This window comes from Paroedura picta, chromosome 1, assembly GCF_049243985.1.
Source record: "Paroedura picta isolate Pp20150507F chromosome 1, Ppicta_v3.0, whole genome shotgun sequence".
In the NCBI taxonomy this organism is placed as follows: Eukaryota; Metazoa; Chordata; class Lepidosauria; order Squamata; family Gekkonidae; genus Paroedura; species Paroedura picta.
Genome location: NC_135369.1, coordinates 184713350 through 184785438, shown reverse-complemented (window position 1 = coordinate 184785438; position 72089 = coordinate 184713350). Strand labels below are relative to the sequence as shown.

The 72089-nt window shown below is 41.5% G+C and overlaps 1 protein-coding gene across 2 annotated transcripts; it reads right to left on the bottom strand.

Annotated features, from left to right (window-relative positions):
* Nucleotides 1–44285: 44285 nt before the first annotated feature.
* LOC143826248 (cytochrome P450 2K4-like) lies at nucleotides 44286–71659 on the bottom strand. 2 transcript variants are annotated; one of them, XM_077314964.1, is made up of 10 exons: nucleotides 71556–71659; nucleotides 71318–71430; nucleotides 65668–65830; nucleotides 63894–64043; nucleotides 61256–61416; nucleotides 58019–58192; nucleotides 53025–53172; nucleotides 46267–46451; nucleotides 45434–45575; nucleotides 44286–45078 (listed from the first exon to the last, which is right to left on the bottom strand). In XM_077314964.1, exons 1-10 carry the CDS (start codon nucleotides 71620–71622, stop codon nucleotides 44891–44893), a joined length of 1491 nt encoding a protein of 496 aa, XP_077171079.1. In that variant the 5' UTR covers nucleotides 71623–71659; the 3' UTR covers nucleotides 44286–44890. The 2 variants fall into 2 exon arrangements, with proteins under 2 accessions (XP_077171079.1, XP_077171069.1); XM_077314954.1 differs by having other exon boundaries at nucleotides 71318–71606.
* Between the last annotated feature and the right edge of the window lie 430 nt (nucleotides 71660–72089).

Here is a 72089-nt window from a genome sequence, read left to right as displayed (position 1 = left end):
ACCAACAGAATGCCCATTCTGAACAATATATAAAGCTACCCGAACGTTACATACAGTACTTAACAGTACGAAAATACCTAATTATTTACCTAAATTTTACAGGTTAAAACTGTGAAAAAGATATTTCTACATTCCATGGTCTTTCCCAATCATGGCAGTGTTCCTCCCACAGTTTTAACACTTCTGAAAAACCAGCAAAATGCCCACCAGATAATATATATAGAGCGACCTGAACCGTACACACGATACTTAACCATACGAAAATCCCTATTAATTTACCAGCTTTTAAAAGGAAAAAATTTGAACAAAATTTCAATATTTCTCCAATAGGTCTAACACTTCTGAAAAACCAGCAGAATAACCACCCAGAACAAAATATGAAGCTAACCGTTCCATAGACAGCGTACTTAAACGTATGAGAATACCGATGAATTTACCTAATTTTTACAAGTAAAGAAATGTGAAAAATATATTTATATATTCTATGGGATTTCCCAACCATGTCAATTTCACTCTCACAAGGCTAACACTTCTGAAAAATCAACAAAATGCCCACCCGATACAATATATAAAGCTACCCAATCCGTATATAAGATACTTAACCGTACGAAAATCCCTATTAATTTACCAGCTTGTAAAAGGAAAAAATATGAAAAAATATTTCTACATCCCATTTGCTTTCCCAACCATTTCAATCCTTCACCAACAGGTCTAACACTTCAGAAAAACCAACAGAATACACACCTGGAACAATATATAAAGCTTACCTATCCGTAGACAGGGTAATAAACCGTACGAAAATACCTATGAATTTACCTAAATTTTACAAGTAAACAAATGTGAAAAAAATATTTCTTCATTCTATGGCCTTTCCTAACCATGTCAATTTTACTCCCACATGTCTAACGCTTCGAAGAAACCAACATAATGCGCAGTCTGAACAATATATAAAGCTATCCGAACCGTACTTACACTACTTAACTGTACGAAAATCTATATTAATTTACCAGCTTTTACCAGGATGTGAAAAATGTGAAATAAATATTTCAATGTTCCATTGCCTTTCCCAACCATGGCAGGTTTCCTCCCACAGTTTTAACATTTCTAAAAACCACCAAAATGCCCACCCGATACAATACATAAAGCTACCTGAACCGTACATACAGTACGTAACCGTACGAAAATAATTATTAATTTACCAGCTTTTACAAGGAAAAAAATGTGAAAAAAATATTTCTACATCCCATGGGATATCCAACCGTTTCAATATATCTCCAACAGGTCTAACACTTCTGAAAAACCAACAGAATAACCACCAGGAGCAAAATATAAAGCTAACCGATCCGTAGACAGCGTACTTAACCGTATGAAAATACCTATGGATTTATCTAATCTTTACAAGTAAGAAAATTTGAAAAAAATATTTCTTCATTCCATGGGCTTTCCCAAACATGTCAATTTTACTCCCACGTGGCTAACACTTCTCAAAAACCAACAGAATAACCACCTGGAACAAAATGTAAAGCGAACCAATCTGTAGACAGCGTAATTAACCAATGAATTTACCTAATTTTTACAATTAAAAAATGCGAAAAAAATATTTCTACATCCCATGGCCTATCCCAGCCTTGTCAATTTTTCTCCCACAGGTCTAATTGTTCCAAAAAAATAACAGAATGCCCCCCCGGAACAATATATAAAGCTAAACAAACCGTTCACTGGGTACGTAACTGTACGAAAATCCCAGTTGATTTACCAGATTTACAAGGAAAAAAATGTGGAAAAGATATTTCTACATCCCATGGACTTTCCCAGCCGTGACAGTTTTTCTCCCAAAGGTCTAACACTTCCGAAAAACTAACAGAACCCCCCCCCCCCGGAATAATATATAAAGCTACCTGAACCGTACATAGGGTAGTTAACCCTATGAAAGCTACATGCACCGTAAATAGGGTATTTACCCGTACTAAAATGACTATTAAGTTACCAGTTTTTTCTAGGGAAAAATGTGAAAAATATATTTCTACATGACATGGACCTTCCCAATCATGTCAATTCTTCTCCCACAGGTCTAACACTGCCAAAAACAACAATAGAATGCCCACCCTGAACAATATACAAAGCAACATGAACCGTACATAGGGTAGTTAACCCTACGAAATCCCTATTAATATACCAGTTTTTTAAAGGGAAAAAATGTGAAAAAATATTTTTACTTCCCATGACCTATCCCAACCATGTCAGTTATTCTCCCACATGTCTAACCCTTCTGAGAAATCAAAACAATGCCCACCCTGATCAATAGATAAAGGAACCAGAACCGTAAATAGGATCTCAACCATATGAATATCCCTATTAATTTACATATTAGGGTTAGAGTTAGGGTAAAGGTTAGGGTTAGGGTTAGGAAAATTAAAAAATAATTATACATTCTGTGGGTTTTCCCAGCCATGTCAATGTTTCTTCCAAAGATATAACACTTCCAAAAAACTAACAGAGTGCCTACCCTGAACAATATTTACAGCAACAGGATCCATACTTAGGGAACTTAACCGTACGAAAATACCTATTAATTTACCTAATTTATACAACTTAAAAAATGTGAATAAAATAATTATCAATCCCATGTCCTTTCCCAACTATGCCCATTTTTATCCCACAGTCCTAACACTTCCAAAAAAGCAACATAATGCCCACCGTTAATAATATATAAAGGTACCCGAACCGTATGTACGGTACATAACGTTATGAAAATCCTGAAAATTTATCTAATTTTTACATGAAAAAAATGTGAAAAAAATATTTCCACATCCTATGGCCTTTCCCAGCCATGTCAGTTTTTCTCCGAAAGGTCTAACGCCCACCCGGAACAATATATAAAGCTAACCGAAACACAATTAGGGTACATAGCCGTATGAAAATACCTATTAATTTACCAGTTTCTACAAGGAAAAAAATGTGAAAAAAATATTTCCACATCCCATGCCCATTCGCAGCCATGGCAATATTTCTCCCACATGTCTAACACTTCTGAAAAACCAACAGAATGCCCTCCCGGAACAATATATAAAGCTACCTGAACCTTACATTGGGTAATTAGACGTACGAAAATCCCTATTAATTCACATATTTCTTACAGGAAAAAAATGGGAAAAAATTATTTCTACATCTCATGGCCTTTCCCAGCCATTTAAAATTTTCTCCCACAGGTCTAAAACTTCCAAACAACCAACAGAATGCCCACCCGGAACAATATTTAAAGCTAACCGAACCGCACACAGGTTACTTAACCGTACCAAAATCCCTATTAATTCACATAATTTTTACAGGAAACAATTGTGAAAAAAAAATTTCCACATCCCATGGCCTTTCCCAGCCATGACATTTTTTCTCCCACAGGTCTAACACTTCCAAAAAAAACAACAGAATGCCCAGCCAGGACAATATATAAAGCTAACCAAACCGTACACAGCGTACTTCACCGAATGAAAAACCCTAGTCATTTACCAGTTCTTACAAGGAAAAAAATGTGGGAAAAAATTTTCACATCTCATGGCCTTTCCCAGCCATATAAATTTTTCTCCCACAGGTCTAACACTTCCGAAAACCCAACAGAGTGCCCACCTGGAACAATATATAAAGCTAACCGAATCGTGCATGGGGTATATAACCGTATGAAAATCCCTATTAGTTTACCAGTTTTTACAAGGAAAAAAATGTGAAAAAAATATTTCTACATCCCATGGCCTTTTCCCGCCATATCGGTTTTTCTCCAAAAGGTCTAACAATTCCGAAAAACCAACAAAATGCCCACCGGAACAATATATAAAGCTAAACGAATTGTACAGAGGGTACTTCATGGAATGAAAATCCCTATTGATTTACCTGTTTTTACAAGGAAAAAAATGTGAAATAAATATTTCCACATCCCATGGCCATTCCCACATGTCTAACACTTCTGAAAAAACAACAGAATGCCCTCCCGGAACAATATATAAAGCTACCTGAACCTTACATAGGGTAATTAGACGTACGAAAATCCCTATTAATTCACATAATTTTTACAAGAAAAAAATGTGAAAAAAATACTTCTACATCCCATGGCCTATCTCAACCATGTCAATTTTTCTCCCACAGTTCTAACACTTCCGAAAAACCAACAGAATGCCCACACTGAACAATAGATTAAGCTACCGAAACCACACATACGGTACTTAACCGTACGAAAATCCCTAATAATTTACCAGTTTTTACAAGAGAAAATATGTTAAAAAAATATTTCTACATACCACAGCCTTTCTCAACCATTTCAATTTTTTACCACAGTTCTAACACTTCTGAAAAACCATACAGAATGCCCACCCTGATCAATAGATTAAGCTACCCGAACCAAACATACGGTACATAACGGTATGAAAATCCGTATTAATTTACCTAATCTTTACGCGAAGAAAATGTGAAAAATAAATTTATACATCCCAAGGACTTTTCCAACCATTTCAGTTTTACTCTCACAGGTCTAACACTTCCAAAAAATCAATAGAATGTCCACCCTGATAAATAGATAAAGCTACGTAAACCGAACGTCAGGTATATAACCGTACAAAAATCCCTGTTAATTTACCAGTATTTTCAAGGAAAAAAATGTGAAAAAAAATTTCTACATCTCATGGCCTATCTCAACCATGTCAATTTTTCTCCCGCAGGTCTAACACTTCTGAGATACCGACAGAATGTCCAGCCTGATCAATAGCTAAAGCTACCCGAATTGTACATAGGTTATTTACCCTTACAAAAATCCTGATTAATTTACCAGTTTTTTCAAGGGAAAAATGTAAAAAAAATATTTCTACATCCCATGGCCTATCCCAACCATGTCAGTTTTTCTCTCACAGGTCTAACACTTCTGAGAAACCGACAGAATGCCTACCCTGATCAATAGGTAAAGATACCAAGATGTAAATAGGTAAAGATTCCAAGAGGTGTGGCCAAGATGTTGTTATGAGAGGATTGCAGTGCAATCACTGAAGCCTGACAGGGACCAATTATGGAAGCAATTGGCAGAAAAGAGGAGGGGTACGCAAACCCCACCTCACTTTTCTACCCAGGAAGTTCTTGGGGCTGTCTTCAATCCTTTAGGAAGTATATCTCCCTGGATTATAGGCTGTCAGCATTTTGGATCAAGAGGATGACTGCCATATTCTATCTTGGACTTTTCTTTTCTCTACAAAGCTCTTTATTTTTATCTTAATCTACAAAGCTAATTGGACATTGCCCTGCATGACTTTCGACTCATCACTACTCCGGAGTGAAAACAACTGGCAGACATCAGATCGAGTCTACAAACAGTGAGTGGGGGTTTCCCCCGGCACCTCCTCCCTTGGAACAAACTCTTGGCATGGAAAGCTGCTTTCTCTAATCTAAGCAAGCTAGAGTGACAGGAAGACGTGAGAGAAGGTAGAAAAAAGGTTAATACAATTAGAACATCCCCTCGCCACTGTTTACAAACCGGAGATTGGAATGTAGATACAAGGGCCACACGAGAGCTGCTTGCCAGAACGAGAACTCAGGCTTGGGAAAGCTTCATACGTCATCAAAGCGATGGACCGACAGCTGGGTCACCTGACATGTTAAGGTGCAGGTGCAGATAACCTGGATAAGTCCTCCATCTGTTGCTGTTGAAACACTGCAGACAAGAAGGGTTGAAGAAGTGAAGCGGAGTAAAGTTGGAACATCAAGGAGGCACTGCAGGATTGAAGGGTAGAATACTGATATAACTACTTTTCTCTAACTTGGCTATAAAGCATATTGGGTATACCGTAATATATGTTGATTTAATAGTGTTTTGTAATAACAGAATTTTAAAAGTGACACATACCAGGTGATGTAATCAATTGCCGACTAATACAACCTGTATTCAATGTATGTCTGGAAAAAAAGATAGACAACTCCCTAAAGCTGATAGATCACCAAAAAAGAAACTAAAGGTCGACATGGCAGCTTTCTGGAGACGAAAGAAGGATATGTCAACAGCTGCCAAAGCAAAAAAAATTAAGGAAAAATAAAAGAATCAGAAAGATTGAAACGGCAACAATTAGATCAAGAAGAGTTGGAAGAAACCTCAGAAGAAGAAAGCATAGATATAGAAAAAATAGCCCGCCTCCTGGAGAAACAAAGCAAGGAACTAAAAGCTTATACAGAAGAAGTGCTCAAACAACAACTTAAAGACCAATCCAAGGAACTTTCCAAAGAAATACAAGACACCAAGAAAGATCTCTCAGACAGAATAGACGGAATAAAAACACTTGTAGATGGAAACATAAAACAACTAAAAGAACACAATGATAAAATTGAAAAACTGGAAGGCTGGAGAGTAGGAGCAGATGACAAGTTTGAAATTCTGCAGTCAGAAGTGAGAAGTAGAAGATTAGAGGGGCCTCGGAATCTTTTGGTAAGGAAGATTTAAAGAAAGAACTTACTGAGGCGATTGAAGCTTACTTGGAGGAAGAAAAGGTGAAAATTGAGAAAGCATATAGAGTAAATTCTAGAGCAGCAAAGAGAAACAACCAACCAAGAGATATTCTCGTTGGCTTTGAATCTAAGTCAGTAAAGAACGCACTCCAAGGAAAGCATAGAGAAGATCCATTCACCCTTGAAGACCAAGAAGTTAAGATCTTTCAAGATCTACCACCAGAGATATTACAAAAAAGGGCACAGTTTCACTTCTTATGGCAAATTTTGATTGGACAAAACATTAGATACTTCTGGAAGATTCCATTCACATTGGAAGTTATCTTACCAACAGGAAGAAGGATCATAAAAACACTGCAACAAGCACAAGAATTAGCGGATACCCTAGCTGAAGGTTCCGCGTTGGCAGAAGAACAGAGAAAACAGTCAACAAGAACACAAGGGAGTAGCAAGAAAAGTTACCGGACCCAAAAAGTAAAAATGGAGTTTTTGAAGATAGTCTCAGTTAATGTCAATGGATTAAATTCACTGAATAAAAGATCGAAAGTTTTTAATCAATTAAGGAAATTAAAATGTGATATAATTTGCTTACAAGAAACCCATATTGCACAAAGACATCAAAATCTATTGAAAAACAAAAGGTTTGAAAAAGAATGTATTGTATCAGCAAAGGAAAAGAAAAGAGGGGTGGTGTCGTATATTGTAAACCCGAATATAAATGCGAAGACTATATCCGAGGACCCAGACGGATGTTTTTCTATTCTAAAGATTAAGCTCCCTGATGGCCAAAACTTTGTCTTGGTGAATCTATACGCACCAAATAACGCTAAAGAGACGTTTTATAGGGATATTTTTTAATCCAACTCGGACTCACTGGAAAATGAGGTAATGATAATCGGAGACTCTAACGCAGTCTCAAAAACTAGCTCAAAAACTGAGGAAGAGCTATCATAAGCACAGTATCACAAAGCTATCACATGAAGGCCTGGACTATAATAATGAAGCAGAAATTCATTCATGTCTCACCCAATTCTTTCAGAACATATATACAAAAAAGGAACAAAATATAGACCCTGGAACATATTGCCAAAAAATATCAATGACCAAATTTACAGATCATCACAGGAAAATTCTAAATCAAAGAATCACAATGCAAGAAATAAATGATGCAATAATGGCAACAAAAGCTCAAAAAGCCCCAGGGACAGATGGATTGAGTGCAATATACTATAAGAAGATGAGCCATGTTGTTTCTCCTCATTTACTTCAACTATTGAATGAGGTTATAGATAATCCTGAAAAATCCCTTCCAAAATCATGGCAACAGGCCTCAATATCACTCATTCATAAAGAAGGAGGAGACACGAACTCACCCAATTCGTATAGACCGATCTCTCTGCTAAACGTGGACTATAAAATTCTGGCAAAAATTTTAGCAGAAAGACTGAAAAAATGCATTGGAGACATTATACACCAAACTGGATTTATGCCAAGAAGACTAATGAGGAATAACATAAGATTCGTCCTGAATGTGGCAGACTATGTGTGTAAAGAAAAGTTGTAGGCTGCTTTCATATTCTTGGATGCAGAGAAAGCTTTTGATAATGTTAGTTGGGACTTCCTGTTTGAAACATTGAAAGCAACCGACTGTGGTGGCACCTTTCTGGAATTCATCAGACAAATATATTTGGAACAAGAAGCTAGAATATTAATAAATGGAATGCTCACAAAACAATCCATTAAAATAGGCAAAGGCACCAGACAAGGATGTCCTTTGTCTCCACTGTTATTCAATCTGGTATTAGAAATGCTGACAACCAAGATAAGAGCTACAGAGGAGATCACGGGAATTAAAATCGATGATCAGGAATTTAAATTAAAATGTTATGCAGATGATGTAGTTTGTACTGTCATGAATCCAAAAGTGTCAATCCCACCTCTCCTGGAACTATTGAAAGACTTTGGTCATTATTCAGGGTATAGAATAAATAAGGATAAAACAAAAATTGTTCTACAGGAAACCACAGATCTTGACGTGCAAAACATCAACCAAAAAACTGGATGTGAGATAAATCCCAAATGGGTGAAATATCTGGGAATTTACCTAGACAAAGATTTCCGAGAACTCTTCACTGGCAACTATGAAAGACTATGGAAGACTATGCAACTGGATATCAAAAGATGGAATGAGTTGAAACTGTCCTGATCGGCTCGAATGGCCACGGTCAAGATGAACCTGTTGCCTAAATTTAACTTTTTGTTTCAAATGCTACCAATAGAGATCCAGAAGAAAGCACTGAGAAAATGGCAATCAGTGATCAATAAATTTATCTGGAGTGAAAAAAGGCCAAGAGTTGCTTTTAAAATACATCAAGATGTGAAGGAGAGAGGAGGTCAAGGTGTTCCTAATCTAAAATTATACGAAGACGCAGCAGCACTTACATATATAGTGGACTGGGTACGGGAACCACATTCAAGAGAACTGGTATTTGAAAGAAAAACCATGGGTAACAGCTTTCATGAAAGACTATGGCCAGCAGGAAAACAAAAACAAAAAGCAGTAACAAACACCTGGACCAGCGGACCTTTGAATGTATGGTCAAGATACAATAAAATACTATCTCCAGAACCATCAATACTGAAATCGCCAATTGAAGCATATTTCGGTAAAGCTCAACAGAAAAGGCTGACTTGTCTGCAGTACAAAGATTTAATATCAAAGACTGGCAAATTAAAGGATATGCAAACAATAAAGAAAAAAGGAGTAGAAATTCAATGGTTAGAGTATAACCAATTATTATCTAGATTTAAAGCAGAGTTTCAGCAACTGGTAAATCTAGAGGCTCCAATACCAGAATTTGAAAATTTAGTAATCCAAGATAAGCCGCACTTGCAGGGCCAAATATATGAACTGCTATTAAGGTATGAGACAGAAATGGAACGGGTTAAGCCATATATGATTAAATGGATGCAAAATATTGAGAATAATGTGACAATTGAACAATGGGAATTAGTATGCTCTAGAATACCTAAGTATACTAATAGTCAAATACTTAAAGAAAATTGGTATAAAATGTTTTACAGGTGGTATGTGACACCAAAAGTGATTGCCAAAATTGTTAGAAACTGTAATAACAAATGCTGGAAATGTGATGACAAAATAGGTTCTTTCTTTCATATGTGGTGGAGATGTGATAAGTTCTGGGCAAAAACACACACTATTATGCAAAAAATGTGGGGTCTTAGATTTCCTATGAAAGCCGAATCTATGTTATTAAGTGTACCCTCGCAGTGCCTCCCAACTCATACACAAAGTTTATTCTTCTACGCGACGATGGCAGCAAGATTAGAATTGGCCAAGAAATGGAAACCGCAAGAATTACTTTCAATAGAAGACTGGCTGAATAAACTAGCTGACTTTGCCAAGATGGCCAAACTGACACTGATAGTCAATGGAAGAACAGAAGAGGCCTTCCAAGAACAATGGGGTCCTTATCTGAATTATCTAACAAAATAAATCAAAAGGGGATTGAAACGGGGAATTAAGTGTATCAAATGAAGAGCATAACCTACTTTTTTCTGTATCAATAATGTAGATTACTGTATTGCATTATCCTAATCTTGGAAAATAAAATAAAAATTTTGCAAAAAAAAATAGGTAAAGATACCCGAACCGTACATATGGTACTTAACAGTACGAAAATCCTGATGAATTTACCTAATCTTTACAGGAAAAAATGTGAAAAATATATTTATACATCCCAAGGACTTTTCCAACCATTTCAGTTTTACTCTCACAGGTCTAACACTTCCAAAAAACCAATAGAATGCCCACCGTGATCAATAGATAAAGCTATCCAAACCGTACATAGGGTATATAATCGTAAGAAAATCCGTAATAATTTAAGAGTTTTTTCAAGGATGAAAATGTGAAAAAAATATTTCTACATCCCATGTCCTATCCCAACCATGTCAATTTTTCTCCCACAGGTATAACACTTCTGAGAAACTGACAGAATGAGCACCCTGATCAATAGATAAAGCTACCCGAACAAACCTAGGGTATTTAAACGTACGAAAATCCCTATTAATTTACCAGTTTTTTCAAGGGAAATTTTTTTTAAAAAAAATTTCTACATCCCATGGCCTTTCTCATCCATTTCAATTTTTTCCCCCACAGTTCTAACACTTCTGAAAAACCAACAGAATGCCTACCCTGATTAATAGCTAAAGCTACCCGAACCGTAGGGTATTTACCCGTACGAAAATCCCTATTAACCAGTTTTTTCAAGAATAAAAATGCGAAATATTTCTACATGCCATAGATTTTCCCAATCATGCCATTTCGTGTCCCACAGGTCTAACACTTCCAAAAAAAAATAGAATGCCCACCCAGAACAATATACAAATCAACTCGAACCGAACATATGGTACTTAACGGTACGAAAATCCCTATTAATTTACCAAATCTTTACAGGGAAAAAACATCAAAAACGTATTTCTACATGCCATGGACTTTCCCAATCATGTCAGTTTTTTTCTCCTACAGGTTTAACACTTCCAAAAAAACAACAGAATGCCCACCCTGAACAATATACAAAGCAACCCGAACCGTACATAGGGTAGTTAACTGTACGGAAATCCCTATTAATTTACGAGCGTTTACAAGGAAAAAAATGTGAAAAAAAATTTCTACATCCCATGGCCTATCTAAACCATGTCAATATTTCTCCCGCGGGTCTAACACTTCTGAGAAACAAACAGAATTCCCACCCTGATCCATAAATAAAGCTAACACAAACCGTACATAGGGTATTTACCCGTATGAAAATCCCTACTTACCAGTTTTTTCAAGGGAAAAAATGTAAAAAAAATATTTCTACATCCCATGGCCTTTCTCAACCATGTCAATTTTTCTCCCACAGGCCTAACACTTCTGAAAAACCAAACAGAATGCCCACCCTGATCCATAGATAATGCCACCTGAACCGAACATTCGCTACTTACCCGTATGAAAATCCCAATTAATTTACCAAATCTTTATAGGGAAAAAATGTCTAAAATATATTTCTACATCCTAAGGACATTTCCAACCATTTCAGTTTTAGTCTCACAGTTCTAACACTTCCAAAAAACCAACAGAATGCCACCCTGATCAATAGATAACGCTACCCGAACCGTACATAGGGTATTTAAAGGTACAAAAATCCCTATCAATATACAAGTTTTTTCAAGGAAGAAAATGTAAAAAAATATTTCTACATGCGATGGACTTTCCCAATCATGTCAATTTTTCTACCACAGGTCTAACACTTCCAAAAAAACCAATAGAATGCCCACCCTGAACAATATACAAAGCAACCCAAACCGTACATACGGTACTTAAGCGTATGAAAATCCCTATGAATTTACCAGTTTTTTCAAGGGAAAAAATGTAAAAAAAATATTTCTACATCCCATGTCCTTTCTCAAATGCCCACTCTGAACAATACAAAAGCAACCAGAACCGTACATACGGATCTCAACCGTATCAATATCCCTATTAATCTACATATTAGGTTTAGGGTTACGGTTAGGGTTAGGGTAAGTTTTAGGGATAGGGTTAAGCTTCAGGTTAGGAAAATTTAAAAATGTGAAAAAAATACTTATACATTCTGTGGGCTTTGCCAACCATGTCAGTTTTCCTCCCACAGTTCCAACACTTCTGAAAAACCAACAGAATGCCCTCCAGGAACAATATATAAAGCTACCTGAACCGTACATAGGGTACTTATCTATATGAAAATCCCTATTAATTTACCAACTTTTACAAGGAAAAAATGCAAAAAAAATATTTCTACATCCCATGGCCTTTCTCAGCAATGTCAATTTTTCTCCCACTGATCTAACACTGTGGGAAAACAAACAGAATTCCCACCCTGAGAAATATATGAAGCTAAGCAAACCGTACACATGGTCCTTAATAGTACAAAAATTCCCATGAATGTACCTAATTTTTACATGTAAAATAATGTGAAAAAAATATTTCTACATCTCGTGGTTTTCCCCAGCCATGTTAATTTTCCTCCCACAGTTCTAACACTGCGGAAAAACCAACAATAAGCCCACCCTGATCAATAGGTAAAGCTACCCGAACCGTCCATAGGGTATTTAAACGTACGAAAATACCTATTAATTTACCAGTTTTTTCAGGGGGGAAAATGTGAAAAAAATATTTCTACATGCCATGGACTTTCCCAGTTATGTCAGTTTTTCTCCCACAGGTCTAACAGTTCCAAAAAAACAATAGAATTCCCACCCTGACCAATATACAAAGCAACCCGAACCGTATATAGGGAAGTTAACCCTATGAAAATCCTTATTAATTTATCAGCTATTACAAGGAAAAAAATGTGCAGAAAAAATTATCAATCACATGGCCTTTCCCAACTTGTAAATATTTCTTCAACAGTTCTAACACTTCTGAAAAACCAACAAAATGCCCACCCTGAACAATACAAAAAGCAACCGGAACCGTACATACCGATCTAAACCATATGAATATCATTATTAATTTACATACTAGGTTTAGGGTTACGGTTAGGGTTAGGGTAAGGTTTACTGTTAGGGTTAAGCTTAGCGTTAGGGTTAGGTAACGGTTAACGTTAGGGTTAGGGTTAGGAAAATTTAAAAATGTGAAAAAAATACTTATACATTCTGTGGGCTGTCCCAACCATGTCAGTTTGCCTCCCACAGTTCTAACACTTCCGAAAAACTAACAGAATGCCCACCCGGAACAATATATAAAGCTACCTGAAACGTACATCAGGTAGTTAACGGTACGAAAATCCCGATTAATTTACCTAATCTTTACGGGAAAAAATTGTGAAAAATATATTTATACATCCCAAGGACTTTTCCAACCAATTTTACTCTCACAGGTCTAACATTTCCAAAAAATCAATAGAATGCCCACCGTGATCAATAGATAAAGCTATCCAAACCGTACATACGGTACATAATCGTAAGAAAATCCATAATAATTTAACAGTTTTTTCAAGGATGAAAAAAATATTTCTACATCCCATGGCCTATCCCAATCATTTCAATTTTTCTCTCACAGGTATAACGCTTCTGAGAAACTGACAGAATGCGCACCTTGATCAATAGATAAAGCTACCCGAATGAACCTAGGGTATTTAAACGTACGAAAATCCCTATTAATTTACCAGTTTTTTCAAGGGAAAAAATATTTTTAAAAAATTTCTACATCCCATGTCCTTTCTCAACCATTTCAATTTTTCCCCACAGTTCAAACACTTCTGAAAAACCAACAGAATGCCCACCCTGATCAATAGATTAAGCTACCCAAACCGAACATACATATTAGGGTTAGGGTTAAGGTTAGGGTTATGGTTATGGTTAGGGTTAGGGTAAGGTTTAGGGTTAGGGTTAAGCTTAGGGTTAGGGTTAGGGTTAGGGTTAGGGTTAGAGTTAGGGGTAGGGTTAGGAAAATTTAAAAATGTGAAAAAAAATACTTATACAAATACTTATATATGGCTAAACGAACCGTTCACTGGGTACTTATCCGTACGAAAATCCCTATTGATTTACCAGTTTTTACAAGGAAATAAAATGTGAAAAAAATATTTCTACATCCCATTGCCTTTCCCAGCCACTTCAGTTTTTCTCCCACAGGTCTAACACTTCCGAAAAACCAACAGAATGCCTACCTGGAACAATATATAAAGTTTACTGAACTGTACACAGAGTCCTTAACCGTATGAAAAACCCTATTAATATACATAACTTTTACACGAAAAATATGTGAAAATATATTTATACATCCCATAGCCTTTCCAACCATGTCAATTTTTCTCCCACAGGTCTATCACAACATAATGCCCACCCTGAACAATACAAAAAGCAAGCAGAACCGGACATATGGATCTCAACCGTATGAAAATCCCTATTAATTAGGGTTAGGGTTAGGGTAAGGTTTAGGGTTAGGGTTAGGGTTAAGCTTAGGGTTAGGGTTAGGTAAGGGTTAGGGTTAGGAAAATTAAAAAATGTGAAAAAAATAGTTATACATGCTGTGGGCATTCCTAACCGGGTCAGTTTTCCTCCCACAGTTCTAACACGTCCAAAAAAACCCAATAGAATGCCCACCCTGAATAATATACAAAGCAACCCGAACCGTACATAGGGTAGTTAACACTACGAAAATACCCACTATCAGCTATTACAAGGAAAAAAATGTGGGGGGAAAATTATCAATCACATGGCTTTCCCAACCATGTCAATTTTCCTCCCAGAGTTCTAACACTTCTGAAAATCAACTGAATGCCCACTCGGAATGATATATAAAGCTACCTGAACTGAACATAGAGTACTTATCTATACAAAAATCCCTATTAATTTACCAACTTTTATCAGGAAAAAAAATGCAAAAAAAATATTTCTACATCCCATGGCCTTTTCCAGCAATGTCAGTTTTTTCCCCACAGATCTAACACTGCGGAAGAACTAACAGAATGCCCACCCTGAGCAATAAATTAAGCTAACCGAACCATACACAGGGTCCTTAACTATACAAAAATTCCTACGAATTTACCTAATTTTTACATGTAAAATAATGCAGAAAACCTATTTCTACTTCCCATGGCCTTTCCCAACCATGTCAATATTTCTCTCACAGGTTTAACACTTCCAAAAACCCAACTGAATGCCCACCCTGTTCAATATATTAATCTACCCGAACTGGACATACGGTATTTAACCGTACGAAAATCCTTTATAATTTACCAGTTTTTACAAGGAAAAAATGCAAAAAAAAATTTCTACATCCCATGGCCTTTACCAGCAGTATCAATTTTTCTCCTACAGATCTAACACTGCGGAAAAACCAATAGAATACCCAGCCTGAGCAATATATTAAGCTAACCGGACCGTACACAGAGTCCTTAACCGTATGAAAATCCCTATTAAATTATCAGTTTTTACAAGGAGAAAAAATTGAAAAAATATGGCCTTTCCCAACCATGTCAATTTTTTCCCCACAGATCTAACACTTCTGAAAAACCAACAGAATGCCCACCAGGAACAATATATAAAGCTAACCGAACTGTACACATAGTCCTTAACTGTACGAAAATCCCTGTTAATTTACCAGTTTTTACACGTAAAAACATGTGAAAAAATATTTATACATCCCGTGGCCTTTCCCTACCCTGACAATTTTTCTCTCACAGGTCTATCACTTCCGAAAATCCAACAGAATGACCACCCTGAACAATATATAAAGCAAACAGAACCGTAAATAGGGATCGCAACCGTATGAACATCCCTGTTAATTTACATATTAGGGTTAGGGTTAGGGGAAAGGATAGCATTAGGGTTAGGGTTAGGGTTAGGGTTAGGGTTAGGGTTAGGGTTAGGGTTAGAGTTAGGGTTAGGAATATTAAAAAATGTGAAAAAAAGCCTTATACATTCTTTGGGCTTTCCCAACCATGTCAATTTTTCTTCCACAATTATAACACTTCCAAAAAACTAATAGAGTGCGTACCTAGAACAAAATTTACAGCAACCAGATCCGTACATAGGAAACTTATCCGTAGGAAAATCCCTATTAACTTACCTAATTTATACAAGTAAAAAAATGTGAAAAAAATAATGATCAATCCCTTGGCATTTCCCAACAATTCCGATTTTTCTCCCATCATTAGGGTATTTAAACGTACGAAAATACTTATTAATTTACCATTTTTTTCAAGGGAAAAATGCAAAAAAATATTTCTACATCCCATGGCCTTTACCAGCAATATCATTTTTCTCCAACATATAAATTTAACTGAACTGTACGCAGAGCCCTTATCCTTATGAAAATCCCTATTAATTTATCAATTTTTACAGGTAAAAATTTGTGAAAAAATATTTATACATCCCATGGCCTTTCCCTACCATGTCTATTTTTCTCCCACAGGTCTATCACTGAACACAGGCCCACCCTGAACAATATATAAAGCAACCAGAATGGTAAATACGGATCTCAACCGTATGAATATCCAGATCAATTTACATATTAGGGTTAGGGTTAGGGTAAAGGTTAGGGTTAGGGTTAGGAAAATTAAAAAATGTGAAAAAATACTTATAAATTCTGTGGGCTTTCCCAACTATGTCATTTTTTCTTCCACAATTATAACACATCCAAAAAACTAATAGAGTGCCTACCCAGAACAATATTTACAGCAATTGGATCCGTACTTCAAGAACTTAACCGTACGAAAATCCCTATTGATTTACCTAATTTATACAAGTAAAAAAATATGAAAAAAATAATTATCAATCCCATGGCCTTTCCCAACTATGCCGATTTTTCTTCCATAGGTCTAAGACTTCTGAAAATCCAACAGAATGCCCACCCTGAACAATATATAAAAGTACCTGAACCGTATATACGGTTAATGTTATGAAAATCCCAAAAATTTATCTAACTTTTAAAGGAAAAAAATGTGAAAAAATATTCCTACATTCCATGGCTTTCCCAACCATGTCAATTTTCCTCCCACAGTTCTAACACTTCTGAAAAACCAACAGAATGCCCACCCAGAACAATATTTAATGCTACCCGAACTCTACACAGAATCTTTAACCATACGAAAATCTCTATTAATTTACCAGTTTTTACACATAAAAACATGTGAAAAAATATTTATACATCTCATGGCCTTTCCCTACCATGTCAATTTTTCTCCCACAGGTCTATCACTTCCGAAATGGCCACCCTGAACAATATATAAAGCAACCAGAACCGTAAATACGGATCTCAACAGTATGAATATCCCTATTAATTTACATATTAGGGTTAGGGTTAGGGTTAGGGTTATGGTTAGGAAAATTTAAAAATGAGAAAAAAATACTTATACATTCTGTGGGTTTTCCCAACCATGTCAATTATTCCACAATTATAACACTTCCAAAAAACTAATCGAATGCCTACCATGAACGATATTTATGGCAACCAGATCTGTAGATTGGGAACTTAACCAGATGAAAATCTCTATTAATTTATCTAATTTATACAAGTAAAAAAAGGTGAAAAAATAATTATCAATCCCATGGCCTTTCCCAACTATGCCGATTTTTCTCCCACAGATCTAACACTTCCAAAAAACCAACATAATGCCCACCCTAAATAATATATAAAGGTACCCAAACTGTCCATAAGGTATATAAATGTACGAAAATACTTATTAATTTACCATTTTTTTCAGAGAAAAAAATGTGAACATTTTTTTTCTAAATGCCATGGCCTATCTCAACCATGTGAATTTTTCTCCCGAAGGTCTTACCCTTCTGAGAAACAAACAGAATTCCCTCCCTGATCAATAAGATAAAGCTAGGGTATTTACCCATACAAAAATCCCTATTAATTTACCAGATTTTCACGGGGAAAAAATGTCAAAAATATATTTATACATCCCAAGGACTTTTCCAACCATATCAATTTTACTCTCACATGTCTAATACTTCCAAAAAAACAACAGAATGCCCATCCTGATCAATAGATAAAGCTACCCGAACCGTACATAGGGTATTTACCCATACGAAAATCCCTGTTAATTTACCAGTTTCTTCAAGGTAAAAAAGGTAAAAAAAATATTTCTACATCCCATGGCATTTCTCAACCAATTCAATTTCCCCCCCACAATTCTAACACTCCTGAGAAACCAACAGAATGCCCACCCGGAACAATATATAAAGCTACACGTACCGTAGACAGGGTAAACCATACGAAAATCCGTATTAATTTACCTAATTTGTACAAGTAAGAAAATGTGAAAAAAATAATTATCAATGCCATGGCCTTTCCCAACTATGCCGCTTCCCCCCCCCCCACATTTCTAACACTTTCGAAAAACCAACTGAATGCCCACCCGGAACAATATATAAAGCTACCCGGACCGTAGACAGGGTCCTCAGCCGTACGAAAATCTCTTTAAATTTACCAATTTTAACAAGGAAAAAAATTTGAAAAAAATATTTCTACATCCCATGGTCTTTCCCAGCCATGTCAATTTTTCTCCCCCAGGTCTAAAACATCTGAAAAAACAACAGAATGCTAACACTGAACAATATATGAAGCTACATGAACCGTACTTAGGGTACTTAGCCGTAGGAAAACCCCTAATAATTTATCGAATTTTTAAAATGAAAAAATGTGAAAAAAAAATATTTCTACACCCCAGATCTATTCCCAACCATGTCAATTTTCCTCCCACAGTTATAACACTTCTGAAAAACCAACAGAATGCCCATCCTGAGCAATATATAATGCTACCCAAACTGTAGAAAGGGTACTTAACCGTCTGAAACTACGTATGAATTTACCTAATTTACGTAATTTTTACGGGATAAAGATGTGAAAAAAATATTTGTACATCCCATGGCCTTTCCCAGCCATGTTAATTTTTCTCCCACAGTTCTAAAACTTCGGGAAACCCAACAGAATGCCACCCTGAGTAATATATAAAGCTAACTGATCCGCACACAGGGTTCTTAAACGTACGAAAATCCCTATTAATTACCAGCTTTTACAAGGAAAAAATATTTCTACATCCCAAGACCTATCCCAACCATATCAATTTTTCTCCCGCAGGTTGCTTTGTATATTGTTCAGGGTGTGTATTCTATTGTTTTTTTTTTGGAAGTGTTAGGCCTATTTCGTACGGTTATGAACTGTATGTACGGTCTGGATACCTTTATCTATTGATCAGGGAGGAGATTCTGTTGGTTTTTCAGAAGTGTTAGAACTATGGGGAAACAATCAAAATGGTTGAGAAAGGCCATGGGATGTAGAAATTTTTTTTTTACAATTGGTAAATTAATAGGAATTTTCGTATGGTTATATACCCTATGTACGGTTTGGGTAGCTTTATCTATTGATCAGGTTGAGCGTTCTATTGTATTTTTGGAAGTGTTAGACCTGTGGGAGAAAAACCGACATGGTTGGGAAAGCTCATGGGATGTAGAAATATTTTTTCCTGTTTTTTTCCTTGAAAAAACTGGTAAATTAATAGGGATTTTCGTACGGGTAAATAACCTATGAATGGTTTGGGTAGCTTTACCTGTTGATCAGGGTGGGAATTCTTTTTGGTTTCTCAGAAGTGTTAGACCTGTGAGAGAATAATTGACATGGTTGTGATAGGCCATGGGATGTATAAATATTTTTTTCACATTTTATTTCCTTGTATAAGCTGGTAAAAGCTATGTACGGTGCCAGTTGCTTTGTATATTGTTCAGGGTGGGCATCCTAAATTGGTAAATTAATAAGAAAACAATAGAATGCCCACGCTGAACAATAGAACAATAGAATGCCCACTATTTCTTCATCCCGTGGCCTATCCCAACCATGTAATTTTTTCTTCCACAGGTCTAACACTTCTGAAAAACCAGATTAAGTTACCCGAAGCGAACATACGGTACTTAACCGTATGAAAATCCCTATGAATTTACCTAATCGTTATGGGGGAAAAAATGTGAATACGAAAATCCCTTTTATTATACCAGTTCATTCATGGAAACCATTTCAATTTTAACCATATTAAAGGAAATTAACCGTATGAATATCCCTGTAAATATACCAGATTTTAGAAGGAATAAAATGTGAAAAAAATATTTCTACACCCCAAGGCCTTTCCCAACCATGTTAAATTCCTCCCACAGTTCTAACACTTCTGAATAACCAACAGAATGCCCACCCATAATAATATATAAATCTACCAGACCCGTACAAATTGTACTTAACCGTAGAAAATCCCTATTAATTTATCAGGTTTTACAAGGAAAAAAATGTGAAAAAAATATTTCTACATGCCACGGCCTTTCTCAACCATTTCACTTTTTTCCCGAGAGTTCTAACACTTCTGAAAAACCAACAGAAAGCCCACCCTGATGAATAGATAAAGCTACCCAAACCGTACATAAGGTAGTTAACCGTACAAAAATCCCTATTAATTTACCAGCTTTTACAAGCAAGAAAATGTGAAAAATATATTTATACATCCAAAGAATTTTTCCAACCATTTCAATTTTCCTCCCACAGGTCTAATTCTTCCAAAAAAACAACGGAATGCCAACCCTGATCAATAGATAAAGCTACCCAAACCGTATATAGGGTTTTTACCCGTACGAAAATCCCTATTAATTCACCAGTTTTATAAAGGGAAAAAAAGTAAAAAAAAATATTTCTACATCCTATGGCCTTTCTTAACCATTTCATCTTTTCCCCCACAGTTCTAATACCTCTGAAAAACCAACAGAATGCCCACCCTGATCAATAGATTAAGCTACCCGAACCGTACATTGGGTATTTACCCGTACGAACATCCCTATTAATTTACCAGTTTTTCCAAGGAAAAAAATGTAAAAAAAAAAATATTTCTACATCCCATGGCGTTTCTCAACCCTTTCAATTTATCTCCCACAGGTCTAACACTTCCAAAAAAACCCAATAGAATACCCCCCCTGAACAATATACAAAGCAACCCGAATCGTACATAGGGTAGTTAACCCTCTGAAAATCCCTATTAATTTACCAGTTTTTTCAAGGAAAAACATGTGAAAAAAACATTTCTAAATCCCATGGCCTATCCCAACCATGTCAATTTTTCTCCCACAGGTCTAACACTTCGGAAAACCAACAGAATGCCCACCCTGATCAATAGCTAAAGCTACCCGAACCATACATAGGGTATTTACCCATACGAAAATCCCTATTAATTTACCAGTTTTTTAAAGGGAAAAAATGTAAAAAAAAATATTTCTACATCCCATGGCTTTTCTCAACCATTTCAATTTTTCCCCACAGTTCTAACTCTTCTGAAAAAACAAACAGAATGCCCACCCTGATCACTTGATTCAGCTACCCGAACCGATCATACAGTACTTAACCGTATGAAAATCCTTATTAATTTACCTAATCTTTACGGGGGGGGGGAATGTGAAACATTTCTACATCCCATGGCCTTTTTCAACCATTTCAATTTTACTCTCACAAGTCTACCATGGCGTTCCCAGCAATGCCGATTTTTCTCCCACAGATCTACTACTGCGGATAAACCAACAGAATGCCCACCCTGATTAATAGATAAAGCTATCCAAACCGTACATTGTATATATAAACGTATGAAAATCCCTATTAATTTACCAGGTTTTTCAAGGAGAAAAATGTGAAAAAAATATTTCTACATCCAATGGCCTATCCCAATCATGTCAATTTTTCTCCCACAGGTCTAACAGTTCCAAAAAAACTATAGAATACCCACCCTGAACAATATACAAAGCAACTCGAACCATACCTAGGGTAGTAACCCTATGAAAATCCCTATTAATTTATCAGCTTTTACAAGGAAAAAAATAATTCTACATGCCATGGCCTATCTCAACCATGTTAGTTTTTCTCCCGCAGGTCTAACACTTCTGAGAAACCATCAGAATTCCTACCCTTATCAATAAATAAAGCTACCAGAACCGTACATAGGGTATTTACCCGTACGAAAATCCCTATTAATTTACCATTTTTTTCAAGGGAAAAAATGTTTAAAAAATGGCCTTTTTCAACCATTTCAATTTTCCCCCACATTTCCTACACTTCTGAAAAACCCAACAGAATGCCCACCTATTAATTTACCTAATTATTAAAAGGTAAAAAATGTGAAAAAAATATTTCTTCATTCCATGGCCTTTCCCAACTATGACAGTTTTTCTCCCACATGTCAAATGCATCTTAAAAACCAACAGAATTCCCACACTGAACAATATATAAAGCTACCAGACCCGTACATAGGATAAACGTAGGAAATACCTATTAATTTACCAGATTTTACAAGGGAAAAAATGTTAAAAAAATATTTCTACATCCCATGGCCTTTCCCAACTATGCCAATGGTCTATCCCAATCATGTCAATTTTTCTCCCACAGATCTAACAGTTCTGAAAAACCAACAGAATGCCCACCCTGATCAATAGATAAAGCTACCCAAACCGTAAATAGGGTAGTTAACCCTTCGAAAATCCCTATTAATTTACCAGCTTTTACAAGGAAAAAAATGTGAAAAACATATTTTTACATCCCATGGCCTATCCCAACCATGTCAATTTTTCTCCCAAAGGTCTAAAACCTCTGAGAAACCAACAGAATTTCCACCCTGATCAATAGATAAAGCTACCTGAACCGTACATAGGGTATTTACCCATACAAAAATCCCTTTTATTATACCAGTTCATTCATGGAAACCATTTCAATTTTAACCATATTAAAGGAAATTAACCGTATGAATATCCCTGTAAATATACTAGATTTTAGAAGGAATAAAATGTGAAAAAAATATTTCTACATCCCAAGGCCTTTCCCAACCATGTTAAATTCCTCCCACAGTTCTAACACTTCTGAATAACCAACAGAATGCCCACCCATAATAATATATAAATCTACCAGACCCGTACAAATTGTACTTAACCGTAGAAAATCCCTATTAATTTATCTAATTTTTACAAATAAAAAAATGTGAAAAAAATATTTCTATATCCAATTCCCTTTCCCAAACATGTCATTTTCCACCACAGTTCTAACATTTCCAAAAAACCAACAGAATGCCCATCAATCAATCAATTTTATTTACGGTCATAGACCAGCCAGTAAAAAACATAAAATTACAAATATAACATCAATTATAAATGGGTAAAAACTAAGAAATAAGAACAGTTGTATATGGATTCAATAAAAAAGCACTAGGGAACAGGGTTGGTCCAGCTCTGCCTTATTTTAATAGCTACCCAAGCAAATCTAGCAATAATTTTTGTTAGATCTTTATTTGTGTCTGAAAGTAGTAGCTTAAGACGCTGTTTCGTCAAACCTCTGGGGCATTCTGCGAGCAATGAGGCCAGTGTATTTATATGGAGGTGACGATAGAGCCTTCACTCAAATAGGACATGTTCATCTGTCTCTATTTGACCTTCGCCACAGACACACTTACGTGCTTCTATCGGTAGCCCCTTGAACTTTCCTTCCAGGAAAGCGGAAGGGAGGGCATTATAGCGGAGAAGAGTAAAAGATCTTCTTTGTTCAGAATTTAGAAGATCAGTTAAATATGGCATTGAGACAGCCTTGTTAAGAAGGTCTTTCCCAAAAAGTGGGTCCAATATCTTATTGATATCATGCTGTCTTTCTACATCTATTACTCTGTTCCTTATTCGTTCTTTCGCTTTGTCATGTCCCAGGCCCAGAATAAATTGATAGGACAGACCATAGGAGCACAGCTTCTCTAATAGTGCTTTTAACCAGGGTGCGACAAATGAATCTGTCAGTAGGAGGCTGATAAGACCCCTCTGCCGAAATACCAGTTTAAGCCAGAACATAAGGGTTGCCATCCAGAGCCTAGTCTGAACATTAACCATTCCAGTCTCTATCCTAATTGCGATATTGGAGATGTTATTTGGCAATTGGAGAATAGTTCTCAGAAATTTAGACTGGACCTTCTCTAGGTTAGATAGATTACCAGAGATGCTTATTGGGGGCCCATAGGTTAGTTGTGCAAGAGCTTTGGCCTTAAAGATGTTGATGGCCATTTGTATGCATCTTCCACCTTTTTGCCAAAAAAATTCCGGTTGAAATACTAACGAGGTAGGACGCAGGGCGGCTCTCTCTCTACTCAGGATTATAACATTAACAGCTGAGACTTTTATCTTAATTGAGTCAGCACAGTGATATGATTTTAGGAGCTCCGTCTTCTGCTTTGGAATTTTAACTATTTGTTTCAGCTAGCTGAGTACAAAGATAAGGACTCCCTACCAAGACCTTCCTACCTCTCGTTCTCGCTTTCCACCCCACCCACGTATGCCGTAAAACCTTGCAAAACCTTGCAAAACCTCTATAGAAAATATTTCTGGAAGCTTAGTCTGGAAGTCTGGAAGTTTGAATGCCGGAAGATATTAGTAGTTGCTGATTTGTAGTAGGATATTTCACTTTAATGAGCACTGCAATGGGTGGAAGTAAGAGGAGAAGAAACGCAGAGGGGGATAGCAAAGAGGAGGAGGTGGTTTTGCCAGCTAACAAACAAAAGAAAATTGATGATTTTTTTAAAAAGAAAGGATCCACAGCATTTAACGTGCCAGTCCCAAACCACTATTCGACTTTGTCAGTAAGGCAAGACAACTCCAGCGGACCACAGCCCCAAATTGAGAGGAAGATTGGGAATGAGAAGCCCGAAATCAGCTATGAGGAGATAAGCTCTGAGGAGACTGGAGCCAGCTTAATAGCAAGATATGCAACTCTGACCGCTAGTACCGTATCGAGTATTTTTGATATGGTAGGAGATATCAAAAAGGATTTGAGAGATCTCTCTCTAAAAATTGAACCATTAATAAATGTGGTACAGTCAAAACAAGGAAGTAATGCCCAGTACTTCACTAAGCCATTAGAGAGGAAGCCTGGAAGTATTGGTTGGTCAACAGCTCAGACTACCCAACCATTGTCTCATACCCAGAAGCTTATTCTCCAAAAAGAAAAAAATTTGCCTGACAGTCTGCCCACAAGGAGGATTCCTACCACCATGGGCCCCACTAAGAATAGCAATAAGACATCTGAGCAACATCCTAAGGAGACCATTATATTCCATCAACCTGATTGCAACGGAGTTGTTAAACAGCCCGAAACAAACAACAAAAGTAGTATTAACTTTTAGTTCTGCAGCTATTCCTAGGCTGTTGATGAGGCAGAAGGAAAGGCTAAATAGGATGGGGCTGTTCCCTTGTAGGGTATTTAAGAACAATGATATCATGCCTCTTTTAATCTATAAACATCAGCTGAAAGAAGAATCAGTTGTGAAACATATCCCAGCAGCTTTGAATAAAAATTTATCAGAACAGACACTGACTAATCAAAGTAAAAATAATGGACAGAATGCCCATCCAGAAAAATATATAAAGCTACCTGAATCGTACACATCGTACTTAACTGTACGAAAATACCTATTATTTTACCTAATTATTACAAGGGCAGGAATGTGAAAAAAATATTTCTACGTTGAATGGCCTTTCCAACCATGCAAAATTTTTCTCCAACAGTTCTAACACTTCTGAAAAGCCGACAGAATGCCCACCCTGAACAATATATAAAGCTACCCAAACCATATAAAAGGTACTTAACCGTATGAAAATCCCTATAAATATACCAGATTTTAGAAGGAATAAGATGTGAAAAAAATATTTCTACATCCTATGGCCTTTCTCAAACATCTCAATTTTTCTACCACAGTTCTAACACATCCTAAAAACCAACAGAATGCGCACCCGGAACAATATATAAAGCTACCCAAACCGTACATAGGGTATTAACGGTACAAAAATCCCTATTAATTTACCTAATTTCTACAGGAAAAAAGTGTGAAAAAATATGTCTACATTCCATGGCCTTTTCCAATCATGTCAATTTTTGTCCCGCAGTTCTAAGACTTCTGAAAAACCAACAGAATGCCCACCCGGAACAATATATAAAGCTACCCAAACCGTATAAAAGGTACTTAACCGTGTGAAAATCCCAATAAATACACCAGATTTTACAAGGCAAAAATTGTGAAAAAAATATTTCTACATCTCATGGGCTTTCCGAAACATGTCAATGTTTCTTCCACAGTTCAAACACTTCTGAAAAACCAACAAAATGCCCATCCGGAACAATAAATAAAGCTACCCAATCGATAGACAGCGTACTTAACCATACGAAAATACCTATGAATTTACGTTATTTTTACAAGTAAAAAAATGTGAAAAAAATATTTATACATTCCATGGACTTTCCCAAACATGTCAATGTTTCTCCCACAGTTCTAACACTTCTGAAAATCTGACAGAATGCCCACCCTGAACAATATATAAATCTACCCAAACCGTATTAACCGTATGAATATCACTGTAAATATACCAGATTGTAGAAGGAATAAAATGTGAATAAAATATTTCTACATCCCATGGCCTTTCCCAACCATGTTAAATTCCTCCCACAGTTCTAACACTTACGAAAAACCAAAAGGATGCTCACCCTGAACAATATATAAAGTTACCCAATATGTAGACAAGGTACTTAACAGTACAAAAATCCCTATAAATTTACCTAATTTATGCAGGAAACAAATGTGAAAAAAATATTTCTACATCCCATGGGCTTTCCCAACCATGTCAATTTTACTCCCACAAGGCTAACACTTCTCAAAAACCAACAAAATGCCCACCCGGAACAATATATAAAGCTACCTGAACCGTACATACAGTACTTAACCGTACGAAAATACCTATGAATTTACCTAATTTTTACAACTTTACACATTCTTCATCCCATGGGATTTCCCAAAAATGTCAATTTTACACCCACAAGTCTAACAGTTCTGAAAAACCAACAGAATGCCCACCCGGAACAATATATAAAGCTACATGAACCGTACGTATAGTACTTAACCGTATGAAAATACCTATTAATGTACCTAATTTTTACAAGAAAAAAATGTGAAAAAAAAAACATTTCTTCATTCCATGGCCTTTCCCAGCCATGTCAATTTTTCTCCCACAGTTCTAACACTTCTGAAAAAACAACAATATGCCCACCCAGAACAATATATAAAGCTAACCGCACCGTACATAGTATACTTATCTGTACGAAAATCCCTATTAATTTACCAAATTTTACAAGGGAAAAAATTAAAAAAAAATATTTCTACATCCCATGGGCTTTCCCAACCATTTCTCCAACAGGTCTAACACTTCTGAAAAAACATACAGAATGCCCACCTGGAACAAAATATAAAGCTAACCGTTCTGTAGACAGCGTACTTAACCGTACGAAAATGTACCTAATTTTTACAAGTAAACAAATGTGAAAAAAATATTTATATATTGCATGGGCTTTCCCAACCATGTCAGTTTTACTCCCACAAGGCTAACACTTCTCAAAAACTAACAAAATGCCCACCCGGAACAATATATAAAGCTACCTGAACCGTACATACAGTACTTAACAGTACGAAAATACCTAATTATTTACCTAAATATTACAGGGGAAAAATGTGAAAAAAATATTTCTACGTTCCATGGCCTTTCCCAACCATGGCAGTTTTCCTCCCACAGGTTTAACACTTCTGAAAAACCAACAAAATGTCCAGCCGATTCAATATATAAAGCTACCCAAACCGTATATATGATACTTAACTAATGCAACTGCCTCAGCACAGGCTGGATATGGGCCTTCCAAGATCTTCCTTTGAGGACCCTAGCAGCTGCATTTTGCACCAGGTGCAATTTACGGGTCAGAGAAAAGGGAAGGCCTGTGTAGAGCGAGTTACAGAAGCCAATTATTGTTGGAGTTTGTCTGTGGGTGCTTGCAAACCACGGCTCTGTTTAGCTAAAACCTACATCTAACCCAGTCTCCAGAGATGACCTTTTTTTTAATATATATTTTTTATTTTCATAAAGATAGAAATATAGAAAAGAGACAGTATAAGTTATTTATACAAAGAATAGTAAAATATAGTCTTCATTTGTTACACTTACACTCCCTCCATTAAGTGCATCCTTTTAGTTATGCTTTGAGTTTAGGCTGGGAGGCACTGCGGAGATATATTTAATAATACAGATTAAGCTTACTTAGGAAATATAAGACCCCACATTAACTACACAATGGTATGAACTTTTGCCCAAAGTTTATAAACTTTTTCACATTTCCACCACATTTAAGAAAAGAAGCCTACTTTTTTACCACATTTCCAACATTTGTTAACATAGTTTTTAACAATTTTAACAGTCATTTTTGGTGTCCCATAACACCTATAAAGCAATTTATACTTGACACAGTCTAAGAGCCACCCTGACAGATATTCAACACCATATTTCAGATTTGAATTAAGTGCTTAACATTGAACATTTCTTGTAGAACAGTATAAACGTTGGCCCTATAACAATACACTAATAAAAAAGAAAAAAAGGGTAAAAAAACCCACTTTATCGTGACATTTCCAACACTTCAGCATACATAGGAAATCTAAGACCCCACGTTAACTACGCAATAGTATGAACTTTTGCCCAGAATTTATGAGCTTTTTCACATTTCCACCACATTTAGGAAAAGAGGCCTACCTAGTTACCACATTTCCAGACAGTTACTTTTGGTGTCACATACCACCTATAAAACATTTTATACTTGACACACTCTAAGAGCCATCCTGACAGATATTCAACCCCATATTTTCAGATTTGAATTAAATGCTTAACATTAAACATTTCTTGTAGAACAGTAGAACATTTCTTGTAGAAAACCCACCACTTTATCATAACATTTCCAGCACTTACAATTATATTGCCTTAAAAGTGTACAGAAGACGAATAAAAAAGATTTCAAACATTGCTTCTCCTTTCCCTTCCCCAGTCTTCTTAAGGAGGTTTCATATCAAGGCTTGCTGCATCTTGTTGTTCCCATAGCCTTATGTTCTGTCCAGTTAGACTTTGGTGTAGAAAGTGAAGTTATACTCTTTGCTGCAGAATATTTACCAATGAATCTTGAGTTGGTTGCACCTCCTTTTTTCCTGAGAAGCTCCTTTAAATCGATTACTTTCAAAACAGATCCATGTATCTTTTGGTTGATTCTTGTATACTGCTACTTTGAAATGGCTGTATGCCTTTTTAAGAAGGGTGACCTTATCTGAGCTGCAAGGCTCCGACATCCCCTTTTCCATCTCCAAAATTTCAGGTTTCTCTTCTTCTGATAATTTCCCATCTTGTTTAGTGCTGTCATCAACCACTGTTATTGATCCATCATTCCTGTTAGAAACTTCTTCCTTGCCATCTTGGATCTCCTTGAAAATATTCTTAAGCAAACCTTCTGTAAATACTTTCAAATCTTGGGTTTGTTTCTCTATTAAATGGGCCATTCTTTTTAGCATAGACATGTTTTAGGCTTATAAGTCAGCAACCAATCTCAGACAATTTTGCAAATAGCCAGTAGAGGTCAGCAAGTTGAATTTAGTATAGCCAAATAGGGTGCCCTTTAAGAGCTGGTCGCACATCAAGATTTCCTGGCACTAGTAGCTGACATTTTGAAGTCAGTAAAGCCAATAGTCTCGTCCTGGAGCAGAGTTCTCGTGGGAGCTTCCCAGTCACAGCTCTTATCTCTTATCTCTGGAAACCAAAACAACTGCAATCAAAGCTATTGCTAATTAATCTGAGTCTACTTAAGAAAATTAGCCTGCCCTGAATCGAAGTAACAAGGGGGAAGGAAAGAGAGAGGCGAAAAAAGTCTCAGAAATAGATAGAAAATACTTGCTGTGCTGAGAGATGAAACAATCCTCCAAGTCTCCTTGTGCCTGCTGTGATTTATTGAGGCGCTGATTAATGGCTTTCTTTGAGACTGCCAGATGCTGTCCTCCACTTGCAGCAAATAAATCGTAGAGGAGGGCTAAAGCAGCTTCTTTTGAAATAGAAAGAAAGAAAAATAGTCCAAGATAGAATATGGCGGTCGTCCTCTTGCCCTGAAACGCTGACAGCCTGTAATCCGGGGAGATAAGCTCCCTAAAGGATTGGAGATGGCCCCAAGAGTTCACTAGGACTTCCTGGGTAGAAAAAGTGAGGTGGGGTTTGCGTACCCCTCCTCTTTTCTGCCAATCGCTTCCACAATTGCCCCCTGTCAGGCTCCAGTGATTGCACTGCAATCCCTCAGGATGACATCTTTAGCCACACCCCAGAGAGAGACAACCTTTTTTGACCCAGCTCCTTATATGGCTTGGAATGTAGCCTAAACCAATCCTGAAAGCACACGATGCCTTCCGGAAGCTCCTTTGTCTAACTTGGTGGGGGGAGGTAATAAATAAAGCAGCGCCTTCTGATCTGGAGGCCTTTTCGCCAGACCCTCGCCTCGTGTCATTTATTCTTATGGCTTCCCGATAAGTGGTGACTGCCAACGTGGTCAGACCCATCCTCACTGCGACCAGAGAAAGGTTTTGAGTGCACTCTCAGCTTAGGCTCCTGGTGAGATGGATTCATTGTCCTCAGAAGAGGTAAAGCATGCTCATGAATTACAACAGGCTGTAAGCCAATGCATGGGGGAAGGGGTATCTGCGAAAGACCTCTGTGAATTAATTAAAGAAATTGACTGTCAATTCCCGTGGTATCCCTCAAAAGGGACTCTTAAACTGGGTGAGTGGAGAAAGATAGAGGATGAGCTGAAAGCAGAGCCTCATGCTCCGATGCCTATCCTGCTGACATGACAGAAAGTCATTAAGGCTCTGAGTGTCATAGATGAGGGATTAGATAATCTTCTGTTAAAAGAAACCGACCCTCCTCTTTTCCCAGCCATTCTTCCAGCGGTGGCAGCCCCCACCGCTCCCCATGCTCCGCATCCTGCAAAGAGTGGGGGCAGATCGCAGATAGCTGCTGCGATCCAAGAAGCACACAAGACGGGCGCCCTGGACCTCTCAGAAGAGTGGGAGGGGGAGGCCCAAGTGCTTTCCCCAGTAACAAGGGGAGAGCCACAGGCAGATGGCCAAGTCCAGCTGACTTGGACCCCGTTGCCATATTCAGTTCTGCGGGAGCTGAATAAAGCAGCCAAGGAGAATGGGCTGCGGTCAACTTATTTTCAAGGCATGATAGAGGGGATAGCCAATGGCTACAGTATGTTACCTAGAGATTGGAAAGACATGATGAGAATGATATTAAGTTTAGCAGCATTGGCTCTTTGCATAAAAAGGGCTTTGAAAAAAGTGCCAGAAAAAAGTGCACGCCGCTGAAATCTTTTGCTGCCACAAAACAGGGAAACTCTGAATCTTATACTGAATTTATAGATTGTTTAAAAGGTGCGATCTTCCAACAATTGGACCATCCAGAAGCGCAGGCAGAACTGGTGTTAAAATTAGGCTTTGAAAATGCTAACATAGAATGCCAGCAAGGTTTTAGCAGACCTCCATTTTGGATGAAAGCAATCCATTCTGCTTTGTACTTGAATTTTTAAAATGACTCTCCAATATGAGTACATGTATTTGTATAATTTAATTTTTAAATTTGGCTGCAATTGATGGAGCTTCCAGCTGCAGCAACAGGAGTGCTGTTTAGCAATTTGAAATCAGGTTTTTTGTTCCTAGGAACTCCGTAATGTTTGTTCTCTTACCTACCACCCATTAATCTACATAACTAAAAGGATTTCCACAGCACAGGAATGATCTTTTGTTTCCAGCCCAGGAATAGTTTTTGTTTCCTAACACCCACCTCAAGGAAGTGAGGGGGGAGATTTTGTTTTAAAACTTTTCAGTCATGGGTGTTCCAGGCACCCTAAAAACAGACAATGCACCTTCATATTGTTCCCCTGCTTTTGCTCAGTTTTGTGCTCAATGGAAAATTCATCAGGTTTTTGGAATTCCTTATAATTCCACCGGTCAGGCAATTGTGGAATGTGCCAATAGGACCCTAAAGCGCATGCTTGAAAAACTAAAACAAGAAAGGGGAGCTAGTATTTTCCTTTTGGACAAGGAATCCCTGCTCTCAAATACTTTATTCACTCTAAACCATCTCAACCTTATTTCTTTTAACTCTCAATTTTTAACTAGGACTCAGCATCACTTTCAGGCCGACACACCCCTTCCTCGGCCGCAAGTCCATTACCGTCGTTTACCTGATCCACAGTGGTATGGACCAGTCCCTTTAATCACCTGGGGCCGAGGCTACACTGAGGTTGCCCTTCCCTCCGGTCCGTTGTGGGTTCCTGCGCGTTGTGTCCGCCCTGCACTTGATGGTGTGGCATCAGGGGCTAAGCAATCCGATACCACAGTTCAACCTGCAGCTGCAGGAGACGGAGCCCATGGCCAAGAGGAAACGGGGAAGGAAGACATCCAATCCCCCGGTGACTTGGGAGGCTCTGAAAGGCCTGTCTAATCAAGCCCAGCAGCAACTCAAGGACCAAGGGCTTCCAGAAACTCCTGAAAATTTCCTTGCTGCTGTTTTGACAGCCATACATTTTAATTCTGTTGTTTTTTGGTTGTGCTGTTTATGTTGTCTCTTACCCAGTGGGGTCGCAAACCCCCATGATATGTTGGCACCTAACCTTTGAGTACGTCATGCTGCATATATGTTTGCCTTTCATGGGGAGAACGTGTCATTGATTTATGAACCCCCGCCATCGGCAGCTTCCATGTCTTTTATTCCCAGATCTTTTAATTCTCCTGAAATGATTTTAGCTGAACTACAAGATGTTGACAAATCTTTGTTATTTGCTAGCAATATTTCTCAGGGATCACGCTTCATTCGTTTTCGCTATCACTGGATGTTACCGGGTTTATGTTTTTGTGGCCATGCAAGGAATGATGGATTTGATCACTGGAAACCAAAGAGTCAGGCAGACACACAATGGGGAAAGAAAGCCAAAAATGACACCGCATGTTCTGATTATTTTTATTTATGGGCAACTTACAATAGCACCTTTCAGCCCAACATTTCCCTGCTGAATAGCACCTTTGATCAATTATATTATACTTTCCCTATGTTTAGCCCAAGCAGTTCCATCTTGGAGGGGGGAAGCATTTGTGCTAAGTGGCTCATTAAAGACCCCAATCTTTGGTTTTTCTTTGGTAATGGATGGGCGACAAATTACCATCCTGGAAACTATCAATGTGGTGCCATCGGCTACCTCACTATTCCAGTGCAGGTTGCCTACGCGCACCCCAGACACAAGCGAGAGGCGCAACAGGGACCTCTAGGGTCTGCCTGTTCAGATGAAGTCATAGTAGATGAGCAATTTAGCAAAAAACTGAGTGGGGGCGGGTGGTGGCTGGGGCTGTCATTGGCCCTCTCACTCTGGGATCTTATCCAGGGATTATAGCCCGGGAAAACCGAAAATCAATTCTGGGTCTCACATGTCCTGGAAAAAGCAGTGAATGCCACTAGCAGGTCGGTTCAGGATTTACAACAGGAAATTTCTGAATTGCATCAAATTACTCTGCAACAGCACTTTGCTCTTGATTTTCTCCTGGCGCATCAGGGAGGGTTTTGTAAAATTGTGGGACAAGCGGGTTTCCAGGTAACTTTTCATGATCTGAACAAAACTATAAAAGATGAGTTAAAAAGACTTCAAGACATGTTGCAGGACAATGTCCTGGTTGCGGGGGGATGGAAACCATTTGATTGGCTCACATCCTGGCTACCAGACCTCTCCTGGGTAAGACCACCTTTATCTGTATTCTTTTTGGGATTATGCTATTAATTAGTATAGGTTGTTGTGTTCAATGTTTACCTAGCCTTTGGGCCATGTGTCGTCCCTTGCAATATCCTTGCAAGAGGATATTCAACGCCGCACAATACAAGCTTAAAACAAGGAAAGGGGAGATGTAGGAGTTTGGCTGGGGCGCTGGCAAACCATGCCTCTGTTTAGCTAAAACCTCTACATCTAACCCCAGTCTCCGGAGATAACCTTTTTTGACCCAGCTCCTTATATGGCTTGGAATGTAACCTAAACCAATCCTGAAAGCACACGATGCCTTCCGGAAGCTCCTTTGTCTAACTTGGTGGGGGGAGGTAATAAATAAAGCAGCGCCTTATGATCTGGAGGCCTTTTCGCCAGATCCTCGCCTCGTGTCATTTCTTCTTACGGCTTCCCAATAAATTATGGAGGTGACCACCATGGCCAGGTGCTTTGTAGACAAGTAGGGTGCTAGTAGCCTTTCCTGGCTTAGGTAAAACACCTGGTGGGATATCCTCGTGACCTGTATCTCCATAGGTAATGAGGCATCCAGGATCACCTTCTGGCCAGGCACGTGATGTTAAGTTGCATCCCAGCCAGAGTGGATAAATGCACTTCCTGCCCTTTCATCATCTTTCCTAGCTTAGGACCTCTGTCTTGGAGGGGTTGAGTCTCAGGTGACTCTGCTCGAGCCACCCAGCTACAGCTTCCAAACATCTGGCAAATGGTTCCAAGGGAGAGTCTGGGTGACCATCCATGAGAAGATAGAGCTGGGTTTCATCTGCATATTGATGACAACCCAGCCCAAAGCTCTGGACTAGCTGAGCCAGAGGGCACATGAAGATGTTAAAAAGTGTGGGGGAGAGCATTGTCCCCTGTGGGATTCCACAGTGGAGTTGAAGGGGGCATGACAACTCATCTCTCACTGCCACCCTCTGAGTCTGGTTTGTAGGAAAGAAAGGGCCCAGAGGCAGGGGCACAACACAAGGTTAAGGGAAGGACTGCATAGAACGAGTTAAAGGTAAAGGTATCCCCTGTGCAAGCACTGAGTCATATCTGACCCTTGGGGTGACGCCCTCTAGCATTTTCATGGCAGACTCAATACGGGGTAGTTTGCCAGTGCCTTCCCCAGTCATTACCGTTTACCCCCCCCCCCCAGCAGCAAGCTGGGTACTCATTTTACCGACCTCGGAAGGATGGAAGGCTGAGTCAACCTTGAGCCGGCTGCTGGGATTGAACTCCCAGCCTCGTGGGCAGAGGTTCAGACAGCATATCTGCAGCTTTACCAATCTGCGCCACAAGAGGCTGTTTAGAACAAGTTACAGAAGGCCAATCTGGAGATGACTGTCACATGGACGATTTTGGTCAAGTGTTTTGGGGCCAGGTAGGGCACTAGTACCTTGGCTTAGCAAAGATAATGCCAGCCGTGCTACTCTCAAGATTTGACCCTGCATAGAAAAGGAGGCATCAAAGATCATGCTCAAATATCTGACCGAGAGTGCAACTGACAGTTGAATCTCATCCAGTTAGGTTAGGCACAATTCCTCACTTGGACTTTTTCTATGCAGCCAGAGTGCCTCTGTCTTTGAAGGGATGAGTTTCAGGTGACTCTGCTTGACCCACCATGTCACTGCTTCCAGGAATTTGACAAAGTTGTCTGGGAGTGTATCCAGGTGGCCCTCCATTAGGAAGTAGAGCTGGCTGTCATCTGCATATTGATGGCACCTGAGCCCAACCCCCTGGACCAGCTGGGCAAGAGGGTGCATCAAGATGTTAAATGAGGCTGCGGAGATAATCATATCTGTAGCACCCCAGAATGGAGGTGATATTGGAGCGACTATCTACCCTCTGTCCATGACCCTGGAGAAAGACCGGCTATGGGAGGGCTGTCCCCATATTCCAGCCTTGGCAAGGCAGTGAGCAAAAAGCTAATGACTGACTATGTTGACCGCTGCCATGAGATCCACCTGCACAAACAGCACCAACTCACCTAGATCCAGCTGTCCCCAGAGGTCATCCATCAAGGTGACTAGCATTGTTTCCATCCCATGGCCAGGTTGGAAGCCAGACTGGAATAGATTCAAGACCAAAGCTTCATCTAAATATGTTATAAGTTGGTTCCCAGCAGCCCTTTCAGTGACCTTCATCAGAAGTGCTAAAACAAAATCTGGGTTAATCAGGGAGTTTGATGTATTGTTCTGTTACATTCTATGTGAGAACTGACCTGAGCCTTAGGGGAGGGCGGTATACAAATGTAATAAATAAATTAAGTATGTAAATAAGTAAGTTGTTGGAAGAAATGTTGTGTTGTAAATGTCCAATGCATCCTGATTATAAGTTATTGAGCAGAATACCAGAAGGAATCCCTGTGAAGGCAAAATAAATTTTCTCCCATGTCATTACTGCTTCAAGACTTTTAGTCGCTCAAGGCTGGAAGAACCAGAATGTACCGGTCATATCTGACTGGATGGACAAGATGGGAGAACTGTGCAGAATGGCAAAATTACCTGTTTAGTCAATCAAAGGTTGGTGGAAGAATTTCAAGAACATTGGCATTTTTACATGGACCACATTAGCAAATAGCCCTTTATGATATGTATTAGACAGGAGGACATATCTGATGACAAATGGTAAAATTGACAAGATTGTTATGTGATGTATATTCTTTTTCTGTTTGTATCTCTTTTCTTTTCCAATCTTCTCTAAAATGCCAATAAAAGCATTTATTGAAAAAGTTTATGAATATCTTTAGGGAAACAATTTAACCTTTGAAAGTTTTCTTTCTTTTCAGATAAATCCTACTGAAATTGTTACTAGCATTGGCTATTCATATTTCATGGTAAGTTTTCCTATTTGAATTACCTTTAAAGACTGTTATATAGACCTACAGAGATATAATAGCAAATGTAATGCATTAGATTGTTTTTTCCAGTTGACTTACACAGTTTACAATTGAGAAATCGCTGGTGAAATGGATTTTGCATTTAGCTGGCTTGCCTGTCGCTTTACTTATTAGCTTCCAGGATGCTAGCTGAGAATACCAGGAGTAGTCACACTGTGGCCCTCAAGATGTCCATGGACTATAATTCCCATGAGCCCCTGCCAGCAAATGCTGACAGGGGCTCATGGGAATTGTAGTCCATGGACATCTGCAGGGCCACAGGCTCTGCTGATGCCTCTGATCTTTTGCCTATTTACTTGGGGGATTAGCCCTTGTTCCTGTGGTCCTGGGTCACTATCCACAGGCAGATCCTTGAAATTATTTCTGAGTGTCAGAGGAGCAGAATATCTCATTTTTTGACACCTTTGGGTAACATTCTTCCGTCCGCTGTCCTCTTGGATTGGGCTCTCCTCTAATTGGTGAGACACCTTTCCCACCTCTCCCAAATGCCCTCCAAAAAGTCCTCAAAGAGTTCTTTCTAAGTTCTTTCTTCACCCTCCTATTTAGAAAAAAAGTGTGGACAGGCGTTCTTCTAGCTTCTGTACCTTCTCCTCCAGGAGCACTACTGACTTGCACTTGGTGCATGTATGTTTAAAGCTGTTGTTGTTGTTAGGTGCGAAGTCGTGTCCGACCCATTGCGACCCCATGGACAATGATCCTCCAGGCCTTCCTGTCCTCTACCATTCCCCGGAGTCCATTTAGCTTCAGTGACTCCATCCAGCCACCTCATTCTCTGTCGTCCCCTTCTTCTTTTGCCCTCAATCGCTCCCAGCATTAGGCTCTTCTCCAGGGAGTCCTTCCTTCTCATGAGGTGGCCAAAGTATTTGAGTTTCATCTTCAGGATCTGGCCTTCTAAGGAGCAGTCAGGGCTGATCTCCTCTAGGTTTGTTCGCCTTGCAGTCCAAGGGACTCGCAAGAGCCTTCTCCAGCACCAGAGTTCAAAAGCCTCAATTCTTTGACGCTCAGCCTTCCTTATGGTCCAACTTTCACAGCCATACGTTGCAACTGGGAAGACCATAGCCTTGATTAAACGCACTTTTGTTGGCAGGGTGATGTATCTGCTTTTTAGGATGCTGTCTAGATTTGCCATAGCTTTCCTCCCCAGGAACAAGAGTCTTTTAAAGTTACTCTGAGGTAAAAATACGAACATGCCACAAGCAGTGTGAGTTACAGCCTCAAATTCATTGCCAACTATGCCACTTTGATCCATTGTGGGAAGAGGTAGACTCCTTCTGCAAACCCTGAAACACTTACAGAGTCTTCCGGCTTGATCTACAAGCCAAGATCCCTTTAGCTTTTATACTTTGACATGCGCCTTTGGCGAGCAACAGCCTTTTATAGTATAAAGGCCACCCAGCAGAAGGTAGAGCTAGCAGTCAGCCAGAGGCAAAACTGGCAGCTGAATGGAGAGGTGGGTTTTGTGACTGCATGGTGCCTGTCAATTTTCTTGATGCAGAGAGAATGATCTACTTGAAACCGGAAGAACTAGCTATACTAGAACTATAATAATAATAATAATACATTTCTATGCCACCCTTTCCCATATGACCGGAGTAGCCAAACTGTGGCTCTCCAGCTGTCCATGGACTACAGCATGCTGGAATTATAGCCCATGGACATATGGAGAGCCACTGTTTGGTCACCCCTGCCATATGGGCTTGGGGACCGTTCATAAAAATAAGCATACAATAAAAATATTTTAAATAATAAAATTTAAAATAAAATACCATTTGACCCACCCCACCCAGTTTGTGCCCTCCACCAGCTACCCCAGATGGGAGATGATCTCAAATCCTTCAGGCCTAGGGATCGCCAGCAGATTGGTGCTTGCCAAGCGTAATGCTCTCCAGGGGACTTATTGGCAGAGGTGGTCCTTCAGAAAATAAGATAAGAGATTTCTACATCTTTCTAAAAGGGAAGGATACACAAGGGATTCATGCAGCTGATGCTAGGGATGGACACCGACATGTTTTTTCCTGGACAACCCCAACCTTTTTCTTGGCCGCAGGGAGCTGTGGTGGGAAGAAAGCTGGAAGGGAAGTTCGTTCCAGGGTGGTCCTTGCCCACTTTTTCCCAGCTCAGGAGGAGCTGAACTTGCTAGACTGGTTCAATTCAGCCCATTTGGGTTAGTTTGAAGGTCAGTTTGTGGGCCACCCCACACTGACCTATCCTTTTTAGGTTTACGCCCATCCCTAGCTGATACGGTGTACTATGTTGAACTACCTTATAGCTGATTTTTTTTTGACTACACAATCCTAATAAGGACATGAATACTATAAGAACTCCTCCTGGACATATATATATGCAGCTGCCTTATACTGAAACAGACTATCAATCCATCAAGGTCAGCTCTCCAGGGTCTCAGCCAGAGGCCATTCACCTCATTTACTGTCTGCTCCTTTTCACAGGAGATTCCAGGAATTGAACCTTGGATCATATGCATGCAAAACAGAGGCATTTCTACTGAGTCATTGCCCCAATGCTCTACAGGCTTAAACTGCCTTAATGTTTATTTGGTCAGCCCGGGGAATTCTGGGGACTCCAGTTTTTGAAGTCAATAGTTAACAAAGAATAATGCCATGACCCTTTAATACAGTTCCTCATGTTGTGGTGACCCCAACCATAAAATTATGCAAGTGTTCTTTCACAGAAATTAAAGCAAAACTGACCAATGGCATGAAGATCCATTGTTCATGATAGTATATAAATTGTTTTTTTCCCCCGGGGTTTCTCGGTTCAGTTCTGCCTCTTGCCCCACCATGCCGATCACGCTCTTTTCCGCTGCTCCAGACCGACAAATGCTCTTTGATCTACCCTGCAAGGCTGTTGTATGGATGGCACCCCCCCCCCCGGCCAAGCTGCTTGCCCTGCCACAACCCCTATGAAAGGTCCGTTCGACCCCCAAAGGGGTCCTGACCTCCAGGTTGAGAACCACTGCTCTGGAGCAGCAGCTACAAGCTGGAGAAAACCTCCTTGGACTGGAGGAAGGCTTTTTGGAGGAGGGGTAGATCTACTTCATTGTTTAGCCCATCCTTCGCTGTGTGCGTGCAATAGTGTACACAATGTGCATCTGTAAACAGATCATTTAGAGACACAATGCACGTCTCCATCCCGGGTTCCCTTCAGCTTGCAGGAGAACTAGAAGTTGAGGCAGCGGTTTGTATTAACCATGTTCTGAGACTATGGAATAGGCAAGGAGACCATAGAGGCCAAGATTGTTGAAGGATGCCATTTCCTACAACTGAAATTTGAATCCTACAGTGATGGGTGTAGGATTCTAACAGCATGTCTACAAGCCAGAGTAGAAGTTGATTTTTGGAACTGTCATGTCTTGTCTCAAAGAACTGTCATTTCAGGACATTGACAAGGAAGGTTGAGAACCACTGCTCCAGAGGGAGAGCCACTTTATTTGGAGGAAGCCTCTGTAGGAGGAAAGCTTCAAGGTTTTGTTCATTGGAGTGAGCGGACAATGCCAAAAGGATGGGCAGGGTTCCCCCACTACAACACTTAGCTTCATTTGTTCAATTTAATTTTTTCCTCCTTTGGCAACTCCCTGAATAAAATTAAGAGTCAGGGATCAAGAGTTCCACCATGACCGATAGTGTTAAAAGGTCCCTTTGCTGTGACCCAAATCCCACGGGGAGGGGGGAGAGAGAACCAAGGCCTTCACGTGATCAAGAGCTACATTGTCAGCTCCACCCAAAGCATTGTCCAAGGACACTCACTACCACCACCACTTCTACCTTGCCTTCTCCTCTCCTCTTCCTCCTTCCATGACCTCTGCCTCCAACCAGGAGGTGAAACAGCTTTGCCCTTTCCCCAGCCATATTTTCAAGCAGAACATGCACTACGGAGCTATCTGAACTCTCCTGACATTCATTTTCTTTGCAGGCAACCGGAAATATCATAGGATCATAGAGTTGGAAGGGACCTCCTGGGTCATATAGTCCAACCCGCTGCACCATGCAGGACACCCACAACCCTAGCGCTGACACCGTAACCTGCCACCCCCTTGAAACTTCATAGCCTCTCCATCAGATGGCTATCCAACCTCTGTTTAAAAATGTCCAAAAATGGAGAACCTACCACCTCCTGAGGAAGCCTGTTTCACTGAGAAACTGCTCTAACTGTCAGGAACTTCTTCCGGATATTTAGATGGAATTTCTTTTGAATCAGTTTCATCCCATTGGATCTGGTGCGTGCCTCTGGGGCAAGAGAGAACAACTCTGCTCTATCCTCTATATCAGTAGTCCCCAACCACCAGGCTGCGGCCTGGTGCCAGGCCACAAAGGCCTCGGCACCAGGCCGCGGCTCCCTCTCCCTGCCCCCCCTGCAGTGAGAAACCTCCCAGGCTGCAAGCAAATCGGCCGCCAAAACGGCTGATTAGCTTGAGGACTGGCAAGCTTCTTTCTGCAGGTGGGGGGGGAGAGGGAAGCGCGGCCGCCGGCACTCTGGTGGTGCAAATGTGCATGCGCAGCAGGTCCATGCATGCATGTTTGCTCCACCAGGAGCACAAACGCGCATGAATGGCAGGTCCATGCATACCCGCATGCATGAAACTGATGCGCATGCGCATTTGCAGCCCCACCGGGCGCAAACATGCATGCACGGACCTGCCACGCATGCGCGTCTGCACAGGGGCTGACACACATGTGCGGTGCCCAGATTGCCCTCCCCCCCCCCACTGGTCCGCAACCGGAAAAAGGTTGCGGATCACTGCTCTATATGATACCCTTTTAAATACTTGAAGATGGCTATCAGATCACCTCCAGTCATCTCCTCTCCAGGCTAAACAGACGAAGCTCCCTCAACCTTTCCTCATATGTCTTGGTTTCCAAACCCCTCACTATCTTTGTTGCCCTCCTCTGGACACGCTCCAGTTTGTCTACATCCCTCTTCAACTGTGGTTCCCATAACTGAACACAGTACTCCAAGTGAGGCCAAACCAGAGCAGAGTAAAGTGGTACCACCACCTCCTGTGATCTGGACATGATACTCTATTTGATACAGTCCAAAATTCCATTTGCCTTTGTAGCCACTAAGTCACACGGCTAACTCATGTTCAGTGTATGGTCTCCTAGATCCTTTCTGCACATACTACTGCCAAGACAAGTCTCCTATATTGGTGTACATCGTTTTTCCTACCTAAATACGGAATTTTACATTTTTCCCTATTGAATTTCATTGTATTCAGTTTAGACCAGTTCTCGAGCCTGTCAAGATTATCAGTTGAAGATTATGAGTTGAACTCGTACAAGAGGTTGGAAGCCCTCTGGGGCATGCAGAGTTTGCTGTAACCTTTTTTCAAGTGGCTTAACAGAGTGATGAGGATGAGCTATGACTCCTGGATGGAGGAGAAGCAGAACATTATGGAACAAGATCATGGCCGAAAGGGAAATGACATAAAAGATGGGCCAGTAGAATGGGAAGATATCCCTCCAGTTATTCCAGCTGAGGGATCAGCTTGTAGGCTTAATCATAGAACCATACCCTTTGCCTCTGTTTTCATACTCCTGAGTGACATTCCAAATACCTGTCTGACTAGCTTCAGGGATCTTCAGGGATATATATTCTGTCTCCCATGTGGTTCAATGTTTACATAAAGATTCTTCAAAAGGTTGTCTGATGATTTAGAGTGAAGTATCACTAACATGCCGATGACATACAACTCTCTCCTTTTTAGCTGAGGGTCACTGGAAGTCCCGGGTGGTTGTGTGCAGTTAGTAAAAGGCAAGCAAAATAGTAGCCACAAAAACCTATGCCATCTAGTTGTGTTTGTTTATATATTTTATTTATATCCCACCCCTCCTGGCATTGCCAGTTTACAGTGTTTTACAACATGATCATAAAAACATATACAATAAATTTTATTGACACATATGAAGTCATTCTGTTATCAAGTAATGCACTATGCTTTCTGTATCTTTGACTAGTATAAAAGAAAGCCAAAAGAAAGGGAATAAAGCCAAAGTCATATACTGGAAACTATTTTTGATGACTCCAATTGCTAACAGCTTCACTGTGCACCACACTTGATACTCCTAATTACAGGTATATGGCAAGGAAGAGTAACATAATTATGATGATGAAAGAAGAAAGGCAGGGATGAGCTCTCTAAGGTGGCTAAGAAAGAATGTGATTGAAAGCCAACCAATAAATTAACAGTCAAAATCATGAAAAAAAAATCAACAGAATGTATAGAAAAGATTTGCTTGTACCTTGCCATTCCAATCTAGGGATGTACATCAAGGAAAAATTCAGTACTGCTTCGATTCAGGCTGAATTGATTCAGATATAGTCAAATAATCTCTATCCCATTATTGGTAAACAGATTTGGATTCAAATTATTTGAGTACTGTCAAACCAATTTGACTACTATCAGACAGTTGATCTATGGAGATAAACCCCTCTCTACAGATCAGCTTTGTGGCATTTAAATATCACCTCTTTCAATGAAGAGCCTGACAAAAAACTGATGTTCAGTTGTTTGTTTGGTTCTGCACTGGGGGACAGAGGCAAACTGAAGAAAAGCATTAAGAGGAGTTTCCTCCCCTAGTGCAGGGAACAACAAATGGCTGAGGATCAGCTGTTTGTTGTGCTATGGTGGAAGGCAAGCTGGGGACTTAGGCATTAAAATGGACAGGTCCATTGAAATGCCTCCTCAGAACAGACCCCAACAAACTGCTGAGGATCAGTGGTTTTATTGGGCTCTGGCTGTGTGGGGAAACAGGCTAGGGAGAAGGCATTTAAATGGACTTAAATCCATTTAAATTCCTCCACCTCGGCGCAGAGCCCAACAAATAGATGTGTATCATGTGTTTGTTGGGCTCTGTGCTGGGGGAAGGCAGGCTAGGGGGAAGACATTAAAATGGTCTGTTTAAATGCCTCCCCTTACAGTATAGAGCCTGACAAACAACTGAGCTATTTGTCAGAGTTTTAAGGGTTTCATCAGCAGACCCCTCTGAGGCTGGAAGGAGCCCGCTGTCTGCAGGTTCAGAGGATTCTGCTGTGGATACATTTAAAGTCAGTGGAATCAGAATCAATCAAATCAAACCTGAATTTATTCAGCTCATTTAAATTAATAGGATGTACAGTTCAGCTAGAATAAGCAGCATTGTTCTGAGTATTTTCAGCCTTATCCAAATTGAATTGCACATCTGTATTCCACTCAGTCAATTCTGAAGCCTTCTTAATTGAAAGAGGCTTTTCATTGTATCTTTTACCAGGATAAAGGCCAGAAAAATGGCCTGCAGGGAATGGCCCAGTGGCTGCAATCCAGTGATTCCTGTCCACAGATTGTGACTGTCTTGCGTAGCTCAAGTCACACCTTGTGGGAAGAAATTCTTCTACCCACAGAAAGGCCCCTTTGGGTCCAAACCAATATCTGTAATCCTTGCCGCTCTCTCTCAACAAGGGATACTAGCCTCCAGGTAAGACCTGGAGATCCCTCAGAATTACAGTACATGTCCAGACAATAGAGCTCAGTTCCTTCGGAGAAAATGGATGCTGTGGAGTGTGGACTCTATAGTGCAGGGGTAGTCAAACTGCGGCCCTCCAGATGTCCATGGACTACAATTCCCATGAGCCCCTGCCAGCATTCACTGGCAGGGGCTCCTGGGAATTGTAGTCCATGGACATCTGGAGGGCCGCAGTTTGACTACCCCTGCTATAGCGTTTTGTCTCACTTAAATTCGTGTTCTACTCTCCACCACAAAAATAGTTTCACCAATAATTCAGTTGGGTTTGTTTCTCATCCCGTGAACTTGAGGTCTTTGTTTTATAAATCCTTCTCAGACTCAGGGCAGTATAACTGTCGAAACAAGTTCCAGAGTTAGTGGAATGGGAAGGCAAATCCAGACAAAGCTCGTCTGATGTCCAAATCCTAGCAGTAATGGAATATATCTGTTGGGTCTACATTGCTGATATTGTTGGATGGAAGTGAACTTGGAAGTTAATATTATACTCCCCAAACTTTGTTGTCTTGGTGATTCAAGGGGATTTGGAATGTATCAAGAGAAGAAATGACAGAAACAGTAATGCTTTTTCTCTATGCGGCAAATGACTGAAGAAACTAGGACCAAATTTTAATCTCGCTTATGAGGCTTTCACAAACAGGCATGTGAATTACTGAAGTTTGTGATAAAACACAGCCTGGTTCCAAAGAGTCTGAAATCTCCTTGGGCGGCTAGAAATTGCAGAAAAGGAAAATAGTGGGGAGAGCTAAGCATGGCGGGAAGTTAAGATCGTGGCAAAGCACAGAAAGTGTAAGGCATTGGAGGTGAAGTAATCCCAGATACTGGGGTCAGGTCCAGGTCTTCCTTAGATGTCCCAGGGGGTGGCTGAAAAGTGAATCTCTGCAGAAGACTTGCAAAGAAGAGGAAGAGCTCCATTTTGGCCAGGGTCTCACCTGCACACATTCGCCGACCTGTGACAGTGCAGAAGGGACAAGGAAGCAGTGCTTACTGAAGTTCTGTGCAATATTTTTATAGCATTTTCCCCAAGGAATTATGCCAAGCAAGAGACTTAGGTCAACAGCATTTGTAGAAATTATTACACCTCCAGCTCTTATTTGCATAGGCATTACTTTTGGTGTACATATATCTTTATGCAAACCCTTATAGCTGTGGAAGTGTAGTACAACACAGTGATTAATTATATTGAGAAATAATGCTAATCTAGAAAGAATAAATGCGAAATGGACAGCTGGGATGGTGTTCTGCCAGTTCAATGGCCCTGGATCTATTAATGAAATCCAAAATGGTCAATATAAAAGAATTTACCTGCAGAGAAAGGCAAGAAGGCATCTCTCTTGACAAACTTTCCATCGGAATCAAGGAAGTGCTCAGGATAGAATTGAAATGGTTTTTCCCACTGAGATTCATCGTACAACACAGAATACAGCAATGGAAGGATATGTGTTCCCTGGGGAATCAAAGCAATGGTGAAGAACTGAAGATATATTGAAAGGTACTGAGCCAGCATAAGCATTTTTAGTCCTCTTGGCCTATGACTAGGCTGCTGTGTAAACTCCTCCCCACCCTGCATTGCAAGGAAAGAGCCACCCTGCTGTTTCTCTCACCACCCAGAAAAAGGCCCTGCCCAGTCTCCCACCAATAACAGTGAGTATCAGGGAACAAGCAAGCTTTTCATGGGCTGCCCACTGGAGCTAGAGCCAACTCTTGAATCTACAGCTCACCACAGCAGTCCTTGATACTGTGAGCAAGCAGATAACAGGGATGATCTGATGCCCTTCCACCTCTGATGCCCTAGGCCAGGGGTAGTCAACCTGTGGTCCTCCAGATGTCCATGGACTACAATTCCCATGAGTCCCTGCCAACGTTTGCTGGCAGGGGCTCATGGGAATTGTAGTCCATGAATATCTGGAGGACCACAGGTTGACTACCCCTGGCCTAGGCAATTGCCTAGGTGTGCCTTTTCAATGGACCAGCCCTATATTTAGATCTCTCCCATGGAAATGAATGTGGACTGGCTCTGAAACTTCTCAACATCTGAAAAATAGCTACTTTGTTAAGTGTTGTAGGGAAAAAAATCTAAACAGGTATAAAGTGATGTAAGTCTGTAAAAGTTTATGCAGTTGAGGAACACTAATCACCTTCGGAATGAAATATCCTTTCAGAGTGACATCTGCGGTGGTGGCATGTGGTAAATTCATAGGGAGAATATTGGCAAATCTCTGAACTTCATGGATTACCGCATCTGTATATGGCAGTTTTGATCGATGTTCAGTCTGGGGCTGAGCAGACCCAATCACTTTTGCAATTTCTTCTTGGACCTTGTCTGAGGAAATATAACAAAATCTTCATTAATACTATGGACTTTCCTTTTGCTAGGTATGAATGTGGAAGTTGCACATGGAAGAAAGCTGACAGAAGAAAACTGACCCCCCAGTTGAATGGAGGAAGGGGGGAAGGAGGGGATTAGATATACTGAGCAAGAGGTTGCCATCTATATGTATAAGGGGTGTTTTTATGGGGTTTTATTGTTATTGTTTTAAATTATTGTTGTAAGTCATCTCAAACGTACTTTGTCACGGGGGTGGGATAGAAATCATATAATAAATAATAAATAGAATGAAATTTAATGCCAGTTGTTTTTATGAATTTTGTAATTTGACTACTGGTCTAATACCGTAATAAATTTATCTAAGAATGAAAGTGGGTTCCTTTGAAGTGAGCTAGAAAAGGAGAGTTTCAGAGATACTCTGGACTGCCAAAACCCCACGTACGTGGATTCTATATTAAATCCACTCTGAATTCTCTCTAGAAACTAACAGAAGGAAACTGAGATTGTCATATTTTGATTATATCCCGCAAAGACAAGACTTCTTAGAAAAGCCAATAATGATAGGAAAAGTTGAAGACAGCAGGAAAAGAAGATGGATAGACACAGTAAAGGATGCCACAGCCTTCCATTTTCCAAGAACTCAACAAGACTGTCAATTGAATGTTTTGGAGAACATTAATTCTTAGAGTCACCAGATTCCAGAAGCAACTAGATAGAAAATAATACTTCTTAAAATATACTTTTCTCCTGTTATGCCAATAAATGTGTCTTAATTCTTTAAAAAAATACTTTCCTCCTGAATATATTATTATTGTTGTTGTTATTATTGTTATTGTTGTTGTTATTATTATTATTATTATTATTATTATTATTCAATTTATTTCCTGCCACTCCCTTGCGGCGAGTCACAGTGTCTTAAAACCCCATTTAAAAGACATAAAACATCACCAACATGGCGGAAGATCAATAAAAAAACTGACTCCCCCCCCACTAATAGCGGGGTGGAGAAGGAGGTCCCGATGATGTTCACTTCAGATTCCAGGGGGGGGGCGTAGATCTATCTTGCCAGCCCTGGCCTCAACCATATACCTGGCAGAAGAGCTCCGTTTTACAGGCCCTGCAGAATGTTGAAATATCCCGCAGGGCCCACAGCTCTCCTGGGAGCTCATTCCACCAGGTTGGGCCCAGGACGTAAAAGGCCCTGGCCCAGGGCAGGCATACTTCCCCAGGGCCGGGAACAACCAGCAAATTTTCACCCGCAGAGCGTAGGGCCCTGCAGGGGGCATAGGGCAACAGGTGGTCCCTCAGGTATGTGGGTCCCAACCCATGTAAAGCCTTAAAGGTTAAAACCAAAACCTTGAACCGGATCCAGTCAGCAATTGGCAACCAATGCAGCTGCCTCAGCACCGGCTGGATGTGGGCCCTCCAAGATGTGCCAGTGAGGACCCTAGCAGCTGCATTTTGCACTAGCTGAAGTTTCCGGATCAAGGATAAGGGTAGGCCCGCATACAGCAAGTTACAGAAACCTATTCTGGAGGTGACCTTTGCATAGATCACTGTGGCTAAGTGTTCAGGGGACATGCAGGGCTCTAGTAGCCGGGCCTGGCGAAGGTGGAAAAACACCTACTACTCTCTTGACCTGCATCTCCATAGTCAGGGAGGCATCAATGGTCACACCCCGGATCCTGGCCTGGGATGCAATGGTAAGTTGCGTCCCTGCCAGGGTAGGTAGGCGCACTTCCTGATCCTGTCCCCTACCTCCCAGCCACAGTACCTCCATCTTGGTTGAGGTACCATTGCTCGAACCATTCCATCACTGCTTCCAAACATCTGGCAAATGATTCTGGGGGGGAGTCTAGGCAGCTGTTCATGAAAGATAGAGCTGGGTGTCATCAGCCTACTGGTGACAGCCCAGCCCAAAACTCCATACCAGCTGGACCAGAGGGTGCATGAAAATGTTGAACAATGTGGGGGAGAGGACGGCACCCTGAGGGACCCCACAAGAGAGTTTGTAAGCGAACTCATCCCCCACTGCGACCCTCTGGGTCTGGTTCTGGAGAAAGGAGCATATCCAGCACAAGGCTGTGCCCTGTATCCCCATGCCGGTGAGGCGGTGGACCAACAGTTCATAATCCTCAATGTCAAAAGCAGCCGACAGGTCCAGAAGAACTAGCACTGCTGACCCGCCTCTATCCAGCTGGCGACAGAGGTCATCCAACAGGGCGACCAACACCATCTCTGGGCGAGAGCTTGCGAACACAATTTCAGTGGCAAAAAATTCATGCCACTTTCACTGCCATCTTATATGCCCTCATAAGCGTGCGATAAGATGTTCTTGTAGCTTAGTCGTGATCTTCCACCACACTTGCTCTAGTCGTCTCACTTCTCTTTTCTTCTCCCGGAGCGCCCCGGTATACCAGGGAGCCTGTTTGAGTAAAGGGCAGAGAGGACGTTTAGGGGCGATCTTATCTATAGCAGCCATCAGGCAGGACTGCCAGTCCTCCACCAAGGCTGCTAGCGAGGAGGCCTCGGGTCCCGCAGAGCATTCTGGAATCCCACTGGATCCATAAGTCTCCGCGGGTGGGCCAAAATGTGCCCGCTGCCCAAATGGGTAGTATCTTCAGCCGGGCCCACAGGGCGTAGTGATCTGACCACAGCAGAGCTAGAGCTGTATCCAGACACAGCTCTATCCCAGCACCAAAAATCAAGTCGAGTGTGTGGCTGGCATGATGGCCCAGCAACAAATTGCCAGAGTCCCAGTGTCGCCATGGATGACACCAGGTCCCCACCAAGTCCTGAAGGGGGCGCATCCGCGTGGACATTGAAGTCACCCAGGATCAGGAGCCTGGGATACCACAATGCCCAGGTGGGCGCCACCTCCATCAGGTGGGGTAGGACATCTGGCAGCGCATTGGGAGGATGGTATACCAACCAGATAGCCACACTGTCAACCAAGTCCCACCCAATACCAACACACTCCATCCCACCGATTTCTGGCACCGGGAGAGCCCTGTAGGAGACAGCCTCCCGGACCACAATAGCCACCCCCTTTCCCCACTTGTGGGTCCGAGATTGGTGAAGGACCGAGTAGCCTGGTGGGGCTAGTTCTTTCAAGGCTGCTGATTTGCCTTCCCTCATCCAGGTCTCAGTCACGCAAGCAAGGTCCATCTTAATCGATCTTGTATTGCAGAAGACCAATGTCGGACCCTTTCCCCTAGCCTCCACCCTCACATTCCTGGGGATGGGACAGAGGTTAGAAGGGGATCGAGCACACCCAGGGCACTGGCCATGTCTCCATGGCCGGGTCCTATATGGGACACCAGTGCTCCCACACCTTCTCTTGTCCAACCTCCTCCCCCAGCCATAGTGCCCCTGGCCAGTGATCGTTGGAATCCCGGCCCCAAAACATGCACCCCTTGATTTAGCCTCCCTCTCCATGATCCCACCCCCAGAGTGGACAACCAACTAACCCCCTGTGCTAAATTTCTTCTCCCCCCAACCTTAGCTGCACTAACCCGCCCTACCCTAATATACCGTGGGGCATTTAAATAGCCAAAAACATGTCCAAAGGCCAGGTATGGGCAGTTAGCCCCTAAAACAATATGCTTGAACTAATTACAATTATGAAATAAAGAATCAAGTGAATTGCTATAGGTGCTAGCAAGTTTGTGACAAAGAAACCTTGATTCAGTTAAAGGGAAACTTCCAGTGTGATGTAACACAGGGGTTACTCAGGTAGTTGCAGAATTTGTATTCTCAGCTGAATAAGTGTTTTGGAGTGGTAGAGCCACTTTGCTAAAATGGGCTTGATGATCCAGTGATCATGGATAGAAAATCAACTGAGGTACATAATTTAATCAGGGAAGAAATTAATAAAGGAATAACTCTGGGTATTGGGATAGTTCTACAGGGCCTGCAAGGTCTTTGCCAGGTGTTTGGTTGAGGCCAGGCTTGTTAAGACCTGGACTCCCCCATCTGTGAGCAAATACAATCAGTGTGGTTACCTTAACCTCATCTGAGTTGCTATACGGATATGCATCTGTGTGAGCTGGGAGAATAGAAGGGTTTAGCCACCGGCAACTTAAGCTGCTGCTGTTTTATCTATAGGGGGTTTTAATTTGGATTTATATGTAAACTAGCAGTAGAGCCCGCTGTCAAAAAAATACAGCGGGCCCTAGGAGAGGGTTTGCTTCCCCTCCCCCGCAGGTAGCCAAAAATTCCTCAAGCCCCGGAGCTTGGGGACCTTTTTAAGGTGGCGTGCTGGATTTAAAGCAGTCCCCAAGCCCCACGTCGCCTTAAAAAGGTCCCCAGGCCCGGGGAAGGCGCTCTGCAGCTCCCTTGGGGCTTGGGGACCTTTTTAAGGAGGCGTGCTGGATTTAAAGCAGTCTTTAAGTCCAGCACGCCGCCTTTAAAACAGTCCCCAAGCCCCGGGGAAGCCGCGGAGCAGCTTCCCCGGGGCTTGGGGACTGCTTTCAATCCTGCCCGCTCCGTGGCTCCCCCGGGGCTTGCGGACTGTTTTAAAGGTGGCATGCTGGACTTAAAGTGGTCCCCAAGCCTTGGGGGAGCCGCGGAGCACCTTCCCCGGGGCTTGGGGACCTTTTTAAGGCGGTGGGCAGGATTGAAAGCAGTCCCCAAGCCCCGGGGAAGCTGCTCCGCGGCTTCCCCGGGGCTTGGGGACTGTTTTAAAGGCGGCGTGCTGGACTTAAAGTGGTCCCCAAGCCCCGGGGGAGCCGCAGAGCGCCTTCTCCGGGGCTTGGGGACTGCTTTAAATCCAGCACGCCTCCTTAAAAAGGTCCCCAAGCCCCGGGGAAGGCGATCCATGGCTCCTGGAGCGCCTTCCCCGGGGCTTGGGGAACTTTTTAAGGCGGCGGGCAGGATTCAAAGCAGTCCCCAAGTCCCTCGGGCGGCGGTCTGACGTGGCGAGAGGCGTTTTGCACCTCTCGCCGCATCAGGCCACTGTGCAGGGAGCTGGCCTGACGCGTCGGAGGTGGCCAGCGGCAAAGGGAGCAACTGCGAGCCGTGCTGTGCACGGCTGGCAGTTCCTGGGGCTGGAAATCGGAGGGACCAATTGGCAGGCGCTGCGCACCTGCCGATTGGTTCCTCCGATTGTCTGTCCGGAGGAAGGGTCCAATCCGGACACATCCTGCCCCAGAACCCCTTACCCTTTTATTTAGTCCGTGGCGCCCGTGGCGCAACGGGCGGTGTTAAGATTACTTGGCTGCCATGAGCTGGTCAATGGAAATGGTGGGATAGAAATTAAATTATAAATGAATAAAAATAAATAGCACTGAGGGCTTTCAGAGAGGATTAACAAACTGCCACAGTCTGAAAATTCTTTCCTAAGCTATTCCAGAGTGAGGTAAAGGTCACCTTGTGTAATAACTATCCCTCTGGAAGGATATGGCAACTCATTAGAGCACTCTTGTCCTATTTCTGATATGCAAAAATGTCTATGCATCCCCTTTGGCCCAACGATAGTTTGCAAAGAGGTACCAGAAATATTAATTAAATTAGGTTTACAAGTAAACTTCCCTTATGCATAGGACACATTTGAGAGGTGGAGCTGGTCCATCAAGTTCTGCTTCCCAGCAGAGGACACATTTTGGCATTGGAGCAGCTCCGCAACTAAAATTCATCCCCTGGGAAACACAGCCATGGCAGAAAGGTTCTGCCCTGTGGGGGATGGTGGGGTGGGGTTACAAGAAGGCGGGATGGCATAATAATGGAGATCTCATCATTTATAGACCTGGTGTTTCAAAACACCAGTGTTGGTGTTCGGTTTAAACCTTATGCCCCTCCCCTTGCATCCCTAAGGATGGGATGAAGGTAAGTAAGGGTGCAAGCATATTCATATCTCTAGCCCTTTATTTACCATCTGCCTTTTAAATTGAGAATTCAAGGCAGATTACAAAGTGTAAACTATTATAACCAATATAGGATCACAGCAACCTGGAACAAGGTATAAAGTATTCAACAAGGCTTTTATTTATGATTATTTACCTTGTTTATTTACTTACTGGGGACTCAAAACAACTTACACTAGTCTCATCTCCTTCAATTAATCCTTACAACAACCCTGTGTGGTACGTAAAGATAAGAGTATGTAATTGGCCCAAGGGAGCTTTGGTGGTAGAGTGGGGATTTGAAACGGGGTCTCTCAGATCTTGGCCTGTTACCATAACCATTACACCAAACTGATAGGATTATTCAATTCAGAAAACAGCATTACATGTATAAAAACAATGCGGTGAGAGTTATCCATGCTTTAGCTACATGGCAAAGCACTTTTTATTTCCACTGAGCAACACCACAGCATGGGAAGTAAGCTCAGTGAGAGAAGTGCGCAGGCACCACAAGCTAAAACCCTGAAGAGATCAAGCTGTTCACAGTCCCCTTCTGCTTTCAGCACTATACCAGCTGGCGGGAAACAGGGAGTATAACTCACTGGTGCTGCTTCCTGTTTACTCTCATTCAGGTAGAATCCAACAGCAACCTGATATGCCTTTACATTCTCATCATTAATTTTAACTGTAATCCAGGTATCTTAGAATGATGGAAAGCACTCACTCTGAATTTCAGGGTACTTCATCATCAGCAACAGGCCCCAACGCAAAGTAGTGGAAGTGGTCTCCATGCCAGCTGCAAACAAGTTCCCTACTGCAGCCTTTAGGTTTTCATTATGGAAAAATTGATTCTTCTGGTTCTTGTTCTTCTCCTACAAATAGAAATAAATTATTTAAACTGTAAGAGCATCATGTGTAAAATAAATACATGTGTAAATATCAATCAATCCAACCTTTGCTAGCATATCTGCTGAAGGTATATGCAATAAGCAGTCTTTAGTGAGCACAAATGGAACATTAATTAAATGTAGTAAGCTAAAGGGTAAGATAATCACAATGGAGAAAGTGTACAAATATATGTACATATTACAATTTAAGAAACTTTATATTTAATTTTACAACTTTCTACCAGGAATTTTGAAATTTATGTTTATCTACTTTCAATCATTATCAAATTATCAAATGAGTAGGCTCAAAACAGGAAAAGGCAGTTCATTGTTCATGGCATGCCTGGTTTATGAGTATGAATCAACATGAACGTTTAGGTGCCAAATATACTGGATTAGTTTGTAAATATGGAAGAATGGCAGCTGCACTTCTCTCGTGATCTGCACCTCCATAATAAGGAAGGCATTGAAGATTACACCCAGATTCCTGGCTTCATGTACAGCTGTGAGCTGAACACCATCCAGGTAGGGTAGGCAGACTTCCTCACTTGGTCTTTTCCTACCCTGTCACATGGCTACTTTCTTCAAAGGGTTGAGTATTAAGTGACTGCTTTATCCATCCCATCATTGCTTATAGGAAGCTGACAAATGACTCTGGGGGCGAATCCAAGTAACCATAAATCAACATATTGATGACAACCCAGTACAAACTATTGGACCATCTGGGCAAGAGTATACATAAATATATTAAATAAAGTTGGGGAGAGAACCATCCCTGTGGATGTTGGCAGGAGTACAATAAGCTCTCCCCAACTGCAACCTCTGTTCATGACCTTGGAGGAAGGAGATCAGCCACTGTAGAGCTGTCCCCCGTATCCCCCTGTTGGCAAAGCAGTGAGCCAAAGTGATGAGTTATGTTGAATGCTACTATGAAATCCAACATCACGAGAAGTGCTGACCCACCTCAGTCTAGTTATCACCAGAGATTGTCCATCAGTCTAGTTATCACCAGAGATTGTCCATCAGAGGACAGCTGCTCTGTGTGGAGATTAAAGTTACCCAGAACTAAACATCTAGAGTACTGTAGCACCTAGATGGCCTCTGCCTCTAGTTGGCCAAAAGGGCATCTGGATGTGCATTGGGTGGCTTGTAGAATAATCAGATGGCCAAACTCTCAAATGAGTCCCATCCAAGGTGAACACATTCAAGGCCTGGGATTGATGACACAGGGAGTGCCTTGAAGGAGTAAGCCTCCTGAACTCATATTACCACCCCTCTCCCCCAACCCCAGGTCTGCAGTTGTAGGACTGAGAAGGGGCAAGTTCCTTCAGGGCAACAGTTTCACCCTCCCTCATGCAGGTCTCAGTCACACACACCAGGTCTACCTTGAGTTCTGCAAAGTGTGCTTCCAGCATGGAGGTTTTGTTGTTAATTGACCTGGCATTGCACAACATCAGTAACAGAGTTGGCTTTACAACCCTAGCCATAGTCCCTGCATTCCTAGTGATGGGTTGGAAGGATTGTGAGCATACCTGCATTGTGCACATCCTTAAAATCTCCAAGGGTGTGAAGAATATATCATGTTCCTTCTACTGTCTAGACTCTTCCCACCACCATAGCTGCCAAATCCCCTAATTATCAGAAACCCTGACCCCAGAGGTTGTCAGAATCTCCTGATTACTGCCATTATTTGTGCTTGACCTGAGTGACTCCATCTTGTTCTATCTTGGGCCTGTGTGTCTAATGCTTTTGCTGACACATGTTCATCACCATTCCCACCATTCTTCTAAGTTGTGCACATTAGTTGATCATTTTTAATAAATGCCATTGTTTTAGATGACAAATGATCAAGGTGATCTATATCCTTGTAGTCCTACCTCCTCACTTAGTTGTCTCTTTTCAGTATAGTGTGTTCCTGCCCAATACTCCTTTCGAACCCACTAACTGACCAACTTTTTTGTCAATGTATCATTCAGTCTCAACTACCTAACCATATATATCCTAATTAATCTTCTAATTTCACATTCAAACCATCTTCCTATGTACTGAATCACTGTTTCTTCCTCCCTCTCTCCTCTGTATAAATCTCTAAAATATTTTAAATCATATATGTGTGTGTGTGTGTGTGCACGCATGTGTATGTATGTGTTTGTGTATATAATTCCTTTCTTCCACAATCCAGCGTGGAGGGGGATTCCTGTCCTAATCTCCAGAGGTATCTTGGGCAGTCACCTCCTCCAGATCATTGGCAGAGATGAAAAAATAGGTTTAATTTAATCCACAGGGTGGTTATTTTTTTCTAATTACGTAGGTTAATCACATTTTTAAGTTCCCAATGGCAGTAGAAAATCTGTACTATTTGCTAGAAGGTCTCCTTGTTTTTCCAGGAAGATGTTGTACTTGGGTTAAGATACTAAATGGTGGAGTGTATAGATCCCAACAGCAGGATCTACAACAACGATGGCAGCAGAAACTGCAGAAGCCACAGTCAACCAGCAGCTCCTCACCACCAGGTGTCCCTTCCCAATTCAAGGTATATTCAACCATGGCAATACCATCCCGCTCAAAATCAAGAAAGTGTGTAAAAGACTGACCATTCTGGTATCTCTGTCCCTGCTTCTCCATACCAGAATGGCAGGGAGCATTCCCCTATTTAACTCCAAAGGATCCAATGACCCTGACAGCGTCCCCCCCAATTGCAGCCACAAATAGCGAGGCAGGTGGGAGCTGAAGGAGGGGCAGGTGGCATGGGGGAGGGGCTGAATTTACCCTTATTATGGGCAGTTACACGGTAATGAACGGTAATGACTGGGGAAGGCACTGGCAAACCACCCCGTATTGAGTCTGCCATGAAAACGCTGGAGGGCGTCACCCCAAGGGTCAGACATGACTCGGTGCTTGCACAGGGGATACCTTTACCTTTACCTTTACCTTTATGGGCAGTTACAGTAATTTTGATGCTCTGCAGGATTATAGACTTTTCAAGGCTTGGCTTCCATTTCACTGCAGGTGAGTTGTGCTTATGTTTCTTTGTCCTCGTTCTCTTTGTTGCATTAATTTTGAATAATATCAGTGATATAGGTGCTAGTTCCTGGAAGGTGTTCAGTTTTCTATAGCAGGCAGTATCAAACAATAGGTAGGTGGACTTGTTTAATTCCAGGATTAAGGGTATGCCTCCTACCTGCACACCCCAATCTTGGGCTAAGGCCAAGGGAGATTTTTAGGGGCCACTGGAGGGTGGCCATTCTCACAGAGGAAAAAGAAAAGAAAAGAAATGCCGAAGGATAGAAGTATGGAAGAAAAAGGTTGGTTCTTATATGCAGCTTTTCTCTACCTGAAGAAGTCTCAAAACAACTTACAACCTCTTCCTTTTCCTTTTCCCACAACAGACACCCTGTGAGGTAAGTGAGGCTGAGAGAGCCCTGATATTACTGCTTTGTTAGAACAACTTTATTAGTGCTGTGATGAGCCCAAGATCACTCACCTGGCTCCATGTGGAGGAGCATGGAATCAAATCTGGCTTGCCAGATTAGAAGTCTGTGCTCCTAAGCACTACACCAAGAGAAAGCAGGATAGAAAAGAGTCTGGTGGAAAAGAGTCAAGAATCTTTCCTCCCCAAACATCCACCAGACCATCTTGAGGTGGCACTTCTTACAGAAAGTGGGAAAAAAGAAAATAAATAAGGATAGAAGTATAGAAGAGAAAGCAGGAAGAAAGGTCACATGGTGGAGAACAACTAGAGTCTCTCCTCACCAAACACACACACAACCAGTCAAATGTGCAAAATTTGCTTTCTGACCTTTGTGTACTGTGCATTTCTGCCAAGACTGTCCCAATAACATATTGTCCAGTAATGCTACAGATGAACCAGGCGGTTAGGATGACGTGCTGGGGTGATGAGCCTGGCAGCACAGAGGGCGGGCATGGCAATTGCATGCCATGTCCATAATGTGGGCTGGGAGGCATGGGCTCAGAGGCATCGTAAAAGGCACCATGTGTGAAGGGCCTAGCCTGTTTGCCGAACCACTGCCAGAACAGCTTCCTTCTGCCCCACCCATGTTGGCTAATATTGTGTATATTTAAATGGCCACTGTCAAAAGTTTTTGAATTGTATTTCATCACTGCTGGTGTTTTTGGCATGGGATGGAACCTGTTAGGGGGATGTTTGGTCTGTGCATCAGACTCTTCAGGTTAGGGGCCTCCTTATGAGGTGGCAGGTTTGTGAGTGGGCCAAATCCAGCAGGGGAGGCATAGGGATCACAGTGCCAGGCAGCCTGGGGTGGGACCAAGGGATGTGGGCACCCCAGGGCTTACAGTGCTGGGTGGCCTGGGGAAGTGTGAGCTTCCTCTTGGCACCCCAGTTGGATGCTTCCCTATAGTGGGAAGCCAGTGGCAAGGGGACCTGCATTCCTGTTGGGGAAACCAGGTGGGCCCCAGGGCATAACAGGACACTTCACTTTGGGTGGGATTCCAGCAGCAAGGGATCCTGTGTTCCCAGCAATGGAACTGGGTGGACCCTAGGGCACTGCTGGGGTCCAGATACTTGTGGTCAGCTGACTGCAAGTCAGGGTCTCTCTCCTACACTTCGCCAACACTCCTGTGAAATTAATAAAACTGTGGCCTTGTTTAAGACAACAGAAATGTGTGCACGTCTTCCTGGAGCCCAAGGTGCCCTCCTGCAAGTGAATAAGGATTTCTAAAGGCAAAGAAATCCCAGATGGTTTAATAAGCTGTTCTTATATATGGCTTCTTATAGTATAGATATATTTTTGAAACTTACATTTAAAAGGTTCACTTGTGATTATTGGCATGTTTTAAAAAACGTTGTTACCTCTTGCTGTCGTACTAGAAAAGCATCAATAAAGCTCCTCTGATCATTCACATCCAGCACTTTCAGATGTTCAATGAAGGTGGCCTGGATGAAGGCTTGCAATTCATCCCTGTTATTAAGGATTGTCTTGCGACCACCACAAAGAAAACCCAGAGCAGGAAACATGTTGTACAGCTAAAAAAAAAAAAAAAACATGAAAAGGGAAATATTAAAAAACAACAACAACTAAAGGCTAGATGGTATGTTTTAGACTGACCTCAAAGCACTTCAATGTCCTTTAAATCTTTAAATAAAAGTTAATTCTTTTATTGTTCATCTTTGTTGAACACAGGGAATCATGTCAAAAGAAGAAATGACATTTGTAAATCAGTTGGGCCTTGGCCTGCATGTCTACATGAAACAGTACTTGTTTTCCTAATTCAATACCTCAGGGAAATATCTGTGTAAGGGGCCATTGAAAATGGAACAGGACTTCCCTCCCTGGCAGCATCTCTGAGAAAGAGTGGGAACCTGGTGTGTGAAAAGGGTCATAGTTCTTAAAAAAATAAAAAGGGACAAGATGAGTGGCAAACCTGTGACTGCCAAACCCACCTGCATCATTCGGGCTGACAGAAGTTTATTGGCTGAGAGGATGGAGGGATCATGGAGGTCTTATTGGACCTTTGAGTCAGCCGATACCAGCAACTCTCTCAGAATCCCTGCAGCCAAGGTGTGCTTTCTTAGCTGGTTATCTTGAGAAAGAAGCTGTGCCAGTGGCTCTCTCAGCTGTACAAAAAAGGCTTGAAAAGGCTTACTCTGTGCTCTGGGTCTGAGCCAGAGTTGTCATGGCTTCTGCTATAGGAGGGAGGGACATACTCTCCCCCACACTTTTTAACATCTATATGCACCCTCTAGCCCAGCTGGTCTGGGGCTATGGGCTGGGATGCCACCAATATGTGGATGACACCCAGCTCTACTTCCTAATGGATGGATGGCCGGACTCCACCCTGGATATATTTGCCAGCTGTTTGGAAACGGTAGCTGGATGGCTCAGGCAGAGTCGCCTGAAACTCAACCCCTCCAAGACGGAGGTCCTGTGGCTGGGCAGAAGAGGGCAGGACCAGGAAGTGCACCTCCCATGCCTGAACAGGGTGCAATTAACACCTGCACCAGTTGCCAGGAATTTGGGGATGACATTTGATGCCTCCCTCTCTGTGTAGGCTAAGGTCACCGATGTAGCTTGGACGGCATTTTTCCATCTTCGCCAAGCCCAGCTACTAGCGCCCTACCTGTTCTTGGAACACCTGGCCACAGTGATCCATTGCATGGTCACTTCCAGATTAGACTTCTGTAACTCGGTCTACGTTGGCCTTCCCTTGTCTTTGACTCGGAAGTTACAGATGGTCAAAAATGCGGCTGCCAGGGTCTCTAGAACACCTTTGAGGGCCCACATTCAGCCGGTGCTTCATCATCTGCACTGGTTACCAGTCTGTTTCCAAATCAGATTCAAGGTATTGGTATTGACCTTTAAGGCTATACATGGCCTGGGTCCCATCTCTGTGGGACTGCTTGGTTGCTTATGCCCCCTGCAGAGCACTCCGCTCTGAAGGTATGAATTTACTGGTTGTCCCGGGCCCACGGGATGTTCGCCTGGCCTTGACCCGGGCCAGGGCCTTTTCAGTCCTGGCACCCAACCTGGTGGAATGAGCTCCCAGAAGAGCTAAGGGCCCTGTGGGATCTACCAGCTTTCCGCAGGGCCTGCAAGATGGAGCTCTTCCGCCAGGCATATGGTTGAGGCCAGGGCAGCTCTCCCACTAATCCATCAGAGGATCCTCTCCAATATTGAGATCTCTAACATCGAGATCATTGTTAGATCTATTGCATTGGTGCCACCCTCTTCTGAATATTATTCTCCCACCAGGCTGAACTTGGGGGGAAGTCGGGTATATACGATCAGAATTGGGACCACCATCGCTTATATGTCATATGTGACTTGTTGTTGATGTAAACCGGGGTTTTTTATGGGGATTTTATTGTGTTTTAACTGTTTATGTTGTAAACCGCCCTGAGACCTATTTGGAGAAGGGCGGTCTAAAAATTAAATAACAACAACAACAACAACAACAACAATAAAAGCCACCAAACTTGTAGCATAGCTATGGGAGCCTCTCCTCACAAGAACTCCCAAGTCTCATAACGGGCACCCAAAGAGGGTGGCTCCATCCAACCTCTAATATAACCAATTGTGTGTGGGGGGGAAGGGACAGATTCTTTGATTGGACTTCCTTTGATTGAAACTTGGGGGTTCGTTTGAGGAGGAGATCTTCCCATTGCAAGTTTGGTGCCTCTACCTTAAAACGTGCCCACAGAGCCCAGAAAATACAAAAATGGAGAAATCCTCATAGACCTGACTGGCACCAAATTGATTGGACCATATCCAAATCAGTTCAGCTGAATCAAAAATACATTATGGGTGATTTAGACAAATTGAAAATGGTACAGATCTTCTTCTCCTTGCACATGCCTACTTCTTGGAGGTCTGTAAGACATAGTTTCTTTTCATATTTTGCAATTTTAAAAAAATCACCTAGTTTTTCTTCATATTTTGGTTGCAAAACAACTAATTCTACATTAACCATCAGACAATTTTCTTTTTGGCCAGTGAGCCACCAACTTCAAGATAGTCTCATAGCCCTACCTGCATTTTTTTGTGCCAAAATCCCCAAAATCCCCAGCTAAGGTTCCCTGGCCCTAAAGAAGTCCGCCTGGTCTCGACCAGGGCCAGAGCATTCTCTGTCCTGGCCCCCACCTGGTGGAACGAGCTCCCAGAGGAGATCAGGGCCCTGACGGAGCTTAAACAGTTCCGCAGGGCCTGCAAAAAGGAGCTCCTCCACCAGGCATTTGGCCGAGACCAGACGTAATCAATCAGCGACCAAGGGCCCCTGCTCCCCCCCCCCCCTCAGAATCCCATCAATAATCCCTGGACCTGTTTGTATTACTATATTGTTTGCTGTTATACTGTGTTGTTATTTGGTTACAATTATTAGTTATCAGTTATACATGTTCTACAGACTGTTTTATGTATTGTTCTCTGTTATAATGTAAACCGCCCTGAGCCTCCGGGGAGGGCGGTATAGAAGTATGATAAATAAATAAATAAATAAATAAATAAATAAATAAATAAATAAATAAATAAATAAATAAATAAATAAATAAATAAATAAAAATTATTCAACCCATTTTAAGTGGTTAGATTACCGTGACTGAGGGACTTCCAACAAGGCGGACATTTTCACCGACCAACTTCAGTAATCTTACAAAAGTCGGGTCTTCGTATTCGTATCGCTTGCCAAGAATTATGGACACTATAATATTGGCCACAGCAGCGTTCATAATCACAGTGGTCTCAAACGGTTTTCCTATAAATTAATTTTAAAAAGAGAACATTTAGTTGGGAAAGAGCTTTCGCCTTGTTAACTTGCCAAGAATACAAGAGGGTTTTTTTCTTTTTGCACGTACAGAGTTCTGCTGCAGTTGGTCCCTCCATTTCTCCAGACACACCTCTTTTCAGGCTTTTCATGTGTTGTGTTTTTGATTTGTTAATCCCCACCTGTCATGAACCCCAATTCATGCCCCATCTTTGATCCCAGTCTCCCAGCCTGCCCTGGACGATTGTCATAAAGCCATAAATCAGCCAGTTCCTGGCCTCCCCTGCATACCAGAGTTCCTCCCAGTGGGGACTCCTTATCTCGTCCTTTCCCTCTCAACCTTGCCTGGCTCTGTAGAGACTCAACATTTGGAACAATTCAGACCAAAGCCTGAGCCAGATGGCACCTCTGCGAACCATTGTATTTTTCCTATTTTCCCACCTTGCCAATCCCCCAATTCCCCCTCCTTTGGTTGGTACTTCATATAAGTACCCATGGGACCTATTGATCCTTTGTCTCTGCCAAAACGTTTGCTCTGTGAACTTTGCAAGCCGAAACTTCTGTACTATTCTGTGTAATAAAGACTTTCCTTTGGATCTACCATTTGCCTGTGATCTCAGGAGTTCTTTTACCACCAACTTTACTTGGTGACTTCTGCCTGGTTCCTGACACCACCCTCCCAATGCCTGGCATACCTATGTTAAAATACTCATTTTTAATCCTCCTTTAAACAGCATCAATTTATTTTTTTTACAACTGAAACATTGATCCGAGTGAACTAAGGAAGTGAATTTCCTCTTCATGGTCTTGTGGTCTGGCTAATCTGTTCTTTGTGCAGCCAGATGGAGAGGTGGTTTTTGTGACTGCACAATAATTGGAGGCTGCCAAGCCAACAGGAAGAACTAGCTATCCTGGGACTCAAATAAATTTTGAGAAGCCTGCTTACATCTATCAATAAGAGGGGGAAATCAGAGGGTTTCATGCTGCTGAATAGGAATAGGCATGAACCAGCTCACAAGTCAAAATGTGGGCCAAACTTGGGCTGGTTTTAGCCCAGGAACTGATATTCAGGGAAGGCTCCTTCCCTGAACCTTTACCAAACTTTTAGCAGGTTAAATTGGGCTGTTCAGGGCCTGTTATTTAACCCTCCTCCCCTCTCAAAGCAGTAGAGTGAGAAACTGAATAAACCAATGACAACCACTTTTCTGGGTGATCCCTGCCCCCTTACACCCTGCTGCAGTGAGCCCTGGCAAGAGAAAGGGGGGATAGGAAGTTATTTTCCAGTGTTCCCCAATTTCATTTGGACCCACACTGGGGAGAAAGGTGGAAGGGGAATCTTTTCCGGGGTGGTCCTTGCCGCCTTTCTCCAGGCCATTGCTGAACTTGCTGGACTGGTTCAGTTCAAGTAGAGCCCATTTGTGTCAGCTTGGCTGATTCTGCACAGGCAGAAAACGGCAGGTGGGCACTTCAGGGCCCTGCAGGGCCAAATGGGACACTTGTGTGTGTGTGCAGGAAGGTGAGATTGCATTCTCATGCAATCTCATCTTCCTGCAACTCCATCCCCCCAAGTCCCCTGTTGGTTGGAACCTTACCACCATCCTGAATCCCCCACAGGGACATAAGATGTGGCAGACCAGGTCCACGGCCAAAATGTGTCCCAAATGGGGACATAAGAAATGGCAGAGCACACTGCTCTGCCACAATGCACCGGCAGCGCCCCATAGTGGCACTGCTGGTACAAAATCGCCATTACAGTTCTCTAGCTGATGCTGTATCCAGTGGTCCCCAACCTTTTTATCACCGGGGACCGGTCAACGCTTGACAATTTTACTGAGGCCCGGGAGGGGGTAGTCTTTTGCCGAGGGATGTTGCCGTTGCTGCCTGAGCCCCTACTCCATTTGTTTCCTGCTGGCACCCCTGACTTCCCACCACCTGCTGGGGGAGCTGCCAGAAGCAGCTGCGTAGTGCCATGCCGAGGGGGAGCCTCCTAGACATATATAGTGAAACAAGCCCTCAATCTTTCAGGGTCATCTATCCAGACTAGCTGGAGCTCCCCAGGGTCTCAGGCAGAGGTCTTTCACATCATGTACTGCCTGCTCCTTTTAATGGGAGATGCCAGGGATTGAACATACAAAATAGCAGGACAATGAGGAGAAGTTGGTTTTCTACCCTAACATGTCTCAAAGCAGTTTTACAATTGCCTTCCCTTCCTATCCTAGCAAGACACCATGTGTGGTAGGTGGAAATAGGAGAGGTCTAAGAGAATTATGACTGCCCCAAGGTCACCCTGCTGGATTCATGTGAAAGTATGAGGAATCAAACCCAGTTCTCCAGATTAGAGTTGCCTCTCTTAACCATTACACTACGGTGGCTCTCAAGACACTACTCTGGCTTTCATGGTAGTAAATTGTTTCAAAAATCAACTTCAAAAATCAACTTCTGTTACAAGTCAGACACCAGCAACGCACCTTTGTAGGATTCAAATTTCTGTCTTAGGAAATGGCATTCTTCAACAATCTTGTCCTCTATGGTCCTCTTGCCCATTCCATAGTCTCTCAACGTGGTCAGCATAAACCGCCGCATCACCTTCCAGTTCTCACCATGAGAAAATACCACTCCTAAAGGAAGAAAAGGCTTACTTTCCAAAACTGTCATGATCCTTACGGGTTTTGTATTCACAAAACCCAGAAGGTGCATAGAAGGAGAACCTGAAAGCTCAAGAGAACCCAAGGTGTGTGTTGTGTCTCTATGACCGTTTATGCACTGGGAACTTCACTGTCCCAGCTCCCATGCAGGAGCACAAATCGGGGGACAGATGAGGCACACCGGGCCAAATGCTCCCTCGTGTGGGTGCAGGAAGAGGTGGGGCAACCTGCCACGGCTAAAACTCCAACTTGCAGCCTGGCATGAAACCTCCAGTATGTAAACAGTCTATGTGATCTGTTTACAGAAGCCGATGCTGTGTTCCTTTGCACATACATAATAAAAGATAGGCTACAAGATAGGGGAGATTCAACCCTCTTCAAAGGATCCTTCCTCCAGCCCCAGAAGGCCTGGCAATTCCCTGGATAAAATTAAGGGTTGAGGATAGAGAGTACCCAATCCAGCACCACTGTTCTTCCTCCTTTCACAACTTCTGATTCCATCCAGGAGATGGAACATCTAATCTTCCTTACCCTCTTCCCAGTCGTATTTATAAACAGCGCATGTACTACAGAGCTTTCTGAACTCTCTTGACATTTGTTTTTCTCTGCAGCCAAAAAGAAATAAGAGTGGAACTCATACCAGAGGTTGGTGCAAGCACATTTTGCTGTACCCACTTAAAGAGTCTTAAGAGAATGTTTGGGATGAGCAGTGGCACCTGGACAGAATAGCAGAAGAAGAACGTGGGGGGGGGGGATCTAAATTGAGGAGGAAGGGACATAACTGATTGGCTAGAAGAATGGGAAGGTACCCTCTCCAGATCTATCAACCCATAGGCCCAATAATAGAACCACACCCTTTGTTCTGGACTAGTAAAGGTATCCCCTGTGCAAGCACTGAGTCATGTCTGACGCCCTCTAGCATTTTCATGGCAGACTCAATACGGGGTGGTTTGCCAGTGCCTTCCCCAGTCATTACCGTTTACCCCCCCAGCAGCAAGCTGGGTACTCATTTTACCGACCTCGGAAGGATGGAAGGCTGAGTCAACCTTGAGCCGGCTGCTGGGATCGAACTCCCACCCTCACGGGCAGAAGTTTCAGACAACATTTCTGCTGCCTTACCACTCTGCGCCACAAGAGGCTCTGTTGTAGACTACATGACTGTAAATAAAGTGTTTTGTTTTTGTTTGTGAACCACACTCTTTGCCTCTATTTTCAGACTCCTCAGTGACACTCCAAATGCCTTTCTGATTAGCTGCTTCTTTCATAATAACTTTCCACAACTCTCCATTGTCATCTTTCCTTCCTCTTCCACTTCCATAGACCACTTGTCCCCTTTAATTCATCCTGGATCTTTGGAAATCAAATGTTTTTTTATACAAGGTGATACAAGGTTTTTTTATACAAGGTTATCACCTTCAAATGGTTGTAGATCTGTATATAAGGGTTGAAAAATTACCAAAATATTTTCAAGCTGTAGATTAAGTGAATCTATTTCTATAGACTGAATTGGGAAAACAATACTTGGCATATCTCCTATGCTTATGGTTATGCCTAAATAAACAAGCAAGACAGCCCATTATTCAAAAGACATCCTCACCGTAGCCTTTTGCAGACTCTTCAAACATCGGGACCATGGGCCTCTCTGCAAAGGCATCTGCCTGGTTCACCAAAGCCTCCTTTATAGTCTTGTAGCCTGTCAGAATGACCATGTTCTGGGATCCCATTTGGAAGCAGAAGACAGAACCATACTTCTTTGATAACTGAAATGTGACGTTAAGAAATGGAAAAAGAAAGTATTCAGGAATATGGCCAAAAATGAACAGAAATGGTGAACAGAAATGGATGGCTACACAATCTGCTAGGAATCTGGCCATGGTATTGGATAGTGATTTGATAGGCTTAATCACTAACATAACACAGCTGGCATTCTACCATCACTGCTCAGCAAAGCTACTAGTGCCCTACCTTGCCCCAGAACATTTGGCTACAGTGACCCACACAATGTATTTGCAGGTTAGATTACTGCAATTTGCTCTACACAGGCCTGACCTTGTCCCTGACCTGGAAATTACAACTAGTCCTGGATGCAGTGGCACAGATTTTCACTAGAACATCTTGGAAGGCCCATATCCATCCTGTCCTCAGGCAATTGCATTGGTTTCTGGTTAAACTCCAGATCAACTTCAAAGTTTTGCTTTTAACCTTCAAGGCCATTCATGGTTTGGGCTCAATGTACCTGAGAGGTCCCCTAATTCAGGGGTAGTCAACCTATGGTCCTCCAGATGTTCATGGACTACAATTCCCACGAGCCCCTGCCAGCAAATGTCAGCAGGGGCTCATGGGAATTGTAGTCCATGAACATCTGGAGGACCACAGGTTGACTACCCCTGCCCTAATTGACTATATCCCCCAAAGAGCACTTTGCTCCTCCAACATGAACAGGCTGGTGATCCCTGGCCTAAGACATCTACATTTGATCTCAGCCAGGGCCCTTTCGGTCCTGACCTCTACCTGGTAGAATGAGCTCCCAGAAGATTTGCAGGCCCTACAAGAAATGTTAGAGTTCCAAAGGGTCTGAAAATGGAGCTTTTCTGCCAGGCATTTGGTGAGGGCCAATGAATAACAGAACACCAAAATGGCTCTCCCTGGAGAATTTCCCACCCTGTTACTAAGATAGGAACAGAGCTATTCTAATGACAAAGGCTGGCAATTCTACTAAATAAGCCTAAATGTTCAAGTGTTATTAGTTATTGAATGTTTACCATTATCTTGAAATGTGGTAAACTGCCCCAAGAAAGTTAATCAAGTGTGGTGGTTAAAAATCAAATAAATAAGTAAAAATAAATAAGAAATGTTTAAAACTGAAACTTGTTATTTGACAAAAGTAGGGCCAGGCAGAGATGTATTCCAAACTGAGATGGTACTTTTGCATATTGTGGCCACTCATATCATCGGTACATACAAAAAGATTTCTAAGTAGGGTTTCCAAGTCATGGCTAGGTAATTCCTGGAGATCTGAGGGTGGAGTCTGGGGAGGGTGGGGTTTGGCCAGGGGAGGGACTTAAGTTGCCCTCCCTCCAAAGCAGCTAACTTTTCAAAACAGCCATTTTCTCCGATCTGTGATGTCTGGAGATCAATTATAATTCTGGGAGCTTTCCGGACCCCACCTAGAGCTTTGCAACCCTACAAATAAATCTTAAGAGCTAGCTTGGTGTAGTGGTTAGGAGTGCGGACTTCTAATCTGGCATGCCAGGTTGGATTCCGCACTCCCCTACATGCAGCCAGCTGGGTGACCTTGGGCTCGCCACAGCACTGAGAAAACTGCTCTGACCGAGTAGGAATATTAGGGCTCTCTCAGCCTCACCTACCCCACAATGTGAGGGGAGAAGAAAGGGAAGGTGACTGTGAGCCGCTTTGAGCTTCCTTCGGTTAGAGAAAAGCCGCATATAAGAACCAACTCTTCTTTTTCTTCTTCTTCTTCTTCAGACAAACAGGCTTCATATAGGTGGCAGTGTGACTTTTGTGGGTTTTCCAAGTGTGTGGCCATAGTCTACTAATTTTAGTCCTTGACATTTCATCAGTAAATGTGGCTGGCATTTTCAGAAGTAGGACATGGCAAGATGGGAACCTTTCCATGCCAAACTGCAGAGTGTGTGAACAGTTGCTGAGAAGGTATAATGTATCACATTCTTGTCTTATCTAAGAGTGTCCAGATAAGACTCCTTTCCTGTTTCAGGGTGGTGTTAGCACCCAGGAGCAGTGTAGATCTGGTCTTTGATTGCTCAGGCTAGACAGCATGCCAATTCAATTTCCAGATCAAGTTTATGGGAGGATATGGTCATCCATTCAATGGAGAATGGATCCTGACACTACTCCCATTGGATATTTTAAATGTGGTCAATGTTATGTCTACGCATTGACTTTACAAATAAAAGCATTTATACACCCACAGAACTATCAACATTTATAAATTAAAATACTAGGAGTGTTATTTATGTAATTCAATGTCCATGTGATTGTTGAAACAACATTGAGAAATATTAAAATTGAATTACTGAACATATATCTTGTATTAAGAATAAAATTATGGAAGCCCCTTTAGTATATCACTTTGTTGAAAAAGATCAATAAAATGATTTAATTTTTATTATAGAACAAGTAAATGTATGTATATATCATATTCTTATACAAACTGTTCTATTAAAAAAAAGAGACAGCATGCATTTATAAATTTAAAGCGTGGAGAAAGAAGGTTTAATAATAATACAGATTTTTCTAGCTGTTTATAAATTCTGTACCCATATTGTTGTTGTTAGGTGTGAAGTCATGTCTGACCTATCACGACCCCATGTACAATGATCCTCCAGGCTTCCCTGTCCTCTACCATTCCCCGGAGTCCATTTAAGTTTGCACCTACTGCTTCAGTGACTCCATCCAGCCACCTCATTCTCTCTCGTCCCCTTGTACCTATATACCTTTGTGTTCTCATTACATATTATGGAAAATTGTACCCTTAAGGAAGTTGACATGTCTTAATATACACCTGCAATCAATTTTATGGAACAAGAATTAAAGCATCACTTTTCAAAACCATCACACGAGAGCAAATTTATCCTGACAGGAAAAGGTTACATGTTATTTGAGAAAATGTGCCAGAAAAAAAGTATGTTTATTTACATAGAAATGACTTATGATGCTTGGTGCCTATGGGTTTGTGTATTGACTTTGTGGTTGTAGAGAGTTGCTCCAAATGAAAATTCGGAAATAATATTAAATGAGGGACTTCAAAAAATTTAACTGAAGAAGTCCGAGAGGACAAAACAAGTAGCTTAAATCCAGACAATTGTATTCAGGTTTTTAATGACCTCTTAAACTTCAATTGAAGAAGAAGAAGAAGAGTTGGTTCTTATATGCCGCTTTTCCCTACCCGAAGGAGGCTCAAAGTGGCTTACAGTCACCTTCCCATTCCTCTCCCCACAACAGACACCCTGTGGGGTGGGTGAGGCTGAGAGAGCCCTGATATCACTGCTCGGTCAGAACAGCTTTATCAGCACCATGGCGAGCCCAAGGTCACCCAGCTGGTTGCATGTGGGGGAGTGCAGAATCGAACCCGGCATGCCAGATTAGAAGTCCCCACTCCTAACCACTACACCAAGCTGTTGATTCAAGCTATCAACAATTCTCTAACTTTAATTGATTACACTCCAAAATTGTGTATTCCAAGGTATCATAGCAGATAATTTTTCCATCGGTGCTAGAATGTATAGAGTTCTATAGCATTTAATATTCAATATAAGGACATTCTGAACTTTTAAGCACCAACTACTAATAATGAGAATGACATATGATACATATAAGTAGCCTTTGTATATGCAATAGTGCAAAAATATTGATGTACAGTAACGCAAAATATTGTATTCCCTTTTAGTGTACTCTATAATTTAGGAACTATTTTAAGAGAGGTGAGTATTACATTTTTTATAGCTTATTAACAGTGTGATATTCTTTGAGTCTTTTAACATGAGCAGCTTAAATTGATCGAGTTCATCTCTGGTCAAACCAGATTCATTAGTATTTAAAATGGGGAAACTCCTCAAAATTTGTCCTGGGCATAGGGTAGGGTATCAAAAGGCACCTTCCAATCCATGAAAGCAGATGCAAGGATCCCCCAACATCTCAGTGCATATTTGTTTATTAAAAACTGTAATGCCAGGAGATAATTATTGGTACTGGCCCATTGCCAAAAGCTGGCTTGTTCCCTTCCCTAGATTTTATTAGTCTCCAGCCAGTCCATGAGTCGATAATAAAGGTACAGAACTAAAAACTTCCTGGCCACTGATATAAGGCTGATTGTCCTGTTGTTGGATAGGTCTGCTTTGTCTATGGATGTTTCATTACAATCTTCAAAGATAACTCCGGATGTGATCAGAGCCATGAATACACTGACCATATCTCATTTTTCAAGAAGTGGATACAGCTACATCAAACCAACACTGTATTCATATGCTCTTCAAGTAATAGTTAAGAGTTCACTATCTGCAGCAATGGAACTAATAGTCCTCCCAAGCTGTCTTTCAGGGGAAAACACAATTTGGTCAATGACATGATAACCCTTCCTTCCTATGAACAACTTCATGGATGTCCAGGCTAAACTACAAATTGTCATCCAGCTGATTAACAACTTGAGTAATGTGCTGAGTATTCAAGTGAAGTATTCACTGGTTCAAGCTACTAGCACCCTAGCTGGACCCTGGCCACCTGGCCACAGTGATCCAGATGATGGTCACCTTGAGACTAGACTACAGTAACTCGCTCTGTGCAGACCTATCCTTGACCCCAATCCAGAAGTTACAGCTTGTCCAAAATGCTGCCCTGTGGGTCCTCACTAAGAAACCTTGGAGGGCCCATATTATACTGGTTTTATGGCAGCTACATTGGCTCCTAGTAAAGATCCAGGTTCACTTCAAGGTTTTGGTTGTTTTTGGTTGTTTTTAATTGTTCTTAACTGTTTTTAACGTAATTCTAATTTCATTATTGTTCTATTGACTGTTGTGAACCATCCCGAGATGGCCGGGCCAATAGAGGCAGGTTATAATTTCAACAAATAATTAAGTAAGTAATGTCGAATTTGTTCTGTTGCATTTGTTCTGCAGAATGGCTTTTGCTAACATTTGAAGAGACTGGACAATATACTCTACATATCTCCAAAATCCCATGAAACTATCATAATTATTTGGTGGTAATCCTGAGTAACCAATTCAGATCCCTGCTCTGGATCATGATGACTGTTGAAGAAAATGCTCTCAGCACATCTTCTCAAATATTTTATTCTTTTTGATCATTTCACATGCTCCCCATTTATCAGCAATGCAGATATTAGTTGGCAGGACTCTTTCCCAATCTTAGTTCTCAAGTCTCCTTGAGAACATTAAAGAACATAAAGAAAAATTAGAACTGAAACAGGAACCAGATCAAGTGACATACCAGATGCTTCTGTACACAAGTAGGACATAAAAGTCCAGTTCAATTCGCTCTCTATGGTACTCACCAGTTAGCAGTAAACAAACAAACACATCAATTCCAAAGAATTAAATAGCAAGAACAAAACTACTATGTCTTCTATTTGCATTCTTTTGCACAAAGCTGCCTTCCATTGGGAAGGGCAGATTGCATTCTCTCTAGCCAACAGGAAAATCAAGATAGCTCACAAATCCTATGAGTGGCATGGAAAGAACAAAAAAGTTTACCTGTAACATGGTTTTGTAAGGCCTCTTGAGGTCTACAAGGGGGAGATTTCCAATGAGGGGCCATGGCCTTGGTCCTGGTGGGAGATTTTGCTTGCTGGTGTTCCGGAAACTACCTATTTTCAAAAAGAATGCCACCGAAATGACAAATAGTAACAACAGGGAAACAGGATCCATTAAACCCATGCTCTGAGAAACAGTCTAAATTGAGTCCAATGAATGTGGTAAAGCAAAATTTTACCTAGGATAGTCTCCGTCAGCACAAAGGAACAGAATAAATAGTTGTTCTGCCTCTTAACACCTCCCATAAATCAATGATAACTATCCTGTGCAACTGAATCTGCCCTGCCCCCCTCCACTTTCTTAGTTATTACTATTTAATCCATTCTTAATGGTTTAATCCTTTACTTATTATGTAGGTGGCTGGCATCTGACTCCCTAAAGGAAAACTTTGCCAAACAGGTTTTAAATCTTTGCACTCCATTCTTGAAGACCCAGCATTTAGGATTGGCTGGCAAGTTGGTCTCATTAGTTCTGCCAGTTCTGAGAGTGACTTGGCTGAATCCTCTTTGGAAGTGACTCAACCAAAATTGATTCCATGTTCAATTCTCACTGTTGCTTCTTGACCTGCATATAAGTTTCTCAAGAGATAAATAAGATGCTCTGTTATTCCCATCTCTTTAAGAATTTGCCACAATTTGTTGTGCTACACACATTCAAAGGCTTTAGCATAGTCAATTAAGCAGAAGTAGATGTTCTTCTGGAACTCCCTAGC

Excerpts from the sequence above, each read along its gene's own strand:
- LOC143826248 (XM_077314954.1), bottom strand. The coding sequence starts at position 71,500 with ATGGGTTTAATGGATCCTGTTTCCCTGTTGTTACTATTTGTCATTTCG. Across the intron at positions 65,831-71,317 it reads CTTACAAAACCATGTTACAG|TTATCAAAGAAGTATGGTTC; the intron begins GTAAACTTTTTT and ends GTCACATTTCAG. Across the intron at positions 64,044-65,667 it reads AGAGTCTGCAAAAGGCTACG|GAGTGGTATTTTCTCATGGT; the intron begins GTGAGGATGTCT and ends TTCTTCCTTTAG.